Here is a 72089-nt window from a genome sequence, read left to right as displayed (position 1 = left end):
AGACATCCTACAACCGAACAACTCCTTTGATATCTCATATCGAGTTGTCCTCCCTGCCACATCATACAACTCTTGTAGATGCATGAGGATAGTGTGAGCATTCATATGCTCATGTTGCTTCTGTAGCTCAATGTTCATGGAAGCTAGCATGATGCATTGAGCATCATTTGCATCATCTATCCACTTACGATACACAATATGTTCATCATTATGTGCATCACTAGCAGGTTCAGTAGGCTTAGGTGAGTCAATCACGTATTCCAGCTTCTCAATCCTGAGAACAATTCTCAAGTTTCGAAGCCAGTCAGCATAATTAGGACCAGTCAATTTGTGAGCATCCAGTATGCTCCTTAGTGATAGTGCAGAAGACATAATATATATTGTAAATCTGTAAATGATAAACACATAACAACACTTAGCAAATATTCGATTTCATTTTAAAACACTATATGAATCGGGTCTTTATTCATAAGTGGCTCCCACTAGTTTTCCTAATTTATTCAACCCCCTACGTGAAAAATTAAGCATTCATAATGCTAGTGGGAATAGGGATCCTACATTCCATTACACGACCCCGGCTGTAGCACGAACCGCCATGTAATGTTCAATAGGCAGACAACTCTTGTCAATTACATCTCATGTTATTCCCTAATCAAACTTTAGCCTCTTGAATAATTGAGTCTCGGCTGTAGCACGACAAACTCAATATTCTAAGTCAAGTCTAACCCAACATTCCGTACAGTTGAATCAGTCCCCAAAGGCCCACGGCTGTAGCACGTGCCGACCTTTAGATTCTTATTCAATGTACACATCTCTATGTAATACAAGTATTTCTTATTTCGAAATCAAAGCCCTCGGCTGTAGCACGAACCGACAATGATTCAAAAATAAGAACTACTTTTCTATCATGTTGGAAGGCTATGACCGACACAAGCCCGTTATGTCATTGGCCAATTACTACTTGATATTATTTAATTTTAGAGGGATTATATTACGTTACAATCATAATCATATTATAAAGAGATTCTTCCTTTTAAATTAAATATTTCAAATCAATAATCAATAATCAGACGATTCCCAGATCGGGTGGAGCATTGTCAAGAGGCGTCACTTAATAACCCTTTCTTACAGATAGAAATCTGTTGTTGACAGAATCATCCTTTCTCTCATATCGAAAATTCATATTCAATTACGTGTTTCACAAACACAAGAATCTCATGATTATATTCATAATATTATTCTTAAGGTTATGAAACAATTTCATTATACTAGGTTGTCTAACAAACGCCTTATGTTCATTTAAGTTCACCTAAATCTATCATCGCATGATAAACTAAGCATATATCACATATATAAACATGAATAAACATCAAGGTAGGCATGTTACATCATCTAGCACATTAGTCTAAGCATTATACATCTCTATGTATCACATTAAGCATTTAAAAGCAAATTAAACAGTCAAAACCTGCTTTAAAACACTTCATAGAAATATAAACAGTTCAAAAGATGACTGTGATGACCTCAAGTCTAAGGATACTTGTACAACTATCACTATGTGAACAACTGCTGACACGTGAGTGAACTCCATCAGTTGTTCAGCTAGGCGAGTCATGTTCAGTGAACTTATTCTATAATAAGCACCTACATACTAGCTATAGTGTCACCACACAGATGTCTATGAGAACAGACATCCTTCATAATGAAGCAAGCATAGTATGTACCGATCTTTGCGGATTATTAATTACCAGTTAGTAATCCTATGACCAGGAACTATTTAAGTTTAGAGTTATCATCTTTTTAGGTCTCACTATTATGATCTCATCATAATCCATAAAAGCTTTACTCTAAACTATGGTATATCTTATTTAAACACTTAAATAGATAAAGCCCGTAATAAAAACAAAACAAGTCTTTATTAATATCAATGAAATCAAAACAGATTACATAAAAGTTATTCCTAAATCCTTATACATGATTGGACTTAGGACATATTCCTTTCAATAGTGTCAACATCCCCAAAGTCATAGACCCAAAACTACTTTCCCTTTGGAAAGAAAGACTCGGTCATCCAGGAGTATCTATGATGCGTCGTATCGTTAAAAATTCTGTGGGACATCCTCTTAAAACTTAAAATATAATATCCCAAGATGAACTTCATTGTTCAGCATGTTCCCTGGGGAAAACTGATTGTCCGACCATCCCTAGTTAAGCTTCAAACCGAGTCCCCGAAATTCTTAGAAAGAATTCAAGGTGACATTTGTGGTCCTATTCATCCATCTTCTGGCCCATTTAGGTACTTTATGATTTTAATTGATGCGTCAACTCGATGGTCTCATGTATGTCTACTTACAATCCAAAATACAGCCTTTGCCAAATTACTTGCCCAAATAATTAAACTTCGAGCTCAATTTCCTAACCATCCCATTAAATCAATCTGACTAGATAGTGCTGCTGAATTTACATCTGCAACTTTTAATGAATATTGTATATCAGTAGGAATCTCAGTCGAACACCCGGTGGCTCACGTACATGCACAAAATGGTTTAGCGGAATCCTTAATTAAAAGACTTCAACTTAGTGCCCATCCCTTACTCCTAAGGGCAAAGTTACCTATATCTGTTTGGGGTCATGCAATACTTGTTATTCCTAGTGAACTAACAATGAGATTTACAGAAGGGGGGTTGAATGTAAATCTCAAAACTTTTTCAAGTTTTGAGCAGTTTCAAAGGCTGTGTGTTTAAGATAAACAAGTGTGTGAATTGCTTTAAGCTAATACAGACAGATATATATTCAAGCACAAAAGTACAGAACACAACAGACCTTAAAAACTTTTCTGGTGGATTTGTTGTTCCACCAGAGATGGTATTTCAGAAAATCTGTGATTCAAGAAGTTGATCACAGCTGCATCCTAGTACAAACTAGATAATTTTTCTCAAGATTTTTCTAAACAGCTCTGGAAAAATTCTATTCTAATTACTAGCTGCTACTTGGTTTATATAACACCAAGTTTACAAGTGAAGACAAAGATAAAAAGTACAATAATAAAATAAGTTCTCCACTTGTTTCTTCTCCATTTTACTCCAGTGCATTGTTGACTATTGCCTCTTTATACTAGAGTAGAACGGCTGCTTTTTCTGATGTTCCTGAAATAGGCTACCACATCTCAGTTGTCTCTGTCAACCCATGCGCCTCTGTTTGTAGGTACAACTACCACTTGTCAACTGCTATTTAACAGAACATCCGTTGAAGCCTTCATCCGTTGATGGCTTTATCCGTTGATGTGTTAGCAGTTGAAGCTCTATCCGTTGATGCACTCATCCGTTGAAGGATGTTATCCGTTGAAGCTTTAGAGACATCCGTTGAAGCTTTGTTTCTCATCCGTTGAAGGTCTTTAAGTTATCCGTTGACACCATTTCATTTATACAAAATTACAAGGCATGAAATATTTACAATTGGCCTTCCTATCTGCATATCCTTTAGTAGTCAACATGACTTATAATTTCCCTCAACATTTAAGAATTATATCTCAAATTCAGAAACTGAAATGTGCTACAACACTAGACTTATTTCTAGGTAAAGCTACACCATCAACGGATAGCCAAAGTGGTCTTATCCGTTGAGGCTACAAACACTAGATTTCTACTTAAGTGTTTTGTTAAACATATCATCAAACTAATGCACATATATTCCTAACAATCTCCCCCTATTTATGTCTATAAGAATTGTAGACATAAATTCAAGGTTAACTTGATGATAACAAAACACTTAACAAATATATGAACTGAAACTAAGTAGAAATTTAAAAGTGCTGCAAAAGTGTATGTACTAGAAGGTAATTGAAGATTTACAGTGTTTCCAAGGGTGCTCCACTAGCCTGAGCAAATCATCTTTTTCTTCTTTGATCCCTGGTTTTCTTTCCTAGCCCTTTGTCATTTTCCTCAATTTGGAGTTGGAGTTGTCTGAAGAATTCAGCTTCATCTTCATCACTGATATCCAACTTAGATTGCATTTCTTTGAGAGTTTCATTGCTGGCAATCTTAAGTTGGTCTTCAAGTCTGAAAAATCTTCTGACTCCTTTATCATCTCTGAATTCCATCAACCAATGAGGTAATTTGTGAATTGTAGTTCCCCTTTCTTGAATGAGTAAGGTTCTGGGCAAAGCATTGGGCGCCCTCCAAGCTTTCCTTATGTTGGCAATCTTGTTGAGAATTTCAGTCTTGGCAGTCCTGGTAAAGCCAGAATCCTTTTGTATGGCTGAAAAGACTCTGATCAAGGTAGAGTAGCCTTCATTCAGAATCCTGTAGAGAGACCATGTTCTTTCCCCAGCTCCTTTGTATCTGAACACCAATCTCTCTGGTAGCTGTCTGTATGCAGCAATTCCCCTTACATCCTCCAGCTCATCCAGATAGAGTTCAATGTCTGAAATTTCTTTTATGTCACAGATGTGAACATAATCATCTTTAGAAATGGGTGGCTTAGGGTTAGGTTTATGTTTTTGAGTGAATTTCTTAGAGTTTAGGGGAGGTGTAGATTTGGATTTTCTTTTCTGTTTCTTTGGTAGTGGAAGAGTGGTTAAAAAGGTAGGCAAATTGATGGTGTCCCAATCAATAGGTTCCTCTTTTGGGATGATTGGTTCACCATGGATGTTTATAGTGGGATCAGCAACAAAGGGTTCAGGTATGGAAGGTAGAGATTTAGTTTCTTCAGTGTTGCCTTCACTCCTTCTATGTGCCTTGGCCTTTCTTCTGTTTCCCTTCTGCCATTCCTCTTTTTCCTCCATGCTTTCACCAAATATACTCCCAAAAACCTCATCTAAGTTTGCAATCTTGTCTTCACCCCTGACTTCAATTCCTTTCTCATTTTCAACTAGACTTGACTTTAGCTTTTGTTCAAGCTTTGCTTGTGCTCTTTTGTCAGCCTTGAGTTTTTCAGCTTCTTTCTTTAACCTTTTGGTTTCTTCCCTCTTGGCTATTGAGAATTTGGGATGTCCTTGCATCACACATATGCTCTTTCCCTCTCTAAAGATAATAGCCATGTTTCTCCTTACTGCCTCATACATGGTCTCCTTGTGTTTTATGATGCTAGTACCCAAAACTTTGTCTTCATCAGGCTTTGGAAGAGGAAAGTCCACTTCTTTCATCTGAGCAAAGTCTAGAGGGTTCTTTGTGGAGTCCTTGCTAGATCTGGTGTTGGGCTTGAGAACCATAGGATTTAGATTCTTGAAAGAAGTCTCTCCAACCTTATTTCTCCTTTCTGGCTTGTGCTCCATATTGATTGGTTCAACCTTTGTGCTATGTTTCACAGATATTGATTTATCTTGTGTTGAGCTAAACAGCTGTTGCATCCTTTCATCAATTCTCCTCCTTTGCTCTTTCACTTGAATTTCAGCTGCTGCTAGCTGGATTAAATCAATTCCATCAGGCTTTCCTTTGATTTGAATGATTGGAGAAGTAGTGATGGCATGAACTAGCACTTTAGATATTTGGATTTTTGTAGATGGCTCTCCTTCCCCTTCCCTTTTACTCTCCCCCTTTTTGTTATCATCAAGGAGAGGGGTCAAGCCCTGTGCTTTTGCCAGCTGCATAAGTAGATTTGTTTGAGATTGTTGGTTGTGAAGAATGGTGGCCACAGAATCTTCAATAACTTGAACTCTGTCTTCCAATTTGGCCAGCCTCTTTTCAGTATGTGATTCCTTTTTCAATCTCAACAAAATGTCCTGCATTGTACCAAAGGGCATGACTGAATCCAATTTTTCAGAATTGTAGGATTTCAAGTCAGCAATATCCTTTCTGAGTTCATCCACACTCAGATTCTGTCTTACTTGCTGCAACTTCATGAGATGCAGTGAGTCCAAGTGAGCTGTAAGCATAGCCTTTGTACCAGCATGAGAAGTTTTCTGAATGGCCTGTTTGATAGTACTGATTTGTTTGACTAAGGAGACATTGAATTGCCCTGTTGTAGACTCCTTTGTGAAGGCCCATTCAGGTAGATTTGGAATAGAACTAGGGCCTTCATCTCCCCCTAAGTTCATGCTTCCATCAGAAGAAACAAAGTCATCATCATCAGAATTTACTCCAAATTCTTCAAATGACTCACCAGCTGTTGAAGGCATCTTGTTAATAGCAGTTTTGTCCCTTTGAAGAGATGATGTTGTATGTACTAGATGTAGTGTCTTTTCTGCCTTTACATTGCCCTGTGCAGCCAATACTTGATAGGCTGAAACGGGATGAGTAAAAGTGTCAGCATCCAAGGAAATGTTATCAATTACATCTTTGTAATGTTGCTGAAATTGTCTTTCCTTTTCAGCATCATTCACAATCATTGACTCACTAGCAATGGCTGGATCCATCCTTATATCTGCTGTACCTGCCTTTCTCTCATTTTCTCTATGTTCTTGCATCAGGGGCTCCCCCTGGCTCACACAACTCACTCCCTCACCTTCACCTACTAAGGTGGTACTCCTCTCACTTACTTTTGCCATGCTGGAAGAAATAGCATGCATATTTGAGCTCTCAATCTCTCCTTTTGCCTGGGAGCAACCCAGCCTCTCACTCAAATTGTCACTCCCTTCCCTCAGTCCTAGAAGTGATTGTACAGTAATCAAGTCTTCTACACTTGGAATTGTTTCAGTTGTGTGTGTAGAGACTATCAACGGATGAGGAATAGCCGTTGAAGGTGAAACTGATGGTATCAACGGATAACTGCTGTTAAGCTTATCCGTTGAAGAACAACCACTTGTCAACGGATGAGTGATATCCGTTGAAGAAGGAAAAGAAGTAGAAATTGAAAGTGATATAACTGTTGAATCTGTGTAGATTGATATGAGTTTTGGTGACACAGATCCTTCAATTACATCTGAAAGAATTTGCGGGTGATCCAACAAATCATCTAAAAGATGATGATCACCTGTATTTGAGTGGGGCTCCTCCCTGAGTTGTAAAGAGGGAGAATCAGGAATTGATGGGAATAACATATCCACATCTAGAGATGGTGAGGAAGTGTGTGGTGATTGTTGTGTGTTAATTGTGAGAGAATGGGGCTGTGACTCCACATTTGTTGGAGCCACATCAAACTGAGTTTGAGAAGGCATAGATACAGATGGATGTATCTGTGCAGTGTGTGCACCCTGTGTAGAAGATTGGGTTCTAGCTCTCTTTCTTCTAATAAAGGCTTTTGTTGGTGAGTGTTTGGCTTTAGTGTCCCTCCCTCGTTTATGTGTTCCTGGTTGGGAACTATTTTCAATAGTTACATCCTTTTGGGAGGATGCAGCTAGGGATATGCTAGTAACCTTTTCAACCACCACAGCTTTTTGAGAAACTGTGGCTTGGCTAGCTTGGGAAGCACTTTTCTCTCCTTCCTTATCCTGGGGGTTTCTTTGATGTTCACCCCTCCCCTCACCACTCACACCCTGTTCACTCCCCTCAGGGTTAATGGTAGGTGTTACAACTGTTGTCTTTTGAGAAACATCAGAGGTGGTTTTCTTTGTCTTTGATTTTGAAAGTTTAGTTTTGGTGACCTTGGTAGGAATCTGTTGGGGCATTGTCACAGATTCCATGGCCACACTAGAAGATAAAGAAATAGAGGGGTTGGAAGAAGTAGGAGTTGTAGAAGCAATTACCTCACCTACCTGAGGTGCATTCATGATTGGTAAATATACCATGGCACACTGCTGTTGAGATCCATTCTCAATAAATCTGCAAGAACTCTTTTCTCTTGTGCCCAACACTTGAGTTTATTATTCTCATTCGTAATGACCAAACCTTCAGCAACATGGTTAGCCAATAACATAAAGAATCTAGCATAATAGATGTTATTAGGTCTATTAGCTTTGTTACCTAATCTAGTACCCAATTCTAGCATAACATAGTTGCTAAAATTAAAATACCTATCAAAAACAAGCATATAGAGCATATTAACAAGAGATGAAGTTATGGCATCAAAATTGCTAATTTTCCCAGAGAAAACCTTGATAAAGGCATCCCCAAGAAAACTCCATTCTTTCCTAAGGCCTTTTCTTTTAATACTCCCTAAACTAGCAGAGTTAAGAGAATAACCTATGGAATCTAACATGCTGGATACATCATTATCAGTGTGTGGTGTCATGGCATTGTTCTCAGGTAACTTAAAACATGCTAGTAAGTCATCACAGTTAACACAGTGATTTTTACCTTTGAGAGTGAAGGAGATAGTCATATCTATGGAGTTGAACTCAGCAGTTGTCCAAATCTCCTCAACTACTTCACAGTAAATCGTTGGGGCTTCCAGCATTGCATAGCTAAGTTTACAGTTTTTGATGAAGTCCATCATTTTGTGATAATCTGAGTGGGCTTCATTCTTTTCTACCAAAGCTATGAAATTGTTCTTCTCATAGATGAACCCAGATTGAGACATAATCTTTACTACTGGTGCCATTGTTGTGAGTAGAAATTGCAGAGAATAACTTGAAGGTTTTGCAGAGAGAAAATGGTAAAAGCTTTGAAATTTCAAGAAAGCATAAAGTAAAAATGAAAAATCAGAAGGGCTTATATACTTTCTCAAATAAAAAAAAAACATAAATAAGAGATTAAACAATAAATATGTGTAAGTGAATTTCAGCCGTTTAAGAATAAACTGTAAGTATTCTGAAAACTACCTTTAAAACAAATACATACAGTTGTATGTATGAGTATCAATGGTTAAGACAATAGAATCAACGGCTGTGAAACACTTGAATCGACTGATGTGATATTTCAACGGATAAGGTAAACTGTCATCCGTTGAAGAGCACTTCAGTTTTATCCGTTGACGGATAAAAATTCCAGAAATGTATATGACTTTCAACGGATAATGAACATCCGTTGACAGAACAATTTTGACTTTCAACGGATAGGGAATATCCGTTGATGGAATAATCTATGTTAAAAATCAAATTTGTTCTTGCAGCTAATACATTTCAGGCTTCAATTCAAATTGCAATAAGGACATGAATTTTAAGAGTAATTAAGCATACCTAGCTCACTTACCAATCTTGTGAATGTTGATTCATCAAGTGGCTTGGTAAATATGTCTGCAATTTGTTGTTCACTTGGAACAAAATGAAGTTCCACTGTACCTTTCATCACATGTTCCCTAATGAAGTGGTACTTGATATCAATGTGCTTGGTCCTTGAGTGCTGCACAGGATTCTCTGTTATGGCTATGGCACTTGTGTTGTCACAAAAAATAGGAATTCTATCAACATGTAGTCCATAATCAAGGAGTTGATTCCTCATCCATAACACTTGAGAGCAGCAGCTTCCAGCAGCAATGTATTCAGCCTCAGCTGTAGAAGTAGAGACTGAATTTTGCTTTTTGCTAAACCATGATACAAGCTTGTTTCCCAGGAATTGGCAGGAGCCTGTTATACTTTTCCTGTCTATTTTGCAACCTGCATAGTCTGCATCTGAGTAGCCAATTAGATCAAAACCAGACTCTCTAGGGTACCAAATTCCTAGATTTGGAGTCCCCTTGAGATATCTGAAAATTCTTTTAATAGCTACTAAGTGAGATTCTTTAGGGTCAGCTTGAAATCTAGCACAGAGACATGTAGAAAACATTATATCTGGTCTACTGGCAGTTAAATATAAAAGTGAACCAACCATGCCTCTATAACTTGTAATGTCCACAGACCTTTCAGTCTTATTTAATTCAAGTTTGGTGGCAGTGGCCATGGGAGTTTTTGCAGATGAACATTCTATTAAGTCAAACTTCTTTAAAAGATCATAAATATATTTAGTTTGACTAATGAAAATTCCATCACTAACTTGTTTAACTTGTAAACCAAGAAAATAGGTTAGTTCTCCCATGAGGCTCATTTTATAATTACTTTGCATTAGCTTAGCAAACTTTTTACAAAGCTTATCATCTGTAGATCCAAATATTATGTCATCTACATAAATTTGAACAAGTATACTAGAGCCATTAACATTCCTAAAGAAGAGAGTTTTATCAACAGTACCTCTAGTGAAGTGATTCTCCAAAAGGAATTTTGATAAGGTTTCATACCAGGCTCTAGGTGCTTGCTTCAGTCCATAGAGTGCTTTCAACAGATAATACACATAGTCTGGAAAATTTGAATCTTCAAACCCTGGAGGTTGACTTACATAAACTTCTTCCTCCAATTTCCCATTTAGAAATGCACTCTTGACATCCATTTGATAGACTTTGAAATTGGCATGGGCTGCATAGGCTATAAAAATTCTGATGGCTTCAAGTCTTGCAACAGGAGCATATGTCTCATCAAAATCTATTCCCTCTTGTTGAGAATAGCCTTTAGCAACCAATCTGGCTTTATTCCTTATGACAATGCCATTTTCATCCATCTTGTTTCTGAATACCCATTTTGTGTCAATAGGACTCTTGTTCTTTGGTTTGGGTACCAGCTTCCAAACTTTGTTTCTCTCAAATTGGTTCAGCTCTTCCTGCATAGCTAATATCCAATCTGGATCCAATAAAGCTTCTTCCACTTTCTTAGGTTCCTCCTGAGATAGAAAACTACTATACAGACATTCATCTTGAGTAGCTTTTCTTGTTTGCACTTTAGATGATGCATCACCAATGATCAGTTCAAAGGGATGATTCTTGGTCCATTTCCTTTGAGGTGGAAGATATACTCTAGATGAGGTGGCCTCAGTATTGTCATGATGTGAGACAGAGTGTTGATTAGTTGAAACTCCCCCTGAGTTGTTGGTCCTTTGCAGGGAACTTGGAGTTCTATCAACTGATGATGTAAATCGATTATCCGTTGATGAACTATGATCAACGGATGCTTCATTTTGTACTTCAACGGATGATGCACTATATCTTTCAACGGATACTGCATTGCCTCTATCAACGGATGCAGAATTTTGTGCATTATCCAAGGGCATATTTTGAATCCCTTTTGAAGTGTCATCTCCATCAGTCTCCTCTTCACTATCATCACAATATATCTCAATGTTGTCAAATTTGAGTCTCTCATGGTGTCCCTCATCTGTTAGTCCATCAATCTTTTTATCATCAAACACAACATGCACAGATTCCATAATAATGTTGATTCTTAGATTGTAGACCCTATAAGATTTTCCAGCTGAGTAACCAACAAATATCCCTTCATCAGCCTTTGCATCAAACTTCCCTTTATGGTCAGATTGATTTCTCAGTATAAATCATTTACATCCAAAGACATGAAGAAAGTTTAGAGTTGGTTTTCTTCTCTTGAACAACTGATAAGGAGTCATGCCTTTAGCTTGATTGATCAAAGAAATATTCTGAGTGTAGCAGGCACAATTAACAGCTTCAGCCCAGAAATATGTTGGTAACTTTGATTCTTCAAGCATTGTTCTAGCAGCCTCAATTAAAGATCTGTTCTTTCTTTCAACTACCCCATTTTGCTGAGGTGTTCTTGGAGCTGAGAACTCATGCATGATTCCATTTTCTTCACAGAACAGCCTCATTGTCAAATTCTTGAACTCAGTTCCATTGTCACTCCTGATATTCCTAACCTTCAAGTCAGGATGATTATTGACTTGCCTGATATGATTGATAATGATTTCACTTGCTTCATCCTTTGATCCAAGAAAATAGACCCATGAAAACTTTGAGAAATCATCTACAATCACTAAGCAATATCTTTTTCTTGCAATTGACAATACATTGACTGGTCCAAACAAATCCATATGTAGCAGCTGTAATGGTTCATCAATTGTTGTTTCAAGCTTCTTTTTGAATGATGCTTTCCTTTGTTTGCCTTTCTGACAAGCATCACACAAACCATCCCTTGAGAATTCAACAAGAGGAATTCCTCTAACTAAGTCCTTTTTGACTAGATCATTCATTGTCTTGAAATTCAAATGGGATAGCTTCTTGTGCCATAGCCAACTTTCAACTGGACTTGCTTTGCTGAAGAGACAAGTAATAGATTCTGCATCAGTAGAGTTGAAGTAAGCTAAGTACACATTTCCTTTTCTAACTCCAGTTAGAACCACTTTGTTGTCTTTCTTACTGGTGACAACACAGGCTTCAGAATTGAAGGAAATTGTATTCCCTCTATCACATAGTTGACTGATGCTCAGTAAGTTGTGCTTGAGACCATCAACTAATGCAACTTCATCAATGATGACATTCCTTGTTAAAATCAAGCCATATCCCATAGTAAACCCTTTGCTGTCATCTCCAAAGGTTATGCTAGGGCCAGCTCTCTCCTTAAACTCTGTGAGCAGGGAGAAATCTCCTGTCATGTGTCTTGAACAGCCACTGTCCAAGTACCATAGATTTCTTCTGTTTCCCTGCACACCATAAAATCAATCAAGTTGATTTTGGTACCCAAGTTTCCTTGGGTCCATTCATGTTAGCCTTTCTCCTAGACTTCATTCCTCCTGCATCTTTAGACTTAGGTAACTTTGAGTCAACCTTGATCTTAGATGTAGTTGGTTGAGGTGTAGGGTTAGTCACAGAATCATTTAGCACATTTGGAATTTGATAAGGCATGGATTGTGCAAACATGTTATTCCACATAGGCATATTGTATGGCATTTGAGGCATACTAAATGCAGCAAGATAAGGATTGTTAAAATATGGCATGTTTGCAAAATGTGCATAAGGATTCTGTTGAGACATAACAGGCATAGCATGCAGAGGTGATGCAGACATATTAGGCATGGAAGAGGGTACAGGTATGGGAGTTTTCTTAATAGATTTGCAATTAGCAGATAGATGATTAACACTATTACAATGCACACAGCTTTTTCTAGGAGCATACTTATCAGGTGTGTAATTGTTGTGTTTGTTAACCCCTACCTTCCCATTTCTATTAGATTTCCTTTTAGTTTCCTTTTTATCCTCAACCACTTTGAGCCTATTCTTTAATTGTTCTAAGGTCATGTGTCCTATATTCACCTTACTGAAATCTTTGGATGTGCTTGCTTCTTCTTTGACAAAGTTTTTGGAAGTTGAACCAAACTTTTTGTTGAGTTTCTTTAGATTTTCACTTTTAGAAACATCTGCCTGTTTTAATTGAGGAACCTTCAATGGATGCTCCTTTTCTTCCTTCAACGGATAATTTTCATCATCCATTGATTCCACATCCGTTGACAGCCCATCAATTAATTCCATTTTCTTTTTGTTTTTATCCCAGGCAGTTTCACAAAATGATTCAATTCCTTGGACCTTGACAATTTGAGCACTAACATCCCTAGATGTCTTCCAGGCTTTAATCACCTCTTGCTCTCTCTCTAATTGATTAGAAAGTATTTCTACTTTCTTAACAGATTCAGCTAGTTCATTTTCAACAGATATACAATGTAGCTTAGTTTTCTCTAGGTCAATCAACTTATCTTCTAACACAGCATTTCTATTACTTAAAAACATATTGTTCTCTTTAATCCTACTATTTTCTTTAGCAAGAGATTTAAGAGACACACACAAGTGATACAATTGAGTAGACATGTCATTAAAAGCATCATTGCACTCTTCTTTAGTAAGCTGTGTTAAATCAGTAGTGATTACCTGGTTGCTTGATGAACTAACTTCATTTTCCTCAGAATCAGCCATGAGAGCCAAGTTGACATATTCCACATCTTCATCCTCTTCTTCTCCATCAGCTGCCCAGTCTTTTTCTTGAGTAATGAAAGCCTTCTCCTTTTGCTTGAGCAGATCAAAATATTTCTTTTTGTAATCTACTTGGTCAAATTTCTTCTTTTCAGAAGTTGGCTTTCTGCACTCACTTGCAAAGTGTCCACTTATACCACAATTGAAACACTTGAACTTGGATTTGTCCACCATGTTCTTATGAGGTTTAGTGGCTCTAGTGTTTTTCTTAAATTTCATCTTTGCAAATCTTCTGGACAGAAATGCAAGATGCTCATCAATACCATCAGAGTCATCTTGGCTGGAGTTGTCTTCATTCTCAGCAACTTGCTCCTTACCCTTGCTTGATTCTGATTTGCTTGTGCCATCTTTGGAGTTTAATGTTGATCTCACAGTTTCTTGTCTGCATTCTTTCTCATTTTCAGCTACCAAGGCAACTGAACCTCCTTTCTTTCTTCCCTTCTCCAATACCTCATCCTGTTCCAGCTCTAGTTCATAAGTCTTCAAGATTCCATATAATCTTTCAAGAGTGAAGTCCTTATAATCTTGAGAGTTTCTCAAGGAGACAGTCATGGGTTTCCATTCCTTTGGCAAGGATCTTAAAAATTTAAGATTTGAATCCTTCACCTGGTACACTCTACCATACAGCTTCAGTCCATTCAACAGCTTTTGGAATCTATTGAATGTGTCATTTAAAGATTCATTTTCTTCAAAATGAAAATACTCATACTGTTGAATGAGAAGCTGCATTTTGTTTTCTTTTACTTGTTATGTACCTTCACACAGTAGCTGAACTGTGTCCCAAACCTCTTTGGCAGTTGTGCAATTTATCACATTATCAAACATATCCTTGTCAAGACCATTAAACAAAATGTTCATAGCCTTCTTATCCTTGTGGACTTCTTCTGTGTCTTCCATTGTCCATTCTGCTCTAGGTTTTGGAATGGATTGACCAACAACAATTGTGGCTGTAGCAACTGTGGCTACTTTATGGGGAATGTGAGGACCATTCTCAATGCAATTTACATAACCTTCATCTTGGGAGAGTAGATGAAGGTGCATTTTCACCTTCCAATGGTGATAACTGTCTTTGTCAAGAACTGGGATTTTTACTCCAATATCCTTCTTACTCATCTTTGTTAGTTTCCAAGAACTTTAAACTCTTTGTGTGTCAAGAGCCTGCTCTGATACCAATTGTTATTCCTAGTGAACTAACAATGAGATTTACAGAAGGGGGGTTGAATGTAAATCTCAAAACTTTTTCAAGTTTTGAGCAGTTTCAAAGGCTGTGTGTTTAAGATAAACAAGTGTGTGAATTGCTTTAAGCTAATACAGACAGATATATATTCAAGCACAAAAGTACAGAACACAACAGACCTTAAAAACTTTTCTGGTGGATTTGTTGTTCCACCAGAGATGGTATTTCAGAAAATCTGTGATTCAAGAAGTTGATCACAGCTGCATCCTAGTACAAACTAGATAATTTTTCTCAAGATTTTTCTAAACAGCTCTGGAAAAATTCTATTCTAATTACTAGCTGCTACTTGGTTTATATAACACCAAGTTTACAAGTGAAGACAAAGATAAAAAGTACAATAATAAAATAAGTTCTCCACTTGTTTCTTCTCCATTTTACTCCAGTGCATTGTTGACTATTGCCTCTTTATACTAGAGTAGAACGGCTGCTTTTTCTGATGTTCCTGAAATAGGCTACCACATCTCAGTTGTCTCTGTCAACCCATGTGCCTCTGTTTGTAGGTACAACTACCACTTGTCAACTGCTATTTAACAGAACATCCGTTGAAGCCTTCATCCGTTGATGGCTTTATCCGTTGATTTGTTAGCAGTTGAAGCTCTATCCGTTGATGCACTCATCCGTTGAAGGATGTTATCCGTTGAAGCTTTAGAGACATCCGTTGAAGCTTTGTTTCTCATCCGTTGAAGGTCTTTAAGTTATCCGTTGACACCATTTCATTTATACAAAATTACAAGGCATGAAATATTTACAATTGGCCTTCCTATCTGCATATCCTTTAGTAGTCAACATGACTTATAATTTCCCTCAACATTTAAGAATTATATCTCAAATTCAGAAACTGAAATGTGCTACAACACTAGACTTATTTCTAAGTAAAGCTACACCATCAACGGATAGCCAAAGTGGTCTTATCCGTTGAGGCTACAAACACTAGATTTCTACTTAAGTGTTTTGTTAAACATATCATCAAACTAATGCACATATATTCCTAACAATACTTCATGCTGCAAATATAATTAGAATAAGGCCTTCTGCTTACCACAAACAATCCCCTCAAGAATTAGTTCTTGGTCAAGTACCTAATATATCTCATTTTAAAGTATTTGGTTGTGCTGTGTATGTTCCTATATCACCACCACAAAGAAATAAAATGGGACCTCAAAGAAGAATTGGTATATATCTTGGTTTTGATTCTCCATCTATTATAAGATATCTGGAACCCTTAACTGGTGATGTTGTTACTGCTCATTATGCTGATCGGTATTTTGATGAATCCATGTTCCCTAAATTAGAGGGAGATAATGATTTGCATAAATTAAATTCCGAAATATCATGGAATGCATCAGGATTAAATTCTATTGATTCACGTACTAATCAATGTGAATCTGAAGTTCAAAGAATTATTCATATGCAAAATATTGCTAACCAAATGTCGGATACCTTTAGTGATTCTAGACATATTATAAGGTCACATATACATGCTGTTAATGCTCCGACACGAGTTGAAATTCCTACTGAAAAATCAATTCCTGAAGAATTGATTGGTGATTCAAAGCCACGCCAGAAGCGTGGTAGACCTATTGGTGCAAAAGATATTGTACCACGAAAACGGAAATTGATTGGAATTGCCCCAGAAGTGTCAAAAGTTTCAGAAAATACCCTAGAAGTGGTATTTCCTCCTGAAGAGGTTCAAGCCCCTGAAGTGGCTGTAACAAAACTCCCAGATGTAGGATTGCCTCCAGAAGAGAATGTTGCCCCAGAAGTGGCAAATGCTTCCACAGAAGCAAAGGTACTTGAAAATTATGAGATCTCGATGAATTATGTCCATAACGCGAAATTACTGGATCGTGGGAGTATTGAGGTTGATGATATATATGCTTTTTCCGTGGCATCTGATATTATTATGAACTCCAATCCTGAACCACAAAGTGTGGAAGAGTGTCGACACCGAGATTATTGGCCAAAATGGAAAATTACGATTCAAGAAAAATTGCAATCCTTGCGCAAGAGAAATGTATTTGGACCTGCAGTCCAAACACCAGCTGGTATAGTCCCTGTCGGGATTAGATGGGTGTTTGTACAAAAACGAAATGAGAGAAATGAAATTGTGAGATATAATGCCCGGCTAGTAGCCCAGGGATTCTCTCAAAGACCTGGTTTTGATTACCAGGAAACATACTCTCCTGTGATGGATGGAGTTACTTTTCATTTTCTAATGGGTATGGCTTGTATGGAAAAACTGGAAACACGTTTGATGAACGTTGTGACATCATACCTATATGGATCACTTGATAGTGATATTTATATGAAAATTCCTGAAGGGTTAAATATTAAGGACACTAAGCCTCGATATTTATATTATGTTAAATTACAACGATCATTGTATGGTTTGAAACAATCTGGTCGTATGTGGTACAACAGGCTTAGTGAATACTTATTGAATGATGGATATGTTAATAATCAAGTATGTCCTTGCATTTTTATTAAACGATCATCAACTGGTTTTGTTATTATTGTTGTATATGTGGATGATTTGAATATTATCGGTAATACTGAAGATATTACTAATGCTGCTAACTATTTGAAAAATGAGTTTGAAATGAAAGATCTTGGAAGGACAAGATTTTGTTTAGGTATACAGGTGGAGCACTTATTTTCAGGAATATTTTTTCATCAATCAAACTACACTAAAAAGATTCTTGATCGGTTCTACATGGACAAAGCTCATCCACTAACCACACCAATAGTTGTTCGATCATTTGAAGTTGAAAAAGATCCTTTCCGTCCTAGAAAACAAGATGCAGAGACTCTTGGACCTGAAGTTTCATATCTCAGTGCAATTGGCGCTCTCATGTATATTACAAATAACACACAGACTGATATTACATTTGCAGTGAACCTGTTAGCAAGATTTAGTTCTGACCCTACTAAAAGGCATTGGGATGGAATAAAACATATATTCAGATATCTTCGAGGGACAATCGATCTTGGACTATTCTTCCCAAACAATTCAAGATCACGGCTAGTTGGATATGCAGATGCTGGATACATGTCAGATCCTCATTTTGGGCGATCACAAACAGGTTACCTATTTACATATTGTAATACTGCTATCTCTTGGAAGTCTACAAAATTGACTATGGCTGCAACTTCATCAAACCACGCAGAGTTACTAGCAATTCATGAAGCAAGCAGATAATGTATTTGGCTAAGGTCGGTCATTCAACATATTCGAGAATCATGTGGATTATCAAGTATTTCAGACAGTCCTACAGTTTTATTCGAGGATAACTCGGCCTACATCAAACAACTTAAGGAAGGATATATTAAAGGGGATCGAACAAAACACATATTGCCAAAATTATTCTACACTCATGAACTTCAACAAAATGGTGATATTGATGTTCAACAAGTTCGCTCATGCGATAATCTGGCGGATATACTTACAAAGTCACTACCTACATCAACATTTGAGAATCTGAGAAATAATATGGGTATGCGGAGGTTAAAAAGTTTGCAACATCAAAATGTGAGACATTTTATTCAAGGGGGGCTATACTCTTTTTCCTTCGTCAAGGTTTTTATCCCACTGGGTTTTTCCTTGCAAGGTTTTAACGAGACAGTCAATCTTTGCAATAACTCGCATTTGACAATGAAGGGGGAGTGTTAAAATATTTGAATAAAAAATAAAATGATTGTCAAAGCGTATCGATGAAGTCTCTCAAATCTTACCGAGGAAGACTTGTAAAACTTATCGAGGAAGACTTGTAAAACTTATCGAGGAAGACTTGTAAAGCTTATTGAGGAAGTTTTGTAATACTTAATGAAGAAGATTTGAATAGCTTACTTAGTAAGCCTTGTAAACCAACTATTATAATTAGCTTATTTAGCTAATGAAATAAAACACAACTTTCTCTTCATCTTCTACTCTCCTATACTTCCTCTACATTAAACATAACTAATATTTTCAGTCAAGGTTTATAACAAAGGTTTATAACAGTTTTAGGCTTTTAGCCAACTCTTTAAAAATAATATAAAAAATTAACTCCTACCCAGAATAATGTATGTTCATCTTCAATAATAAATTTGTAAAAGGATAAAAGAAGAGGGAGAGAGAAAGAAAGTGGAGATATTATTTTAATATAAAATATAAGTTGAGAGCTAGATACATTCTCTTAGAATTGAGAAGAGGAGAGGTTTTAAACTTTTAAAAAGCCTTTGTCTTGGAGTTCAAATTTCAGTGTCACTCTCTATTTTTAAACTTAAAGGCCCAAATAAAGAGTTTGTTGGAAATGCTGTTTGAGCTTTTTTTTACCATGCATAGGAGCTGGTTAAAACTTGAGTTCTATTGGGGAAAAAAAATCAACCGGACTCGAACCTTAATCAACCGCTCATAATCAATAATAACATTTAATATTAAAAGAAGTTGAAATCCAAATCAACTTATTATAATTTTGATGACATAATTAAAACTCCAATTTTAATTCATTACCATCAAAAGATTTAAATTTGTGAATTAAATATTTGAATATAATTTTAAAATTTTAAAAAAAATCAAGATACATATAAATTTGTTTCAAATTTTAACAAGTCTAATTTGAGCCGAACAATTTCGAACCGAACTCAAGTCGAGTTCAAACCGATCTCAATCAAGTTTGAGCAGAATAATTTTGAATAGATTACGAGTTAAAAAGCTTTAACACAAATATTTTTAAATTCGAGTTGTTAACAAATAGAGCATTTAATCGAGCATTTATCAAACCAAGCTCAAACTGGACGCGTGACAAACAACAGGGTTCGTTTAGAATTTTTTTAGAGATTATTACACTTTACACCCTCTTATTTTGTTTCAAAAAAAATGTGTATCAGGACTTTTGGTAATTCAGGTTGCACCCCTCAACTTCAACAATCCATTTCAGTAAGCATCCCTTTCCCCGAACTCCCGTTAAATCCTTCCGTTACCATTAACTTTTAGGTGTAATTTAGTCTTTTCCAGATGTAAAAGAAATTAGCTTTATGTATACTCTCATTGATACATGTTAGTCCCTTAACAATATGACAAGAATTACAGAAGGGGGGTTGAATGGAATTCTTGAAACTTTTTCTTGAAATAAAATGTTCTAACTCAAATATAAATATAAGTGTATTGATTAGCACAATGCGGAATAAAAACTTAAGTGAATCAAAACACAAGTAATTAAAAACAAGAGTCTTTAAAAACTTTCTGGTGGATTTGAATGATTCCACCAGAGATATATATTATATATCGAGAGAACCCTTTGTGCAAAAATGTTCACAGCTGCTTACAACAATTGAACTTCTAAGACTACAGAGAAATGCTAAGAATCCTGCTTACAAATATTTCTCTGCTTTCTTGCTTAGATCGATAGTGTCTTAGTTGCTACTACTTGGTTTATATATCACCAAGATTACAAAGTAATAAGACAAGATAATAAAACAAAAACTATCTAGTCTATTACAATGCTACTTCATTACTCTATTCCAACATCTTTGAATATCTTCATAATAGCATAGAAATGGCAATGCTTCTTTATTCTCGAAAACCCAGTTGAATAGGCTACCACATTCCATTTGCATCCACTTGATGCATGTGACTGTGTTGTCACTGTCAACAGATATTTGAATTCCTTATCCGTCGGGTTCATGATCATCCGTCGAGTTATTGATCATCCGTCGGGTTGTCTATTTGATCATCCGTCGACTTCATTGTAGGTTATCCGTCGGGTAGCAAACTGGCACTTGACTTCATTTTATTTATGCAGAATTACAAGACATCATCTATGTATAATTAATCAACCTATTCTGCATATCTAGTTAAAGTCAACATGACTTGAATACTACTTACAGAATCTATACAATGGTGAATGCAGAAATGTGCTACAGACGTATTGTTACATAAGCTACTCTCGATGAATAATAAGTCATCATCCGTCGGGACTATAATGAGTCATCCGTCGGGACTATAAATCTTATCCGTCGAGTGCTACATTATTTCACTAAGTAAAATCTACTAAGGTGTTTTGTTCATGAAATCATCAAGTACACAACATATACACAACAATCTCCCCCAATTAATGTCTACTGGAATTGTAGCCATAAATTAAGAGATACTTGATGATAACAAAACACCCTAGACATATAGCTTTAAGAGGAAGTAGATATTACTGAAAAGTGCTTCAATTAACAAAAATGTACAAAGTTTTGCTCACAGTCATTTTTCAAGATGCTCCTCTAGTCTGAGCAGATTTGTCTAGTTTCTTAAAGGTCTGGATCTCTTTCCAAGCTTTTTGTTGTTTTCCTTAATCTGATTTTGGAGCTGCCTGTGGAATTCCAGTTCATTGGATTCTGAAAGATTTAGCTTTCCTTGCATTTCCAAAAGAGTCTCAGTGCTAGAGATGCTCAATTGGTCTTCTAATCTGAAGAATCTTCTCACACCTTTGTCATCTATAAACTCCATCAGCCAGTAGGGCCTTAGATGCACTCTTCTCCCAGAGTCTTTGGGAGTGCATCTTTAGCTCTAACACTCCTTAGTTCTTCAATCTTCTTCAATACCAATCTTCTTGCAGTAATGTTGAACCCAAAGTTCTTCTTGAAGGATGAATAAACCTTAATCAGTACAACTTGGCTTTCTTGAAGGATCATGTGAAGAGGCCACTGAATCTCATTTCCTCCTTTGTACTTGAACACTAACCTTTCAGGTAGGTTTCTGTATGCATCAATTCCTCTCACTTCATCTAGTTCATCCAGATAGAGGTTTAGATCAGAAAATTCCTTGATGTCACACAAGTACGGATAGTCTCCCTTACTGACTTTGGATTGTGCTTTGACTTGAGATTTGGATTTGAGAGGTGACAACTTCACTTTCTTGACTGCTCTTGACTTTGTTCTTTCTGGCTTGCTAAAGATTGGCAGATTGAAGTTGGAAATTGGTATGTTCTCCCATTCTATTGGCTCATCCTTTGGCACAATAGGTTCACCATGAATATTCCTGTAGGGATCCACCACCCTGATATCTTCAAATACCACAGAGGGCTTTGATGCTTGAGTTGTAGATGGTGTGGATTCCCTAGGAAATTGATCTTCCAATTCCTTGTCAATAATATCCAGTTTCCTTTTAGTTCTTTTAGCCAATTCCTTCTTTCTTGGAGATTTCTTCTGTTGTTCAACTTGCTTCTTTGATTCAATAGCTTCAGATGGTTGAGAAGGAATTTGTTGTGATGAATTTACAGCATGTAGCTTGGCCAAGATAGTAATCTGCTCTTTCTTTTGTTTAGTCTTTTTAGCATCCAGAGCAGCTTGCTTCTTTTCCTGCTTCAATCTAGCCTTTTCTTCTCTCTATGCTTGAGCAAATTGAGGATGTCCAGCCACCACACAAATTTCTTTCCCATTTTTGAAAATCCTGGCAATTCTCCTTTTGGAAGCTGAATCAGCTGGATCTTTCTATAGAGCAATTGACCTTGACAGAAGTTTCTTCTCATTAGGCTTAGGTGTCTCATACACAGTGTCCAAAGGGTTCTTCAATGATGATTTTGAGTAGTTTACCCTTAGTTTAAGAATTATTTCAGCCTTTGGAGATTTGATGCGGGAAGACTGTCCTCTTTCCAGATAGTTCATGCTCATCTCATTCACACTAATTTGCTTGACTTAAGAGTGATGGATGGCTGACTTAACTGGCTCTTGACAAGTTCAAACTTCTTCTGTATTTCCTCATCAATCTTCTCCCAGTTGACTAAACTCAACTTTTCTTTATCAGCTGCTCTTAAGTTGGCTGCAGCTGCATTGATCAGATCTATACTATCTGTAACTGATGGCTTTGAGATAGTAATTGAAGGTACAATTACTTTACTGATTTAAATTTGAAGCCTCTCGCCCTCACTTGAACCTTTCTCCCCTTTTTTGTTATCATCAAGTTGAGTAGAGGAGGGGGTTTCAGCAGCCACCAGTTTTTGAAGTAGATCAGTCTGTTGGGCTTGATGGAGAGGAATGGCAGTTAAAGATGCTTCCATGGCTGACATTCTTGTGTCCAAGGCATCTATCTTGGTTGACATCAAAATTTTTCCTTAATTGCCTCTTGATGTCAAACATTGTAGCTTCTGGAAGTTTAGAATCTATCCTGTCTGAAATGGCCTTCTTCATCTCCTCAATATCACCCTTCATGGTGTTCACATCCCTAGCATACTGGAAGCCCTGGATTTGTTGAAGTTGCAAGGAGGCTAGATGTGCCTGAAGGAGCTTCTTGGTGCTAGCATTGGTAGTGGTTTGAAGAGCAGTATTTATCTGATTGATTAACTGGATCAGGGTTGTCTTGAAGTAATGCTCATCACAGTGCTTTGAGAATGCCCATGATGGCATACCTGACCTTGAACTTGAGCCTACTTCTCCCCCTATGTCCATTGCTTCATCTTCAGTATCCCCACTCCCATCTCCAAAGAAATCAGTTGAACCACCAGTCTCATAGTCCACATCATCAGCTGTAGAAGGCAAAGATGTGATGGCATCCTTAGCTCTCATTATAGCCTGTGTGGTATGCACCAAATTCAGCATCCTTTCTGCATTGTCATTGTCCTGTTCAGCTAGAAGTTGATAAGCTGGAACAGGGTGAGTAAATGCCTCAACATCAAGGGAAGTGGAATCTATAACAGCTTTAGGATGCTGAGATAGTCCTTCCCTGTCTGCATCATGGACATTCATTGACTCACTAGCAATGACATACATCCTTATTGCTCCAGTACCCGCATTTCTCTTATTTTCTCTCTTTTGTTGCATCAGGGTCTCACCCTGGCTCCCCACCCTCAAACCTTCACCTTCACCTACTAAGATGGGACTCCTCTCACTCTCTTTTGCCAATCCTGAAGAAATGGATTGCATATTTTCACTCATTTCCTCTCCTTTTTCCTGGGAGCAACCCAGACTCTCACTCAAAACACTCTTCTCTGTCAATGCTAAGAGTGACTGTACAAGCACTAAATCTTCTGCACTTGAAATAATTGAAGTTTGAAGCTGTGCAGAGATACTCGACGGAAGAGTGATATCCATCGAGTGAGTGGTTTTGCTATCCGACGGATAACTGTTGTTAGGCTTATCCGTCGGGATACAATCACTACTCGATGGATGAGCAATATCCGTCGAGAGAGTAGAAATGAATGAGTTGGGAATAGAAACTATTGTTGACTCTGTACTGATTGAAGATATTTTAGGCACAGATGACACAACAGTTCCTGAAAGAATTGGCAAGTGAGCCAACAAATCATCTAAAAGATGATGCTCACTTGCACTAGATTTTGGCTTCCCCAACAGAGTTAAAGAAGGGGAATCAGGAATTGATGTGTTTATCATATCCACATCCAGTGAATTTGTTGGTGAGTTTGGTGTTTAAGGTGCTTCTCTAACTAGAGATTTTGGCTGTGACTCCACATTTATTGGAGCCACATCAAACTGAATTTGTGAAGGTGCAGTGACTGTGTCTTTAGCACCAGTTTGCACAGTGTGAGTACCCTGTGCATCCCCAAAGGTTTTTGATTTCTTCTTTCTGGCATAAGTTTGGGGTGAGCTTGTGTCCCTAACCCTCTTGGCATGTGCTCTTGGTTGAGAGATTTGTTCAATAACTACATCCTTTTGGGAGGATGTAGCTAGAAATGAGTTTTTGTCCTTTTTAAGCACTGCAGTTTGTTGGGAAACTGCAGTGTGGCTAGGCTGGGATTCACTCAACTCTCCAACCTTATTCTTGGGGTTTCTTTTATGTTCACCCATTCCCTCACTTAACTTACCCTCCTTCACACTCCCCTCTTTGGCTTTAGTGGATTTTTCAACTGGCATCTTTTGGGAGATACCAGAGGGGGCTTTCTTTGATTTGGATTTTGAAATAATTGTAGGTTTGGCAGCTTTGGTATGCAACTGTTTGGTCATTGACACAGTTGCCATAGCCACACTTGAACTCAAAGAAATTGTGGAGGTTGGAATAGTTGTAGGGATAGGTGAACTTACCTCACTTACCTGAGGTGCTTACATTACAGGAAAATAGAACATTGGCACATCCTTGTGATGATTGGCCCTGTTCAAATCTGCAATGAGCCTTCTCTCTTGAACCCAACAATCTAGTTTGTTGTTAGGGTTCTCAAGCACAATCTCTTCACAGAGGTGGTTAGCTAATAACATAAGAAATCTAGCACAATACACATTCTTACCTCTTTTATTTAACTCTCCTAATTTAAAACCTAACTCAAACAAGACAAGGTCACTGAAATTGTTGAATTTATATGTAATTAGCATGTAGAGCATGTTAAGCATGGAAATATTCACTGAATCAAAATTACTGATCTTTCCTGTGAAAACCTTTTTAACTACATCACACAAGAAACTCCACTATTTCCTAAGACCCATTCTACTAATATCACTCAGTTTAGAAGTAGGAAGTGCATAGTGCATGGAATTAAGCATATTGATTATATCAGTGTCATTGTGTGGTGAAGTCACATTGTTATCAGGAATTTTGAAACATGCTTTGATCACATCACTATTGATACATAATTCTTTACCTTTAATGGTTAGAGTGATGGTCTTATCTGTAGAATTGTAGGCAGCAGTGGTCCACATCTCTTCAACAACTTCACAGAAGATTGTGGGTGATTCCAGCATGACATAATTGAGCTTGCAACTCTTCACAAAGTCCATCATCCTGTGATAGTCTCCAGATTGCTGAATACCCTTGTTCACTAGTGCGGTGAAATTGTTCTTCTCATAAATAAACTCAGTTTGAGACATAATCTTTACAACAAATGCCATTGTTAGAGAATAAGAGCTTGAAGAGAAAGAGAGTAAGTGCTTTGAGAGAGAATAAAATTAGAGCAGTTGAATTGAGAATGATAAAAGAAAAGCAATTGCAATGAAATAAGTTTTTATACTATCTCAAAAATAACTGATAAAAATAATAAAGTAAAATAAAGTAACCAATAGAAATTGCCTAAAATAGTCGTTTAAAAATAAACTGTAAAAATTCCACCCATTATCCGTCGTGTTATGCTTACAAACTGTAAGTATACTCGATGGATAATGTTCAGGGAATTAACGGCTAAGATAAAGACAATTCGACGGATGAGGATAAACTGTTATCCGTCGAGACAAAAAATATTCCAGAAACATAATTGATTATTGTTAGCAAATAATATATCGACGGATGATCAAACTCGATGGATAAAGATCATCCGTCGAGATGTAAATTTTGACTTAGCCAAAATTCCATCCAAGACTGAAAAATCAATTAAATTTCTGGCTGCATTTCAACTTGCAAATTAACTTAGATAGATTTAAGAGTAATTAAGCATACCTAACTCACTTACCAACCTTGAAAATGTGGATTCATCCGGTGGCTTGGTAAAGATATCTGCAAGCTGCTTCTCACTTGGAACAAAATGTAGTTCCACAGTACTATTCATTACATGTTCCCTTATGAGATGGTACTTGATATCTATGTGCTTTGTCCTTGAATGTTGTACTGAATTTTCAGTGATGGCAATTGCACTTGTGTTATCACAGAAAATAGGAATCCTTTCAACTTGCAAACCATAGTCTAGCAATTGATTTTTCATCCATAATATCTGTGCACAGCAACTACCAGCAGCAATATATTCAGCTTCAGCTGTAGAAGTAGAAACTGGATTTTGCTTTTTACTGAACCAGGACACAAGCTTGTTTCCTAGAAATTGACAGGTTCATGTTGTACTGTTTCTATCAATTCTACAACCTGCATAATCTGCATCTGAATAACCAGTTAGATCAAAATCAGAATCTCTAGGGTACCAAATGCCAAGATTTGGTGTTCCCTTGAGATATCTGAAAATTCTCTTAATAACTATTAAGTGAGATTCTCTAGGATCAGCCTGAAATCTAGCACATAAATATGTAGCAAACATTATATCTGACCTACTAGCTGTTAAGTACAGAAGTGAGCCAACCATGCCTCTATAACTTGAAATATCCACAGACTTTTCAGTAGTGTTTAATTCAAGCTTGGTTGCAGTGGTCATGGGAGTTTTTATAGATGTGCAATCCATTAGATCAAACTTCTTTAAAAGATCAAAAATATATTTAGTTTGACTAATGAATATTCCATCACTAACTTGTTTAACTTGTAAGCCAAGAAAGTAAGTTAGTTCTCCCATCATACTCATTTCATACTTACTTTGCATCAATTTGGCAAACTTTTTGCAAAGTTTCTCATCTGTAGAGCCAAAAATAATATCATCTACATAAATTTGAACAAGTATACTAGAGCCATTAACATTTCTGAAAAATAAAATTTTATCTACAGTACCTCTTGTGAAGTGATTTTCCAAAAGGAACTTTGATAAAGTGTCATAACAGGCTCTAGGTGTTTGCTTCAGTCTATAAAGTGCTTTCAAAAGATAATAGACATGTTCTGGAAAATTTGGATCTTCAAAACCAGGAGGTTGACTGACATAGATTTCTTCCTCCAAATCTCCACTCAGAAAGGCACTTTTGACATCCATTTGATAGACATTGAAATTGGCATGGGCTGCATAGGCTAAGAAGATTCTGATGGCTTCAAGTCTTGCAACAGGAGCAAATGTTTCATCAAAATCTATACCTTCTTGTTGACAATAGCCCTTAGCAACCAATCTAGCTTTGTTCCTGACTACTATGCCATTTTCATCCATCTTGTTTCTGAATACCCATTTGGTGTCTATTGGATTCTTTCCTTTGGGCTTGGGCACCAGCTTCCATACTTTATTCCTTTCAAATTGGTTTAGCTCCTCCTGCATAGCTAAAATCCAATCAGGATCCAACAAAGCTTCTTCTACCTTCTTTAGTTCTTCCTTGAAAAGAAAGCTGTTGTATAGACATTCTTCCTGAGTTGCTCTTCTTGTTTGAACTCTAGAAGAAACATCACCAATGATAAGCTCAAAGGGGTGATCTTTTGTCCATTTCCTTTGTTGAGGAGGATTAGCTCTAGATGAAGAAACCTCATTGTTGTCTTGATGTGTGATTGAGTTTTGATTGTTAGAAACTCCCCCTGAGTTTGTGGATCTTTGATTTGAGAAAAAAGGAACTTTCTATAGGTGATCTATCTTGACTTCCTGCTCCTTTTGATAACTCGACGAATGGTGAATTTTGAGTACCGACGGATGAAGCTGGTTGTCTCCCGACGGATAACGCAGATTGCCTCCCGACGGATGAATCATTATGTAACTCGACAGATGTTGAGTTTTGTGCTTCATTGGTAGTAGATTTATCTGCATTATCCTTAGACACTGTTTCTTGATCACTTTCATCATCACTGTCATCACTAACCATCTCCACATTGTCGAATTTGAGGCTCTCATGGTAATCTCCATCTTTCAGTCCTTCAATCTTTTTATCATCAAACACAACATGTATTGATTCCACAACAATGTTGGTTCTTAGATTGTAGACTCTATATGATTTACCAACAACATACCCAACAAAAATTCTTTCATCTGCTTTAGCATCAAACTTCCCATTTTGATCAGTTTGATTTCTCAGAATATAGCATTTACAACCAAAGGCATGAAGAAAATTTAGAGTTGGCTTCTTGTTCTTGAACAATTGATAGGGAGTCATGTATCTTGCTTGATTAACCAGAGAAATATTCTGAGTGTAGCATGCAGTATTTACAGCTTCAGCCCAGAAATATGTTGGTAACTTAGATTCTTCAAGCATTGTCCTTGCAGCTTCAATAAGTGACATGTTCTTTCTTTCTACTACTCCATTCGGTTGTGGAGTCCTTGCTGCTGAAAACTCATGCAGAATCCCTTTTTCCTCACAAAATGCTCTCATGACAGAATTCTTGAACTCAGTTCCATTGTCACTCCTGATTCTTTTAACCTTGAAATCAGGATGATTATTGACTTGCCTTATGTGATTGATGATGATTTCACTAGCCTCATCTTTACACTTTAGGAAATATGTCCAAGAGAACTTTGAGAAATCATCTACAATTACTAGGCAAAATCTTTTCCTTGAGATGGACAATACATTGACTGGTCCAAACAAATCCATGTGAAGCAGTTGCAAAGGCTCTTCAATTGTTGAATCAAGTTTCTTCCTGAATGATGCTTTAATCTGCTTCCCTTTTTGGCAGGCATCACACAGTCCATCCTTAGAAAACTCTACTAGAGGAATGCCTCTAACCAGTTATTTCTTTACTAGCTCATTCATGGTCTTGAAGTTTAAATGGGATAGCTTCTTGTGCCATAGCCAACTTTCATCCTGACTTGCTTTACTGAGAAGACAAGTTACAAATTCTGCATTAGATGAGTTGAAATCAGCTAGGTACACATTTCTTTTTCTCACACCAGTGAGAACCACTTTGTTGCTTCTTTTATTAGTCACGACACAGGCTTCTGAATTGAAGCTTACTGAGTTGCCTTTATCACAAAGCTGGCTGATACTCAAAAAGTTGTGTTTGAGACCATCCAATAAGGCAACCTCCTCAATGATGACATTGTCCTTTGAAATCAAGCCATATCCCATAGTATAACCCTTGCTGTCATCTCCAAAAGTAATACTTGGGCCAGCTCTCTCCTTAAACTCTGTGAGCAGGGTAGAATCACCAGTCATGTCTTGAACAACCACTATCAAAGTACCAAAGATTCTTTATGTTTCCCTGCACACATCAAAATCAAATCAAGTTGATTTTGGTATCCAAGTTTCCTTGGGTCCTGCCTTGTTAGCTTTCTTTTTCTGTTTCTTAGGCTTTATCTCATTTGACTTAGGGATATCAGATTCATCCTTGGTCATTTGAGTTTGGCCTTTGAAACCATTCATTACAACATAATTATCATGCATATTATTATTAACAAGGAATGGCATGCTATTAGTAAACATATTATTCCAGTATGGCATGCTAAATGACATTTGTGGCATACTAAATGCAGCATAATAAGGATTAGGTGCAAATGGCATGTTAGCAAACTGAGCATTCATATTCTGTGCAGACATAACATTCATAGGCATGGGAGGCAAGACATTCATGTTAGGAAATTGAGGTTGCACAGACATGGAAGTAGGCATGGCAGATTTGCAATTAACAGACAAATGATTTACACTACCACACTTGACACAGATTTTTCTAGCAGCATATTTATCAGGTGTGTAGTTATTGTGTTTGTTAATCCCTACTTTACCATTCTTATTATTTTTCTTTTTAGTCTCTGTTTTTACCTCAATCTTTTCAAGCCTGTCACTTAACTGTTTAACAGTCATGTGACCAACATTAACCTTTTTCCCTTTCTTAACCTGACTCGATTCTCCTGAAACAAAGTTTTTGAAAACAGACCCATACTTCTCATTCAGCTTAATAAGTTTGGCTTTACTGATAGGCTTGCTCACAGCCGACGGATGAGGATTTTCATCATTCGACGGATAACACTTTTTGTTATCCGACGGATGATCCTCATCATCCGTCGAGTCTACATATGTTAGCACTCCATCTACCAAATTAGGTTCTAGTTTCTCTTTGTTCTTTTTCCAGACTTCATCACAGAAAGACTCAATTCCTTGAACTTTGGTGATTTGAGCATGGACATCCATGGATGTTTTCCAAGCTTTAATCACCTCTTGTTCACGCTCGAGCTGCTTCTTTATAATTTCCTCTTTCTTCAAGGACTCAGTTAATTCCTCTTTGGCAATTTTACACTCAATTCTTAATTTTTCAAAATCAATGAACTGAGACTCAAGCACATTATTTCTCTCGCTTAAAAACAAATTATTTTCTTTGATTTTAGCATTTTCTTTAGTAAGAGACTTAAGTGTAACACGCAAATGATATAACTCTGTAGACATGTCATTTATGGCATCATTACACTCAGCTTTAGATAAATGTGCAAGGTTTGTAGTAATTACCTGATTACTTGAAGAACTTGTTTCTGTCTCATCAGACTTGGCCATTAGGGCTAGGTTGACATAGCTGACATCTTCATCTTCATCCAGACCATCTGCTGCCCAGTCATTTTCTTGTGTTATGAAAGCCCTTTCCTTTTGTTTGAGCAGCTCAAAGTATTTTTGCTTATAAATCTAAAAACTGGGTATCAATTGAGTTGATTTTTTAATTATTAGCTATACATATAATAACACAATTAATGATGTGGTGTAGTGGTTGAAGATGACACATTAAAACTTTTTCTCTACAAGTCGTGTGTTCGATCCCAAGCACTTGCAATATCAATAATTATACAAATTCTCAGATTTCGGGTTCGGGTTCGGGTTTCGGGTATAAATATCCAATTTTAAAAAAATTCGGGTTTCGGGTATACCCGAATCCGATCCGAAATCCGATGGATCGGGTTCGGGTATTCATTTTCGGGTATTTTTTGGGTTCGGGTCGGGTTCAGGTATGGATAAAATTTTCGGGTTTGGATATGGATTCTGCAATACCCGACCCGACCCGATCCGATTGTCATCCCTATTCATGTCTTGGCTTGGGGACTGATGGCTCATTTCCTGTTGCTGCTCTCATTGGAACATGAGGACCTCTTTCTATGCAGTCAACATAGGCCTCATCTTGAGAAAGCAAATGAAGATGCATCTTTACCTTCCAATGATGGTAATTATCTTTATCCATAGAAGGGATCTTGACTCCAACATCCTTCTTATTCATCTTGTTGTATTATTTGATCTTTAAACTCTTTGTAAGTTAAGAGCTTGCTCTGATACCAATTGTTAGTCCCTTAACAATATGACAAGAATTACAGAAAGGGGTTAAATATAAGTGTACTGGTTAGCACAATGCGGAATAAAAATTTAAGTGAATCAAAACACAAGTAATTAAAAACAAGAGTTTTTAAAAACTTTCTGGTGGATTTGAATGATTCCACCAGAGATATATATTATATATAGAGAGAACCCTGTGTGCAAAAATGCTCACAACTGCTTACAACAATTGAACTTCTAAGACTACAGAGAAATGCTAAGAATCCTGCTTACAAATGTTTCTCTGTTTTCTTGCTTAGATCGATAGTGTCTTAGTTGCTACTACTTGGTTTATATATCACCAAGATTACAAAGTAATAAGACAAGATAATAAACCAAAAACTATCTAGTCTATTACAATGCTACTTCATTACTCTATTCCATCATCTTTGAATATCTTCATAATAGCATGGAAATGACAATGCTTCTTTGTTCTCGAAAACCCAGTTGAATAGGCTACCACATTCCATTTGCATCCACTCGACGCATGTGACTGTGTTGTCACTGTCAACATATATTTGAATTCTTTATCCGTCGGGTTCATGATCATCCGTCGGGTTCATGATCATCCGTCGAGTTATTGATCATCCGTCGGGTTGTCTATTTGATCATCCGTCGACTTCATTGTAGGTTATCCGTCGGGTAGCAAACTGACACTTGACTTCATTTCATTTATGCAAAATTACGAGACATCATCTATGTACAATTAATCAACCTATTCTGCATATCTAGTTAAAGTCAACATGACTTGAATATACTTACATAATCTATACAATGGTGAATGCAGAATTGTGCTACAAACATATTGTTATATAAGCTACTCACTCGATGGATAATAAGTCATCATCCGTGGGACTATAATGAGTCATCCGTCGGGACTATAAATCTTATCCGTCGAGTGCTACATTATTTCACTAAGTAAAATCTACTAAGGTGTTTTGTTCATGTAATCATCAAGTACACAAAATATACACAACACTACCCACGAAGCAATTAGCTTGTTTTTGGGTAGGAGTCATGTGCAATATTGAGCGCCTCCATTAAATCCCAAACTCTGTTCCGGATCACCCATTTCCAAGCCTTGGGGTCATCATCAACATTCTCATTACTTGCTTGTTCAGCCATGGACTTGCGTGCCTTAGCGTCAAACCGTAGTCTCTCTTCGTAAGCCGCATCGTCGAATACGACGCCGTCCTGGGTTGCTCTGCAAGTAGTAGTTGTAGTTTTCAGTTTCGGTGTGGGAAATGTAGAGAGAGAAAGTGATAAGAGAGAGATAGTGAGTTGAATTGAGGCAGATTTTTGGGGTTAAGGAGTGGAAGTGTTGATGAAAATGATGAGATTTGAGGTGAAGTGAAAGTCATGGAAGTAACTGATTGTTCGGGGGGGGGTTAAATCCCTGTAGATTTTATACTCGATTGGGAATAGAATCTGGGTTGGTGTTTTCTCATCAAAGGTAAGCTGAACCCTTGTTGAAATCAATAAGTCCCCTCCCGTGTCTGACTTGGCAAGGCTTCGAAAATTCATTGAAAAAACTGTCGAATCTATTGTAACTTCATCACAGGGTTTAGAGTTTGACAACCGCATAGGTTTAATAAAGCTTGCGGACACAGGACCAAAAACATTCTCTTTGACATGTGGGTACAAAGAAGAAGATGTTATATAGCCTATATAAACCTTATAAATATTATTCCCAGTATACCCCTGCAGAATTTAACGTTAACTACTGGATTTGACGGAAGGGGTGCACGGTGAAATAATGGGTTGAAGTTGAGGGGTGCAACCTAAATTATGCAAAATTCTGATACACATTTATTTTTGTAACAAAATAAGAGGGTACAAAGTGCAATTAACCAAAAATCTTATGTACCCGAGCTATAATAATCCGGGTCAAAAAAGTGGAAACCCGGGCCGAGCTATCATAATCCGGGTCAAAAAAGTGGAAACCCGCTTACCCACTCCGTGTTACCACCCTATCCTGCAATTGGATAATTCCCTAATTAACCCTTTTTTCTACTGAGAATTATAAACCCCACGGCCACGACGCCCTTAAACCCCTCTTTGCTCCCCCGCCTTCAACAGCTTAAACCCTCACCGCGCCACCATAAACGATCTCTTCATAAACCCAATTGCAGGTACATAATAAACACTAAAACACACACACACACACACACACACATTTCAGCTTCTTTTATTGTCTAACAACACTAATTTACTTTCTTGTTTTCACAGTTTCATTTTTCAACAAAATCAAGATTACTCTTATTGGTCCTCACCCAATTCCGCAAAACAGGTATTACTCTCTCTCTCTCTCACACACACACACACATTTGTTTGGTCTTTTGTATTTTGATGATAAAGTTGGTTTCTTTTTGTTTATTTACAGTTTAATTTTAAAGAAAACTCAAGTTACTGGTATGGATGTAGAACAAACACCTAATTTTGTTAACAAAGTATCGAATGAAGCCAAACTCAAAGAATTATTACGAAACATTACTTCGAATGAGCTGAGATTGTGTAAAGATGCGTCGAAAGAGTTTATTAAGTTACTTAAAGGCGATTCGGGAGGTGAATTGCTTAGACTTTATGTCAAGTCTTCGTCTTTGTTGAGTGAGATTGTTCAAGCTTGGAAAGCTAGGCAAGGGAAGTCGGGGTTGTTGTATGTTTTAACGTTAGTTTCGGTGATTTTGGGTCATTATGAGGGGATGTATAGGGTGGAGAATGTGGATGGGAGTGTGAGTAGGGCTTTGGATAAGTTTGCGAAGATGATTGTTGAGGAGAAATTGGATGGGTTGTGTAAGATGTTGAATAGTAAAGATCCGAAGCAACAAAAGGCGGTGCTTTTGTTGTTGAGTTCGATTGTTAGGCGTGGTTCAGGTTTGGCTTCGGATGTTGCGAATAGGTTCGATTTCAAGCTTCCGGTTTTCCCTAAGCTTGCGGAGTATAGGAAGAGAGAGAGAGGGGTGAAGAGGAAGAAGGTTACTAGGAAAGCGTTTGTTGGGTTTGCGATGTCATTTCTTGAAGTGGGGAAAGCAGGGTTATTGAGGGGGGTGTTAACAAAGAGGGAGATGTATTCAGGGGTACTTCGTGGTCTTGGGGGTGATGATGATGAGACGGTTGTTTATGTTCTGTCGACTTTGCGAGATAGGATTTTGAAGGAAGAGTCACTGGTGCCTCCAGGTCTTCGGAGTGTTTTGTTTGGAAGTGTTACTTTGGATCAGTTGATTGGTATTTCTGGGAGGAATGATGGTGGACTTGCTATTGAGTTAGCACAAGAAGTGTTGTCTTTTGTTTGTACTGATCCTTCTAATGGGTTAATGCCGGATATGATGAGGAGCCCTCCACTAGCAGGTAATTTGACTCGTCTTTTGGGTGTTTTGAAAAAACTAAGAGCAACAGAAAATGAGCATCACAGAGTATTGCTTTTGTCCATTGTAAAGGGAAAACCTTCATTTGGTTCAGCATACTTGGACGAATTTCCTTATAACCTTGAAGATCATGCATCATCAAACTGGTTAGTATTTATTTTTAAGTAATATCTCTAATGTTCTTTTATACATAATACTTGCATACTTACATTAACTATCAACTTTAGTTACTGAGGTATTTGCAGGTTTTCTGCTATTTCTTTGGCTGCAGATGTGGTATCCTCAGTTGGTGATGGTATTTCTTTTGAATTCCTTAAAACTCAGACGCGAGATTCTACCTCCTTCCGTAGCTCAGATGTGCAAAGTATCATAAAATGCATATGTCCTCGTCCCTTCACTCGACTGGTTACTAACAAAGGCTTACTTCACTCAAATTCACTAATTAAACATGGAACTCTACGCCTTGTTTTCGAGGCTCTGAAGTTATTGGATTCTTTTGTCAGTGCTGTAGATAATAGTTCTTGTAGTGGAAGTAGAATGATTCCTGGGCAGGCGTCTTTAAAGAAAGATATTGAGGAAGAAGTCTGGATTTCGCTCCCTGATCCTCAAGTACTGTTGTCATTTCTTTCTTCTTTAAACAGCCACTACAAGAAGTCAAAATTATGCCCAAAGAGAGCATCAAGTTCTGAAACTGTGCCTGAACATAATAACAGGCGAAGGAAGAAGCAGAAAATAAGTAATGCAGATGACGAAGCAGATATCATTGTGGGTGGAATGAATCCTTCAGTTGGCGCATCCTTGCCTGTGGACACTGAAAATCTGGACACAACTAGTTTTGATGAGTTAGATAAAAAAGACGCACATATGAATATCATTGCCAAAATTTGGGGTGTACATCACTGCAACACCACAAGTATGATGGTGGATGATGAATATACATATTTTTACAGCAAAGTGCTTGACACACTCAAATTTTATCATGTAAGTATCATGCTTTTCAGTTGACAACTTGATATATGACATGTTGCATAATCTTAAAAATTGGGTGGATTCTTGTGCGATTAATAATAGTTTAGATTTAAGTCTCATGCTTTTTAGATGACATGACATATTGCAATAATCCAAAAATTGGGCATGGATCGTTGTGAGATTAGTAATAGGTTTTACTGAAAGCTGATGCTCTCGATACATGTATAAGGATGGAAATTTATGGTGTCCTTATTTTGTATGCTAGTTAATAATGTTAAGCGCTTCCCCAATACGAAAGAGCGTGATATATGAATTCAGAAGACTTAGACGGCAGGCTCTTAGAACTTTCATTGTAATTAAAAAGGAAGTTAACTCATTTAAGTCCAGTTGATATTACAGAAGTTTGTTTGTTAGCTCTTATATTATAAATTTCATTTGCTTATAATCTGCAAGTATATCTATAACAATCTTTTAAAAAAGTTATTTCTAATTTAGTTATAATAATAGCTCAAGTTACAACCTTTCATGTTCTTAATGTGCATACAATGATACAATTTTATGGTTTATGTAGTCACTACCTTTCTCATATCAGTATCTTAAACATTTTGCTAGTAATCCATTCTCCTGCCTTTAAACCTAGCACCTAATCCCATAAGACTTCATAATGGGCATATAAGATTGCTTTTATTGCATATAAAAAGAACATGTTAGAATCTTTGTACCTACTTTATATTTTGAACATTTAGTTCAAGTATTAAATATATAAATAAAAAGAACTGGTAGAGAAAATTGCCTAGAGTCTCTCCACCTTGTACCTGTCTAATACTTGTCAGATTGAGTTTTCCTATGGGGTTAAATATCAAGTACATGACTGCTTGAGTCCAAATGTATTACTTAGCTCATTGATTGCAAATCTGACTCACTATAATCACTGACTTCTTAAATTGTGTTAAGCGTTAACTACCTTTAATGGTTAATAGAATGACGTGGGTAATTCGGTGGTTAAAAGCTGGCTTGCCCTATCAGTTTACTAATATTCATTTCACCTCATAAAATAAAAAACCAAAAAGGATATTAACATAGTATATACAATATATACATCGTGCGTATGCAAATATAGAGGATGCAAGAGTATTTGGTCTCCATGAATTCTCCAGCAACTCCTAACTACAATGTATATTAGCTTCATGACACACACCCACATATATATATGTTTGGTAAAATATTAACTACGATATTGCGACGATATAGAATATGCAAGGTATCAAACATAATTTGGGAGAACTACCCAACATTGTCATGATCCTAGAACAGGGAGTCTTACAATTGTAATGCAGATGAAGATAATTAAACTTAAAATTATGTAGTTTGATTTAGGGGTTAATGATTGGTTTCTAACCTTGCTCTGTACGATTTAGTCAGCATCCACTGGGAATTAAGTCCCTGCCAGCTCAGAATATAACAGGAATATATACAGGCGATCCAGTCAGCAGCCACTGAGAGTTTTCCTCAGAAAATAACGGAAATATATAAAGAAAAACGTTATGTTTGGTCAAAGTAATAGTTGACTTAAAAGTTTTTATACAAATTTAAAAAGTCAGTGATCATAGTGAGCCAGATCTGCAATCAATGAGCTAATTGATACATTTGAACCCATTAGGCCAATCAGTTGTGTACTTGATATTTAACCCGTTTCCGATGCTACCTTTGGAAGTTCTGAACTCTAATTCCCCTATTTCTGCAGGACTTGGTTTCTTCATCAGTTTGTTGAGCATAAATACTCAAATTAGTGCATTATTAACCTCATTAAATTGTCTTTAGTTTCCTAGACCTTGCTTTACAAGCGGGATACATCTGGTATGTTTGGTTCATAATCTTTAGTTATTAAAATCATCTAAAATAATTGATAAGATCTTATGATAGGATAAATCTATAGTTGTACTCGAGAGCATCTTTTAAGTTGACGATGTGACACCGGGGTCGCAGTTACTAGGTACATGTCTGGACTTGAATATGATGCCACGATATCAGTTTTTTGAGTGAAAATATTCAAATTAATACAGTATCAACCATGTTAAAATAAGCTTTAAATTTGTATACCCTGCTTTACGAGCGGGATACACTGAGTATGTTTGATTTGGTTGGTAATGTTTAGTTACAATAATCATCCAAAGAATTTTTATAAGATCTTATATTTGGATAAATCTGTGTTCCTATTCGAGAGCATCCTCAAGTTCACTATGTGGCACCAGGATCACAGTTACTGGGTACTCATCTGGACGTGATATTAATGCCACGATAGAAATCTTGTATAACTTTGTGCTGCCTCTGTTTCTTGTTTTCTGGTTAACAAGAAGTGTTGGCAGGTTCTTCTTTCTAGGCCTGCTTGTAATAGCTTGCCTGGATGAACAAGACTCTATGCTGCCATTATGTTTTATCTCTTTTGTCTCTATTTTATTGGACTTTTTTATGGTTGCTGCCTTATTCACAGTTCTACTTGTTTTGCTCTTATCTATTGTTGTGCGGTCTTTTTATCTGGGGTTCTGCGCGCAGAGCCAGTGTACAAGATAATTTTACAGCAAGAAGAGCTTGACCAAATATATATTGGTCTGGATAAGTTAATTTGCTCTGAGTAATATGGGATACGTTTACTCTTGAGTAATATGGATTACCTAATAGCTTGTTAATGACTTCATGCTAGATGAGCTTTACTTGCTACTTGGTATAAATTTATCCTTTTAATTGTATAAATTCGTCTCCTATTGATTGTATGATTTTATTTGTCCTTGAGCTTTAATGTTCTACCTGTCATCTCCCATAATAAATAGCCTCGCCCCTCACAGATTTTTTTGGTTGCAGAGGAGGGCTCCTACTCTGCTGGAGGGATCATATGACTTTTTGAAAGTTCTCCCTGAAAATGCCTTGGCATTACCATCTATTCTGCAGCAATCTATATTGTCTCTGCTGATAGAATATATCGGGTGGTCATCTAAAAGTGAGCTTCCGGTCAGAGTCCATCCTCTGATGTACAAGCGTCTGGAATCACTTTTAAACTTGCTACTATATTCCCCTGCGAAAGACATCAAGGAGCAGGCATTTGTTCTGGCAAAGGCGGCAATGTCAAGTTCTGGCGCTTTTGATCATAATTTGAGAGAGATTGGAACGTGGTTCCTATTTCTGCCTGGTTATAGTAGCGACAATCTATTTCTTGTTGATCACTGGAATAATATGCGCCAGGGCCTGTTTTCAGCAGTTATAACCTTCTTATGTGAAGCTGTGTCAACAATTGGGAATAGTTTATTTAAGGAATGGGATCGTTTAAGGAGCCATATCTACCATTTGACAGGCAGGAAAGGTAATAAAAAATTCCATTGTTGCAAACTTTCAATGTGATTATATTGGTCCTAACTTAAGTTTCTATACTTAAGTTTCTATGAGATACATTTTCATCATCAGTTAGAGGAAATATATACTAATGATATAAGGAAATATTCAAGTTTGATTCAGAAGCTCTTGCTCCTTGTGAGTTGAAACCGGATTGCAGATAGGGCAATTGGTATCCTTGTATTCTTTTATCTTTGCTCGTCTTGCAGCGAAGCAACTACCCCAGTACCATATATTTGAATGCTATAATAAGTGTGTAGGGATTTGATAGATTTGTTTGTAAAGCTTCCATAATATTTTGATCTTAAGATAAGATACATTGTAATCCTGTATTAATCTCGAGTCTAGGGGAGGGTGCATAAGTTGGATTGGTGAAGCTGTCATGTTATTCTGACACCTCAACACTTGAGTATGGAGAGGGTTTGAATATGAAATGCTTATATATGTTTCTAATCATTTCCTTGGACCTGGCATTTACTTCAACTTTTACTAAATGCGTATCTCCAGTTATAGTTGTATAAGATGTTGTAATTAGTCTTTTTGTCATAAAATATCCAATTAGTACTTAATTAGGTGACTCTTAAGGCACATTATTTTTGGAATAGGGGGAATATGTTATTGTATCCTGTGCTTGATGTTTGAATTTGCATGATTTTGTTGTGACGGATCCCCTATTTATCTGTTGCCGCTTTGCTGATGTGTATTTCTTTGCAGATTTATTCCTTTGCTGATGTGTATATCTTTGCAGATTTATCTCCTGATTTCAGCCCACTTGTTGTCTGTATTCTGGAGAAGTGTCTCAAGGTGCTCCGAGCTAAATCAAAGACCTTACCAGAGAAAACACTAATATCACTATATGTAAGCAACACACTGACGTACCTCTTGCAAACTCAGGTATGATTTTGAATATCCTTTATGAAGTTATAAATGTTCTAAACTATCTTGTGTGTTCCCATGGTCGGTCTCTGTCGTAATAAACCAGATATTTGATAGGTTGAATCGGGGCTGTTGTCTTCTGTGATTTCTAGAGTTTTGTCTGAGAGTTCTGAAGGTGTTGATGTATCTTTGGATATGTGCGAATGGAGACCACTGAAAAAATTGTCCAACTTCCTTGAAAGCATTACATGTCAACAAACTTGTATAAGTAGTCCTTTACTTCCTAAAGATGCAATTCTTTCAGAAAGTTCTTTGGCCAACACAATTAAAAACATCAAAAGTGTCACAACAAGGGGCCATGCCAGTGAATTGGCTGGAGTTACTGCAGCATTTTCCTTTTCAATGGTATGCACTACACCTGCTGAGCTATTGCAAAATTTTCCATCAGTTATAGCTCTTTCAGCGAACTTTCTCGGAGTTCCTCTACCGCTCTTACTGTCTACGTTTTTCTCTGAACAAAGTCTTCTGTGTGACATTTCTAAGTTGTGGCCTGAAATGTTCTTTAATGGTCTTCAAAGGGCCACCAGTGCTACCCATTCTGAAGATGAAAATAAATATGTTGTTGACGATATCCATTCAGTAGAATGTTCTTCTGTTGCATTTGGATCTCTTTTGAAGCAGGCACCGTTTCATGTGCTATTTCCAGCTCTGGTAAGCATAGAGTGTTCGCAATTGTTGGATAATATAAAGCTACAAGACTTGCTTATATCTAAACTTTCTGAAGAGATGGCTGATGTATACATTTGCTATGTCCCTCTGGTATTTTTCTGGTTTCATCAGATACAGTCATCCTATAGACAAAAGACACTGCATGATCTTAAGAAGATTTCTGAATTGTGCTTTGCTGTTCTAAAGAATTTGGTTTCACGCATTCTTTCTGTACAAATGGGTTCTTGTTCAAATACTAGTCGCAGTCCTTCGCCTCAACATGTGCAGGAAATGGCCGACATACTTTTCGGTCATCCTGCAGTATTAGCATCGTTGGAACACCCATTTACAGCCAGTCAGGATGAAATTAGTGGTGTAAGTTTGGAGGACATTTTTGGTCTAGCCAAACAGGGAATCCACACCGTGGACTATCATGTCTGGAATTTAGTAGCTACTACTAGTGACCATTTGTTTGCCTTTTGTAACCACCAGAATTCTCCATCTGAATTTGATTCTTCATATGAAAGAATATTGAAGGCTTTTAATTCCCTTGTTGGGAAGCTTCTGTTGATACTTAAAGACAAGTTTGATCAGTGGTTGAAAACTAAAAATGTAAAGCCTCTTGTACCAACTTTGTATGCATTGCACACTTTGCTTCCGTTCATATCCCCTTTCATACTGCTTGAGTTAGTACGTTATATATTCTCTCGAGTTGACCTCAATGATTCTGCAGTTTGGAGTTGTTATACAAAGCCTGCTCTTTGTGTTGGATTATCTATTGCTGGACGTGCATTTGATTTGCTATCAGGTTATCTGCGAGATCCATACATCAAACAAAAACAGTTTGGCTTTTGGGGAGAAGGAAAAGTGATTGATGTTTGCCTATTTGAAGAAATTTATTTTCATGTGATCGAAATTGCCTTGCAGTGTGAACTAGATGTTACAGAGTTATGTTTGTTGAAAGCTATTAATGTTGCAAAGACAAGTAAATTGGTGCGGGACGAATGTCTTTCACTGTGTTTGGTTGTCCCGAGGGTAATTGCAAGTACTCCTAACAAGTTTGTTAGCAGTTGCATCCACAACACTAGCATGAGTAAAGTGAAATTTTTGTTTATACTTACGGAAGTAAGCCCATTCCATATGTCAGTTTTCGGACACTTATTTTCAGAAGTGATGGCTGAATATATGCTTCTGAAGGGAAAAAATCTGCAAGCATGTAGCCATACACTTTCAGATGATGGTATTCTGATGCTTCTCCCTACTTTTTTATCGTTCTTGAATTCAACTTTGATAAAATCTGCTGACCGATATCCCAAAGCCCTCACAAATATAGTAAATTATTACTGGGAATTCCTGTCGCGTGGTTTTTCTACATGGAAAGACTATGTTTGGAGGGACGTTTTTCTAGTTGAATTTGGTGAAATTGGGTCGTCATCTGTGGTGGAATTTCTTAGTTATTTTCATGACAGTCTTCTTGGAAAAGCAATTCTTATGGTGTGTTACTATTTAGCCTCGAGCGGGAATTCATTGAAACTTGAAAAGCGATTGGAGCTATATAATTCTGTAGTTCATACAGCTGGAGCACATGTTCTACTAGACTGTAAAGTTGATGACATTGATGGTTACTCTAATAGTCAGTCTGTAAACCTTTTATGTAAAACCATTGCTAAAATCAAATATTGCAGGAAGCTTTTGTTCCCAGAGGACAACAATATCCACTCTGTGTTCTTGCAAGGAAAGGATGGAGGTAAAAGTTTGGGGGTAGTTCCTTCCGAAGTTGGACATGTAGAATCACAGGTCCAGTTTGTAGACAAGTTAGTGTGTGCCTGGCAATGTCTTGTTAAGAAGTTCCCTTCCAAGATGGAAGATTTCGGTGAAGTTAAAGGCACATGTAACAGCTCCGTGTTCAGAATCTTGGAAGTTTTTATCTTGAAAAACATTTTGCAACTTACGTCTGAGATGGGCAAAAATCTTATGAAATTGGATTCTTTAAAGAAACTTGTGAAGTCTTCACTTCTTTATAGGTTTCAGGACCCTACAGTATTCAGAATGCTTCAAGGTGTTCTTACTAAAACAGTTGATACAGAAAAGTCCTGTGATTTGATAATCAAGCTGTTGCTCGCTCACTCTCAGTTTGCCCCTACTATTGCTGCTGCCTCTAAATTGTATAACAATTCTCAGTTTGGTATTGTTTTTAAACCTATGTCCAGCATCTTGAGATGCTATCGCAACCAAAATTCAGTTGTTGTTAGCGGAAACTCTTTGCAGGCTTCCGATATATACATGAATCTGTTGGAAGTCCTCAAGTTGCTAAAAATAGCATTACAATCCAGAAAACGGCAGGATGACAAAAGTTTTGAGGAAGAAATTGGAATAAATGCTAAAGAATTGGTTGTCATACTTCTCTCTGCTTATGGTGCTACTCTAAGTGAAATTGACCTGGAAATATACGACCTGTTACGTGTAATTGAGTCTACAGTTGATGTGAGTTCTAGTTATATTGCTGAAATAAATTACCTTTGGGGAAGTGCTGCATTAAAAGTTCATAGAGAACGCGATGAGGAACAGAATGCATCTTTAGAGGGTACTGATGGTGTTGAAGAAGCTGTTGATGAGCGTAGAAGATATGAATTCAGGGAGAACCTTCCTATTGATCCAAAATTGTGCACAAACACAGTTCTTTATTTTCCTTATGATAGAACCATTGGTGAGGGAACTTTTTCTGGTAAGCTACAACAGTTTGATACCCTGGATATTGAGGTACTTATTCTTCTTGTAAAATGCATAGGCCTTCGCCTTTCTGTTACCTCCTCACTTGTTTAATTAACAATTTCAATTCAGGCACATTCTCGAGACACTGACAAACCGCCCATTTATGATCCTGTGTTCATCTTGCAATTCTCGATTCACAACCTGTCAATGGGGTACATTGAACCTTTGGAGTTTGCTAGTTTTGGCTTGCTTGCAGTTGCATTTGTTAGCTTATCTTCACCTTGGGAAGAGATGAGAAAATTGGGTTATGAGGCAATAGGAAGGTTCAAGAATGCACTAGAGGTAATGTTCTATTATCATTATATGAGTGTGCAATATTAGATCTTTATTTTCTTGTTTGGTTCTAAAGTTGGATCGCAGAAATTAAAATAATTGCAGAGCGAATAAAACAAATGTCGAATCTCAAGAGTTTAGCTCCTACAGTAGACAACCTTTTTAATGTGTAATTTTGTATTTAAATGCTAATTAAACTAGTATGCAAATGAAGTCAAATATAAAATCAAGAATTAACTATGAGAAGGAATAATCCAAGAACCATGGTTCATTACTTGACAATTATGCATTTGAATTTATATCATATGAAAATATGATTTATGAAGCTCTTAATTTGTCGAAATCAATGCTTATGTGCTTATAATGCTCTCCATAAATTATATTGGTCAAGAAGTAACCCCTAGAAACACTTGTTAATAATAAAGTTCATTGTTGAAAGTTAAAGTTCCGTCATAATCACAGGAGTTTAGGTTTAGAGCGAAAGGATTACCAAGAACTCGAAATCCTTAACCATGGATAAATTCTTTTAATCACTACTTCAATCTTCTCTCAATAAGTGGATCTCCCACTTCCTCTATCCAAACTGAAATTTCTTTGTGCCTAGTCTTTTTATTATATCTTTTACCAAGGGAAATCAGCTTCAACAATCTCTAGCTTAAGTTCGGACTAAAGGGTCGTTTCTGTGAGAGGTGTCCCTTCTTACTGGAATATGTTAGTTGAGGAGTATTAGATAGGGTTGGGTAAGATAGTTGGAAGATATTTGTTGTGTGTTTACGTTTATCTTGCTTTCCAAACTGATTGAACGAGTTGCGAACTGGACAAGTTCTTATTCTCATCCAACTCAGATAGATCAGGTTAAAATGTATATGGAACCATGATACCTTGTTTTTCAGCTAGCCAGTTGTCTCTCAGCCTGCCAAGGTTATAACATCTTTCTTCTGTTAACATATGTAAGGCTATAGTTTTTCGTAGTATGTTCTCATGTTTACTTAATCATCTTTTAGTTATGATATAATATTAAGTTTGCATCGGTTGTAGTGTTTAAATATCAATTATGATTCATAGTGTTGTGAAGTGCTATTAATTGTATCCTAATATTGAGGTTGCTTCCCAGAAATATTTGGTACACATAGATTGTATTTAATCCTCCCCCAAACTTTATGTGTGTTTTTAAACTCAATTTTTTTTTCTCAACCATCTCACTTATTTTGATATAATGTTATACAATACAGAGAAATCCAAAGAGGAAGGATGTTACCCGAATATGTCTTTTGCTAACATATTTGCAAAATGGTATCGTAAAGTCATGGCAGCGCATTCCTTCCATAACTGCTATGTTTGTTGCAGAGGCTTCGTTCATATTGTTGGATCCTTCAAATGAGCACTATGTTCCCATAAGTAAGCTTCTTGTGGGCTCTTCTCGGGTGGATCTAGAGGTATATTACTAAAATATGAGCAAAAATATATTAGTTTCTATGATTAATTTGTTTGCTGGAAGTGGAATCCCATTATGTTTGCAGGTAACAGTTTTGCTATGTAAGAAGTAAAACTAATGTTGTCTCTGATTCTGATGCAGCGTATTCCTATGTTTGACCACTACTTTTGGAGTAGCTCTGTAAATTATAAATCAGAGAGGATGTGGATTTTGCGACTCTTGTATTCTGGATTAAATATAGAAAATGATGCTCAATTATATATCAGGAATTCAATTCCTGATACTCTTCTAAGTTTGTATTCTTCTCCTCTCTCAGATGATGAATCTAAGGAGCTGGTCATTGAGGTAAAAGTGACTATTTATATCGTCATTGTTTGGATAAAGGTTTTTTTTATTGTAATCATTGCAAACCTTTCCATTAAACTCTAATTCCTTATATGAATACAATGGAAAACACTAGATAGCTAGATAGTTTGTTTTGAGTTGTATATCTTATCTATATAGCATGTGCTACTATCCTTTTGACTGCGATCATCATGCTATTTCACATATTATAATAGATCATGGGACTTTGAATTCTTATGGCGTCAAGCACCTATGTAGAATAATTGTTTATTATGTCATCAATAGATCATATGGACAGTGAGAAAAAGTAGTTTTTTAATTACCATTGAAGTTCCTGAAAGATATAGACAATCCAAAAATTTGGTTAAACTCATTGAGGAATCAGGATATGAAGAAAAGATTATAGGAAAGAATCTTGGCAGAAAACTTATATAGAGTTGCAGTAATGATCTTACAAGAGACGTAAATAAAACCCACTAATTTAGTTACTAGAATCTTTTAAGTGATTGTGATACTGTCTGATAAGCCTGCCTGAAGGTGTTGTACAATTTAAAAAAAATTGCAGTCTCTACTGTTTTATGTATAAATTATGTTTATCCCATTTTCCATCTAAGCATGGAGCTCGTATGTGATAAAGGAAATTTATGGAATTCCAAGGCCATTTCAAAGTATTATACAACAATGAGTTTATGTTTAAGGAACTAACATAATAAGCCTGCCTGAAGGCGTCATTGTACAAGTTCAAAAAAAAATTGCAGTCTCTACTGTTTTGTGCATAAAGTATGTTTATCCCAATTTCCATCTAAGCATGGAGCTCCTAAGTGATGAAGGAAATTAATGGAATTCCAGGGCCATTACAAAGTATTATACAACAATTAGTTTATGTATAGGAACTAACATAATGAAATTTGATCAAGTAATAAATTGGCAGGTTACATTTGGTTATGGTCAAAGTTTTTTAGCCAACTTGGATATTGTTGTATTAATTATGGTCATAATAACAGTTGCATCATTGCATGTATAAAGTTGTTCTTGTGGTATAGAGCAAAAAAGAGAGAGCTTTCTTTTATCATGTGTGTAAAGCTTCTAGTTCTGTGTTTTATAAGTACTTTTTTTTTACGAAAGTACTATTGTGGATTTGCTGCAGATAGTGGTGAAGTTCACCAAATTACGTAAGATGTCTCGCTACTTAATCAAACAATGTGGACTAATATCATGGTTATCAGTTATCGTGTCAAATTATCGCGGAAGGCAACATCTTAACAAAGGAAGTTTATCAAGTCAGTTAATCGTGCTTCTGCAGGTAGTTATTTTCTTTATAATTCTCTTTACTTGTGCAACCCAAATTTAGGATGTGTCTATCATTTTATATTTCCCTCCACTTGCATCACAAAGGTACTTTCTATGGGTAATGGATATTGTTCTATTCAAAAGACAAAATTGCTTTATTGTGTACTATTTTTTAAGTTTTAACTTGGGTCATAGGCTTCATGATTATCATTTTCTCAATAAATTTGTAAATTAGCTCTTATGTCCGACTCCAGCCCAAGAACTTAGTGCTATAACTCTGATGATGACAACAATATTTTATGTGGAAAAATTGTTTCGGATCGGTAATGAAGTTCAAATTTGTAGTTTGAGATGTACAACAATCATGTTAACTTTAAAATTTTGTGCAATGAAATTAACTTTATTCATTCCTTTTGGTCAAAATTATGATTTATATATTATGCCAGTCTTTTGTTTCGACTCCTATACTCGTAGGTGACTTCTATATCTCTTGTTCTTTGGGGATTCGAATAGTAGTTCTTTTATACGTCTCTTTTACTACAGGTGGTGGAAATATTTCCAGCTTCACCCTTCAGCTTGGATATTTTTCTCTTGTTTTTTTTTGCTAAATATTATTTTTCTCTTGTTGATAATTAGATTTTTCCAAACTTAGGTTTTCAATAGCTAAGGTGAAATTAGATTGAATATGTTACTTCCGCATATGATGCAAGTCAAATCTTTTTTGTTTGCTCTCTCCAACCAAATAAATGATTAGTTCTTTTGGTCAAAGTATCCAGTTGTATAGCGCTCCCTTTTCAGTATTTGGAAAGGTCAATCAAAAGTGCCTCTTCAAACACAGAGATATTTTGTCGCGTATGGAAAGGAATTGTAGTGGCTAATCACCGGTGTTTAATTCTTTACTTATAGGGGTATTCCAATCCTGGCTTAAACCTCCCTCTTTTACTATGTGTTTCTGCCAGCTGCCTAGACTCTAGCATAGGGGCATCTTTCATCTTCATTCTTTCGGTAGATTTGCATCTAAATAAATTATACATACTCTCTCCTTTGCCTTCCAAGTGTTGCAGCTTGATGCAAAGTAAGGAATTAAAATATTTATTTGCATATTTTTTATGTTATTAGTTAGGAATAGATTAAATGTAAAAGCCCAAAGAGAGTATTTGGCAACAATATAAAATGATTTGGAAGCCCAATTAGTTTGCACAATATTTTTAATCTCTTATATTTAAGATATCAGCTATTAGAACTTGAGTTTGATTAGGAAAATCTTTTAAAATATACAGAACTTTATTATTGTGATTCATTGGAGTTTATTTTTGAGAATAATATATAAATTTGTTTCTAAATTGGTTTATTCTTGAGAATAATATGATGAGAATTTTTGGAGATTGTTCCCTTAATAAACCTTGTTCAGATGCATTTGCTTTATGGTTATCCGTAAGTTAGTAATTTGGGTTTACAAATCTTATTTGATGATATTCCTGTTGCATGATATAATGCTCTGCTTCTTTGTTTAATTTTCCGATTTGTACAAGTTTATACGTATAATAGATGTATAGGGCGCATAATCCTACAGATGAAGTTAGGTTGAACAATAATTAGTGTGTATGATTTGTTATACAAATGTTTTGTGTGTATATTTTGCAAAGAGGAAACTAAATTAAGGTCATTATAATCAGTGTGTATGATCTGTTATGCAATTAATAAGGCTTTGGTTACATGTTAAAAGCTTCCAGCTTATATATGTTGAACATGTAGCTACCCCATTACATCAATTTGTGTTAATCTTTCTGTTTTTGTTTTATCTAGGTTGTTAATGATGTACTTTTATGCAACCACACAATTGAGTGGTTGCAGGAAGGTGCCCTTGAGCAGCTAACAGAACTTTCATCTCACCTATACAAACTGTTAGAGGGTGGTATTGATTTAGTCCAGGAAAATACTTTTTTGGGCAGTTTGATATTAAGAATACTCACATCGACATTAAGGATCTCGCAGAAGAGGGACGTATATCGACCGCATTTTACCTTGTCTGGTGAGGGTATATTTCAAATATATAAAGCCGCTTATGCATTTAGTGATGGAAGGTACAATCCTACTGCAGAGGAAGGACTTGAACTTGTACTAATGAACACACCTCCAGTAGATTTTCTATGCATGGTATTTTTTTTCTCCCTCCTTATCTGCTTGTCCGTAACATGTCATTTATGCTTGAGCATTTGATTTTGCTAGATTCATTATTGTTCGGGGATTTAGGCTGTACACAACATGTTTCTCTAAATATTTATTTGGAAATCTTTTTATTTCTTATAGGCTATAGCTAGTACGGAGTACATGTATCTTTTGAATTTGGAAATGTGGAGTCACTCATACCTCATTATTGTTTTTTCGATTGTGTGGTAATTTACCGCGAGGTCATAAACAATTAAGCATTTATCTATACTCAAAAAGAAACAAAGATGACGTAGCATTACAGTTTTATGTTTAAACATCATTACATAATTCCTGCATATTTTCTCGTAACTTCTTTTTCTCTTCTGTTCCCCCTCTCCCTTTATTTCCCCATTGTCTAAGCGGCTTTCCTGTGAAACCCAACTTAAGCCTTCCTCTCAGGCGCCAGATGGTAGCCCTTTATATCTACTTGTTGTCTGATTGACTCGGCTGTGAACTGCGCAAAATAACTTTTTACCTCGAAAAATGCACGATGACGCGGAATTTTATATCCAATCTGTCAGAATAATTTCCAAAAACTATATATACTGCATGTGTAATACAACATTAAGGCAAGACTTAGAACTGTAAATGGCCAGGACACCATTGCTGCCTTGTACCTGGATCCATTTTGTTGTAATGTCACTGTTTATTTCTTTACTTAAGAAGTAGGAGTGAAGGTAAGATCCTACCTTCATTTGAGTAAATAGCAGGCTTGTAGTTGAATCGAGATTAGCAATGAGTCATGTTCATATCAGTTGCACTATCATCCTGTGTTATCATGCTGTCGCCTAGACAATGACGAAGCAATCTAGCACTAAAAAGAGCATTTGGCGTCTTGATTTAAAATTATAAAACCTGTATTTTATAATTGAGAACATGATATCGCGTGGAAAAATATATGTTATCTAATCTATCACTGTAGCTTACAGTTTTCACTATAGATGAGATAAGGCTCTAGCCCAGTGGCGAAGGCTGGTCCGGTGATTTGTACTATAGACGATAGGTCACAGGGTTGATTCCCCTCCCCTTGTAATTTGTGCCGCCCTTGTGACTCATTTAGATTAAAAAAACATGTTTTCACTATTATATATTATATGTGATAGTTGTAGCTGTAATTATATATTTGGAGAAATATATGTAAATAATACATATGTCATCACTTTTTGATGATAATAGTGAGCTATCTGCAAGCTACTTGATCAGTAATTTACCGGGCTCAGAGTATTGAAGTAGATGGTCACTAAATAAATACTTGATGAAATATCTTTAGTCATATTTTTATTACATTTTAGTTTATCTTGTTATAATCATCTTTCACAGTTGTGTATAAATCTCCTATGATTACAGAATCGGGAAAAGCTTCTGAAGTTTGTTCAGTGGGCTATTTCAACTGCAATACAGTCAGATTCAGAGAGAATGCTGCAGCCGATGGAGTCTTCTTACCATAATATAATGTCTTTGGAGAAAAAGGAACCAGAAGAATCTTTGAAATCAAAGCTTTTACGTTGGTTTACTGCTTCCGTAATTCGGGGACTGTTGTCAAAGAGATTAAAGTTCTTAAACTCGAGTTTACTACATAAACAATCAAGCCCGTTAACACTGCACACTCTGATTGATCAAATTGAGAGAGAGCGTGGAGAACAGCCGGCCAGTTTTGGTTCAGAAGAGACACATGCTGTTGCAATTTTTTATCTCCAACAGCTTCTTGGAAGAAAATGCATTGCTATTCCATCTGTTGTTTCCGCACTGTGTCTAATATTTTGCGGTACGTATCCAATGAGTACACCTAACAGCTAACACGTATATTTCGTTTTTAAGTGTCTAATTTCCATTATTACTTGTAGTGTGGTTATGTTGGGATTTAGTTGTACAAAAATGCTCATGTGATTGTTTTGAATTTACTATATTTCTAGTCTATGCGAGTTTTCCCAACGCGACCATACACATGTTTAATAAATCTACCATTCGTTTAAAATGGCCATTACAGGAAACATCTTTTAGATAAAATTTATCTGTCATTAATAAGATATAGTTATTCTGTCATCTTTAAGATTTGGTTTATCTGTCATCTTTGGCTGTGTTCAAATTTCTCAATCATTCATTTTTCACGTCAGAATCAGGCATCTTAGCTAGTCATGCAGGCCATTTGGAATCACTTTTACGTAGGATACGTTGCCCTTATGAAGCTAATCCAGCTTGGATATGGTGAGTTGAAAAAATATACTCCTGCCCTGAAATCTATGGGAATTACTTTTTATGCCGATTTTCTTCGCCTCTCTTGTTTTCCCCTAACTTTAAGCTTAATATACTCTTGGCATGCTTTGATTGTTGACAGGTCCTTCGACCATCAATGGAAGGATGACTCACCCGAACCTAGTGAGGTCCAGAAGTTGGATGAGAACCAAGCCTGCCAAAGTCTTTTAGTTGTAATTTCAGGCATACTTGGACGGAAATCATCATCGTCACGTTATCTATCATATGAAGACATGAAGAACTGCGAATTGTTTAAATGGGAAAGAACAATAATGCTCGAGCTCGAGCAGTAGTTTCTCTTAATGTATTATTTTTGTACACAAGTTAAGGTTCACTTTAACCACTCAAAAGGAAAAATGCTAATATCTGACACAAAACAACTAACATTGCATTTTTAATCATACATGTTAAATCAATATCATTGTCAATTTTATGCACATGTAAGCTGCGTTATTTATTTATTTATTTTAAATTTAGAATAAAATAATTATATTCCCTGGGAGGGGAGATTGATTTCTTTTACCACTTGTGAAATAAGCTTATTTATATGTTAATTTGGGTCCTAACTAAGTCCTAAAGACTATAAAGAATAAAGTGAGGATCATCATAATTATGAATGAGAAATGCTCTTCTTTAAGAGATAGTCACAAATTGTAGTATTGTACCAAAGGGTCTTTCCTCTTTTACAACCAACTGCAGTCAGCCTAAAAACTACACAGGCATATCACTTTTTACTAGAGATATAAGACATTCAGAAAGATGAACGATTCAATTAAATGAAAATTTTAACTAATAATATCCGATGATCTTCTTATCCCGTGGGCGAAGTATTATACAATTGATCTATCTTGTAATCTATCTAATAATAATAATAAAAGAAAAAAGAGATAAATTGACTGAAAATCATCTATTAAAAATACAAAATTGCCAAGGCGACTGAAAGGAAAAGAACAAGATTAGTTTGCTTGCAATTTGATTCACCTATCTGGGGGCAAACACTATTATTATATGGTCTAGGAATAAAAGAAAAAACATAAATTGATGAAGGTAGCCATTATACAAATATATCCTCTACAAACAAATCAGAAGAAACAAAAAAAGAGTTATACCACTTACAGTTTACGATCAATTAAGTCAAATATGGCCGTTAATTTGAAACGGGAATACTATTTTGTGCTTGTATCATTTCTGAAGTGAATACCCCCTCAAACAGTATTTAACAATATATGTAATACAAAATAAAATCTCCAATTATGATCATCGCCAAACATGTAGCTATGACATAATACAGCCATTCGCTTTCATCTTAAGCTCCATGTAAAAAAAATCACCAAAAAACGGTAACAAAATTTTAATCCAAAATCAAACCAAAAAAACTGCAAACAAACAAGGTATTAACATTGCCTAGGATATTTTAGAAATATCTACAAAGAACAAATAAAATCACTCCCCCCCTAATTCCTGAGCTTTACTTTTACACTGTCATTATCATCTAGTTTTCAGACTACGAGGCCATTTTGCCTCGCGAGTCCTACTGCCTTCTACCCCAGAACTACCTGACTAAATATTACCTATTTAGGTCCTATCATGCCCGGTCTTTCTTCTATGCCGGCTATAGTCTGAAACAAACCTGAATTCACGGCCACATCCTTCAACTTTGCACTTGTAAGGCTTCTCCCCTGTATGAACTCGTATATGCTCTGTCCGAGCCCATGCCCACTTGAATGATTTTGTGCAACCCTTCCACGGGCATTTAAGAGGCCTGGCATCGTCATGAACACGTACGTGAAGGACTGCATTTTTGTGGGTGTTGAATGTCTTATCACATCCTTCGTGGGGGCACTGATTATTCTTATGCAAACGCAGTTCTTCTTTAGTTTCATAACTCAACTTGCAATTCTCTATATCACAATTATAAGAAGCCTTCCTATTTTTTATCCCATTTTTGCAGCGACTTGGATGCTCCGAAGAGTCCCGAGCCTTCTTTGATTCTGGTTTCTCTTCGAAAAGCGTCTTTGTTACTGTTTTCTCTTTCAAAATCTTCTTTGCCACTGGTTTCTCTTCCAAAACCTTCTTTGTCTCTGGTTTCTCTTTCAAGACCTTTCGTACTGATCTCTCTTCCAAAACAGTACTGCCGGTCCTTGGCCTCAATCCTTCACAAGGGCTCCTAATAAAACCATCAGAAACAGATCCACCCTCTGCTAGCAACTCTGCTTCTCGTTTTCTTCTCCTATTGTTTTTTACTACTGAATCAGGTTGTGCTTCAGAATTATGTCCGTCGAACTCTATAAGATCCTGCAGAGGAGAAATCTCACCTTTACTGTCTATTTTTTCGGGAGCAGACTCCTCACTTAAAGAATCCCGAATCCCTTTTACAGAGATTGGAGAAGACTTGTTTAATGGTCTAGGTTTCACATAGGCAGTAGCACTGTCCTTACTTTCCTTCGCGGAAGCAAAATCTGGCTGCACTTCGAATTCCAAATTCTGACAATTGTTAGCCCCAGTTTTCACTTCAACTATCTGAATCTGCTCATTTAACCTTTCTACTTTACTGATATCAGAGTCTGTAACCTCAGAAGTAACAGAATCAGAGATCTCTTTCTTGGAAGCAAACTGTGGCTGCAATTCACGTTCCAAATTTAGATACTCCACACCAAAATTAACTTCTTCAAGTGGTTTCTCGATCTGCTCACTTGACCTTTCTACTGTGGTGAAATCAGAACTTGAGCCCTCAGAGATGGTAGGATCAGAAAACTCTTTTGTGGGAGAAAACTGTGACTGCACCTCATTATCGAAGTTTGCACAACTGTCAGCACCAATATTCACGTCTGAAAGTGGCTTCTCAGTATGCTTATTAAACCTTTCTACTTCTGAAAGTGGAACCACACAGATAGTAGGATCAGAGACCTCTTTCATAGAAACGTCTATTTTATCCGGGATATCGCACATCCCACCAATGGTACCAGCATTTACTAGATTGAAATTTACATGTTGTGAACTGGATCCTTCTGCCATTTGAGTTTCTCTCTCAACTTGAACATACTTTGTGATTTGACAAGCAACTGTACTTTTGACGGCAACCTCAGGTGACCCACTTGAAGCTTCGGAACATTTTCCATTCTTTTCACTGCTATTCCCAACCAGCTTTATCCCCTGCTGCATCAGGGAACCAAAAGTTGCTAAACCACATGCCTCATCCGTCATTGCCAATTCCTTCGATATGCTATTTCCACTTTGTGATGTATCATTTTCAGTCACAGGTTTAGCATAAAGTAAATTTAATTTCATTTGAGATGGAACAGAGATCTTACTAATATTCCTGGTTTCCACAATACACTTACTTTCTTGCTGCATGTCAGATGGCTGGCTTGGAACTAACACTGTCAGTTCAAAAGAACCCGAACCTGTATTTTTATTCAAACTGATGTCTTCAGCAATATCATTATGTTTATTTTCATTAAGATCCGCACAATCAACAGGTAAGAGGTTTTTCTGAGGATCTTCTGTGATCTTACTTGCTCCGACTGAACAAGAAGAATTCTTAGATTTAAACCTTCTAACATAGTGAACGAGCTTAACTTGTTTTTTAGGAAGGGGTACATCAGGTACTGAATCTGAGGTTTCATCTTTTTTCATCAGCATGCTCACAGATGATTTGTCTTCGGATTGATTTAGTTTCCTCCTTTTAGAGCGAAATTTGGTAGAGTTCCACTTAAAGCTTGGAGTAAAGCTTGGAGGACTTCCACCGAAAGCTTTGTCAAAGCATAACCCCTTCAAAGTCAATGCATGCTGCAGTTCCTCAGAAGGAAATTTTTTAAAAAGCTCGAGACAATGCCGCAAGTTTATTTTCACCGTTGATGTCCAGTCTTCTCTAGATTCATCCTGCCCTTCATCATCAATTGCAAAATTGATAAACTTTAAATCTTCTGGGGAGGCATTATCTAATGGAACCTCCTGATAACTGAAAGGGCTGCCAATCTCGTCAGCTACTGCTGCAGCATGTAATTTTATCTTCTTGAAATCTGTTCAAGGGAAAAATGTTAATGCTTTTTCATCTGATAACAGAATCAAATATCAAATAAAGCATGAAATCAATGAAGCTTCGCAGAACTAGCTTAACATATAACCAAATAAAAATATTAATCAATGACTTGTATTTTTTTTTTTAATATCAACTTGATAGCTCAATTATGAACTTGTTAATTTCAAGAGATGAAGTGCAGAATTAGTTAGTGACTTAGTGTGTGTTGTGATGAAAATATGGATTATTCATATGTTATTGCTTCTATAGGATATTCATAATACCCTCAGACAGTTAAATAACTTAGATACATGTGCTGGAAGCTTGTTTTCACCTGAATGACAGATTACAAGCAAATCGGCTCCTCCTTTACCGGACAACAATTCTTCAACCTGAATTGCATGCTCCAAACAGAATATCCGCGGTCTTAAGTAAGTGCTTGGACCATCATTGATATTAATTGAAGTACTCGGAGAAAAATCTTCCAGACAACACATAGACTGCGTTTTTTCTTTACTTGAACAAGCTCCGGTGGGATTTTGAACTAATAAACTTGAAGCCCTTACTTCATCTTCAACGTCTAAGGCTTCCACATCAATCTCACCTCCGGTCACTATTTCCGTGTTCTCTTTGACATTTCTCTCACATGCTGATAATATTCTATCCTTGACAGTTGTATTATGGTTTGTTATTGTACCTGCACAATAAACGATGTATTAGACACCAACAGTATACGTAGTATTGTTGTGTGTATGATGTATCATGGTAAATACGCCTTCCAAATTATTCACATCTGTGAACCATATTCAACTACATGAAATTATATGAACACTGTGTCACAATACTAATAGTAGCAGCAAATATGTGTGTGCTGATATTTCAATGACCGTGACAATAATATTGCCCAATCCAAATTTGATACCCTTGAAACTACCAAACATCTGCCACAAAGAAACTAGAACAACCAACAAATTGAAACGAAAAGAAACGCGGTTCACCCTTTCCAAACCACACAATTTTCAATGAAATTTGAGGTGAACAGATGATACAGCAGAATTATAAGTTGGAAGTTGGTAGCCTTTCTATGGAATCAGATATACCCAGATTTCAGAACAATGAAGACAATCCTTCAATCAGGATGCATTCATTTATACAGGGAATAAGCGCAGAGAAAATCCCCAAAAAATCCATGTTCAGTGCAAAGGAAGCCTTCACTATTATTTCTTGAAATCTTTAATTTTATTTTTTTTCTAAATAATGAAATCATTATTTCTCCTCTGTAGAAAGTCATTAAGCTTCGCGTTATTAATCTAACTAAAATTATCATTTTATAACAATTATCTATTATCGACGATTAGGACAGACACGCAAGTTTTGTACACAGGAAGGGATCACTTGAGTTAAGTTGATCGGGACAATTATTTATTATTGACAATTAGGACAAATTTTATCATATAGAGCTATAATTAAGTCTAGTCTCACAATATTTTTACTTGCAAGCGCACCTGAGTTCACAAGAAAATCAATTAATTTATCAAAATCAAAAATAGTTTGCAGGATTTATGTCCCTATTCCCAATAATTCTTGTTTCTATGTCTAGATGGCGGGCTACTACACACACTGATATACTGGAGTTTAAAAAACGAAAGACCAATATAAAATAATTTGAAAGAAACCAATTCCAGCTAAAAAAAGGGATCTCAAGTCACTGTGATTTATGATAGCATAAGTTGTGTGCTGTCATAATCTTAAGCACTAAAATCTAACGGGGTTCAGTATCAACTGCCAAGTTTAAATACACTAATGCTCCCTCTGGTCGGAAAGAATAAAATGAAATATTGTGAGAGAAAAAAGGAAATATAAATATGCAAAGAGGACATGGTAAATAAAATGAACAAATGCAAATTTTCAATGTAACAATTGTGAGGAAATAAAGTAGGAATGAACAGTCATTCCCACATTGGTGCGATTTAGTAAAAATAAAGTAGAGGGAGAAATGAAACCTATATTTATTTACCATTATTGTAATGTTGCTATCTCAAGCTAAGTGGACGGGGTCGCACAAGCGACTAATTTTAGCTAGCCCACAAGTCGAAAATGATATGTAATAGATACATATTTATGTGGGATGACGTAAACTATGACTTATATTGAAAAACACTTGTTTTATTAATAATAACCAAAAGCTCAAATCCCTTGATAAGGTACTGACCAATAAATAAGTTAAAAATTACCAACTAGCATAACATATTAACAATTACTTTATACTAATGAGACAGGTTCAAATTAAAACTTTACTCAGAATTAGAACATAGAAACAATATCAGCCTTGGATATTGTTAAATCAATAACCCACATATTTGTTCTGCTGCAACATATAGTCATTCTTTCGCCGAACACCTTTTTTTGGTTCTGCTACAAAACACAATGTATGTTTGTGAATTACAGTATATGATGTACTTCTGCAGTAAACAATATTTTATTTCTAATTTACATAATTTTTAAAAAAATATTTGTTTTCTATATATAATAGTTTATTATGAACTCGTATGAAAAATATTTATGTAAAAAATGTTAAATTTAATGGATTTTATTAAAAAAAGAGTACTATGAGTAAAAGAATATGTAAATTAGTTCTAAGGTTCTATTTTAGACAGTTCTAAGTGGAACCTGACCCTTATACTAATATACTTACAAGTTACATAAACACTTTTAGTTACTGGCTAATAATTATACGGTACACCTGTTACGCTTTATAAGGTATTGACCATCATAATATTTAATTCATTTAATCACTTTACTACCAAGATGAAGAACAATTATTACATATGCCTGTTATATAGATAACATGACAAAATCCAAGGCAGGTGAGTTGCTCGTTCAATCACCCTGTCAATGTCTCAATGACTCTCATGGCCACTTAACCGACTTGCCTCATAAATTCTAGTCACTTGGTCTAGACAATTGAAACTTCCGTACACCAAACAATTATGACTTTGAAGATATATTAGTATAAATTTCATTCCATTTTTACCCATTTCCATTACTTACTACCAAAAAGGGTACAAGAAGTTAAGCACAGTCATCCTTCTGACCTGTGACCCCTATGGTTATGTGGGATAGAATTATCTTTATATGTATCACATAAGGTTATCAGTTATCACTTTCTTAAAATGCGGCAACAAATATATGATAAATGAACAAAATGTTAAAGATGGTCTCCAAAGAAATTCACTAAACAAGTTCAAAGTTGATTACAAATTACCTGAAACAGAGACATCAACCATGCGATTGAAGAACAGAGACGAATTAGACATCGCAGGATGTGCAGATAGAATGCCTTCTAATGCTTTCTTTGATGGCTGTAGAACAGACATGAAAGGAAAACCAAGAAGCCCGCAAGCTACACAAGGTAAAGCCCCGGAATCAACTTGAAATTCACTTGATAAGTCAGCATCATTCTCATATTCCGAGTACAAGTCATGCTTGTGATTAGTCTCGGTTGAGATATTTTTCTTCAGCCTTGACATATCAGTAATGCTGTTGACCAAGTCAGATCCTCCAGGTGAAAATGCCAGCATTTCCAAGTCCCATAATACTGCACGGTAAGAGGAGTTTTTCTGAAGAAGAACAGCCAACTTAGTATTTTCATTTATGATATCCTCAACAAATGCCTTCTTAACCAAAATCTCTCTTTCTTCTTTCTGACGATCCCTTAGACGAGAGCTCCGAACACCTGCCGTGAGGGACCTTGGGACCCTGTGATACAATTCCTTTCTGTCAGACATGAACCAAAATGATTAAAATTGCAGAACAAGCGCACATGACAAATACATTGACTAGCCTTGGGAGCTTGACCATTAACATCAAAAAGAAACTAAAGGAATAAAGATTTTGAAAGCTCAAGTCTCAAAAATCAAGATGTTAATCCAAAATTTATACAAATTGTTTTCAAGTATTAACAGAACTCTCTGATATCAGGCACAACATAGGGGATGATTCCAAGACTTCAAATCAAGAAATGTAACAGAGGTCAAATGCAACTAAAATTCAACCCAATTTAATACCATCATAACACTTAAATACTTGATCATCTTCAGACAAGATTATATTCTAAATGATCGAAAACATAGTTGCGCGAGAAAACTGATAAATCTGTTTAAAGTTAATTTAAGTATTCCATTGTGAAATTATCCACCAATTTAAGCTACATTTTAATGTGAACATCTTTAAGTGTTCATAACCGCAGAATAATGCACTTGCATCCATTGGTTAAGATTGCTCATAAATGTAATGGTCCGATGGATATACAGGATACATGAAATGAACAGCTAGAGTCTACAAAGTGAAACTATTATATCTTGATTCAAGAATAAAGAAGCCTATGAAGAACATGTAGACGCAAATCCCTAAATTCATTTGATATGATATTAAATATGTACATTTTTCTACTTCTCAAGGATGGATTTTCTGATATACAGGGGGGGGGGGGAATGATAGACAATATATATAAATGGACCAGGGCGATAGGAGAACAATGAAGGTCCCGGTAAAAAAAGGAAGACATTACTACAACTATCTTAGACTTTGCCAGGTTACAACATCCACAAGATCATTGAAGCATTAGACACACTCAGCAGGGGAGTTTGATGCAAAACCAGCTAATATAACCCACATAATTCTTGCTTTTAATAACTATGTATGATGAGAATGTGAGAAACATAGTAGCACAGTTCTAGAGAAATATGATCTTGAACACCAGGAGAAAAAAGGAGGCACAGAAATTTATGGAATATAAATGGTGAAAGCTACTGATGTAATTCTGAAGAAAGTGAACATATTACATTGGATAGAGTTAGAAGTGATACATAAGCAGTTATTTTTTATCTAGGAAAGTCTTTGTGTCACAACATTGTGGAGAGGTGATATTTTATAAATATTTGGAGTACCGTTTAAATTCATTTTATGGATGGAGATGGAATGCGTATAATATGAAATTGTTTGACAAATTAATGATAAACTTTTTGGTTTCAGATTATATTTTACAGATAGAGGCCAAAGCTTTTAGCCAGGTGAAAAACTTAGAGACCTCATTCTTTAATTTCAAATACATTTTGCAGATACAGGGCACAGGCCAAAGCTTTCAGCCAGGTGAAAACGTGGAGATCTCACTTTCTACTTTTCAAATTTGTGCTAGTCAAGTGTAGAACAATATGAAAGATCAAAAAGCAGGTGAAAAGGGTAAGCAGCTCCTAAAAGGTAAAATACAGCTGTGTCTCATCAATAGTTTCCAGATAGAATCTGAAAAGGCCACATGGAATATTGTCAAACAACAAAAAGAGTTCTTAAAAGTTAAAAAAGAAAATTCCTCTTTGCCATGTACCAGGCTCTTCACGGTCATTAAAAGAAACAGGTTTCAGTGTACATAGCGAAGAGTTCGAGATGAAAAAGCTTAGGTACTTCAATAATTACACTTAGATTTAGAAGGTATAATCGAAATAATGATGTTCTTTAACAAGTTCAAATTCTTATACATATTCTCCGAACAGTAAAGACAAACATCAATGCAGAAATTACACAAATTATTTAGAACATACCTTGAGATAAAAGACATGGTTAACAGGTATAGCAGTTGCTGGTGAGAGAGCATGGGAAGATGGTTCATTGCAGCTCTGCGCACTGCAGCTTCCTTGGCAAATGTAAGCCACTTTGGAGTTCCAAAATTAGCAGCTTCTCCGCAATTGAATCCTGAATTGAAAAAATAATTCAACAAAAACACAAGTGAACAATCTTAAATCAACGAAACAAAATCAAATAATTTTCAGAAAATGGATTATTTTCTAATGTCGAAGAAGGCACATGATATACAGATGGCAAAAATCATTAACTAAATTACATAGTGATGAACGCTATATAAAGAAAATAGCATTCTGTTACAAAATATCATAAAACTCAAACTCTTGTCATAATTATAAGGGATACAGAATTATCACAGAGATAACACATTTTTTATGTATAAGTATATGGCTAACTTTACTTCTATATGGGAGAATATATTCGACAGGGAGCTGAAGACCATAACAATAAGAGTCATGAATCATGACCGTTTCAAGACAAGGTAGAAAACAATCAATACACATGAAAACACTAAGCTGAACTATGTAATAGCAGCAACTCAATATTTGAACAGAAACTACAAATAATATCTAGCTATGATCATTATCCCTGACGTGAAGGGCTATCATATAGAAATAATATCTAGCTATGATCATTATCCCTGAACTGAAGCTTAGATTAAAATCGCAACTCAAACATCGAGAAAAGCAATTTTAAAAGAACAAGAAACCCATGCTATATAACAAATAGAAGTACGGTGATCATTAATTTAATAATAAAACAAACACACTAAAAGCTTCGAACAGAATTATGGTACAAGAAGACTGTAAAGCAATTACCATGGCTGAATCCTACATGATATGCCCTTGGAAAAGTGATTACAAATTCACCTGGGTTCTGAACTAACCTAAGAATTAAAATCATAATATATTAATAAACATTCGCCAACAGATAGAAAGAGTGTTAGTGCAAAAGATTTCACTGACATTATCCAACTTGAGATGAATTAAGAAAGATGGAAATGTGTCAATCTATTAGACAACAAGGAACAAACCTGCAACATGGAATTCCTGATGCAACAATAACTTTAGGTGATAGAAGAGTAGTCTTCTCCCCCAAGAGAGTCAGAGCAGCTACAAAAAAAACAAATATACATATAAAAGAATTATAGGGGTACAACTTGAAAAATACAAGTAAGTTTTATCATATCTAGCATTTATACGAGCACCTCTCCTGAATCTGATAGAACTGCTTTTAATGAGGACCAAAGTAAATTATATCAATCAAAAAAATAGTTTTGCCAGATCAGCAAAAAGAGATAAATCAATTGTAAGTAATATAACTTAAAATTGTGTGACACTGCAAATTGTGCCACAAGTTAAAAACACCGTGAGCAGAAACCTACTTAGCTGCAAAGTGAATAAAAATTACTACATAATGGAAGCCATCTATTGTGCTAGATTCTAGCTGAAAAGGTGCAAAATTATTGGTATGAAAGATTCTTGTGCTTTAAATTTAAATCTTGCATATGCACAAGGAAACTAACTTCAGATCAATGACCAGAGGCCTGAAAGTTCTTAAAGACAAGAGGCACCCGTGGTCAAATCCTCTTGTTTCATAGTGGCGTCTGCTATTGAGTTAAGGCTCAAACCTAACTCTAATAGTAAACACGGAAATAGTGTACATGACAGATCTGACTTCAGACATTATTCTAAAGCACATTTAAAATTTGGCAAACAGTAATATTTAATATCGGCATGGGGCAGAATAAATTGTTAATTATTTGTTTCCATTAATATATACGCAGGATTTTATTTTATTTTCAATGGCTTACATGCACAGAATTTGAATTATTAACAACTGTCCAAGAAAAAAGTAAAAATTATAGTATGTAAAGATACAACTAATAAGTACGGACATAGAAGCTTTTACATCCAACTTAACATTTAAAATAAATAGCTTTATGAAGCAATTGCAAATTGTCATCATTGGACCAACAAATTCTTTCTTGCTTAGCTGAATGTCAAGAGCGTGCCATATTACATTGCTAAAATCATGTCAATAACCTAACTAATCAACTACATGTGTTTGGTATCTTTCACTAAGATGACTAGTATTTTCTAAATGAATGAAGATCCCTAGCTAATAACTGGAATTTATGTACAATTTTGCTATATCATATTTAAGAATTAGCAGCAATCATCTTACATACCTAAACGATCAATATTTCCTCCATAAGCCTCCTTTCGAATGACTTCCTCGAAATTTATCGCATGGTCTTCCGGAACTGCATACCAAGTCTTGGGAGAGCCTGTATGAAGAAAATTTAAGCTGTGAAGCTCATGATCCTCAACATGCCAAGCAAACCAGCTGAACAGCATTCCTATGTAGACCATAGGAGATGTCACACCAGGTATATCATCTGGCATAAAACGCGTAACTGATCCAGGTGACTGTGCAATTACTTGTAAATTCCAAGGACTGTTTGAAAGTTTCTGGCCAGAACTACATTCAATATCCTTTGCTTGACCTGAACTTCTTTCCCTCAATGTTCTTGCTATATGATCAGAAGTGTGTGATGAACTGGTAGCGACTGATAATGGATTAAACTTTATGGACGCAAATTTGTTCTCATCACTACTGGTAATAATTTCTCTTAGCTCTTTATTGTTCTCAGAACTATCTTCATTTATAATCCTCCTCCTGCCCGACCCTTCTGGTTCTCCAAACCCCGACCCCGGCACATCATTCGCGTATTCCACATATATAGGTTTCTCCAAAGCTGCCTTCCAAAACAATGACTCTATAACCAATGCCGAAACATTTTTGACCATACCCAACTGACTCCTCGCAAAACTCTTCGCCTTAGCTTCAAACTGTTCTAAAGTATAAACCTCCCCACTCTGCCACACTTGCTTATAAATCGACGGAGCCACTTCCTCATCACCCCTGGTCCTCTTCCCACTCTTCCCCAATTCTTGTTGCCTAGTCGTAAATACCGCCTTCCCCTCCCCACTACTAATCCCTTTCACCTTAACATCCTCCAAATTCACATCTAAACCCAATTCAGGACACTTCGAAAGTGACTTATTCAAATTACCAATCACAAATCTTTTTGAAGGTCTAGGATACGGAGGAATCACTTTACAAATCCCAAAAGCACTAGCTTCTTTCTCGATTTTCGATATATAAGCAATTGGGTCAGCAAATTCAGTATCCGTAGGTCGAAATTCGGGTGCCAATGGCAACCCACTTAGCCAATTAGGTATTTTCACATCCCTCATTACAACATTCAAACCCCAACAGCATAATCAATCAAAACACACACAAACACACACCCAATAATGAATCTCAAGAATCAATATATACTTCAATGCACGATCAAATAAAAACAACCCTAGTGCTAAAATTCAAAGATATAATTTGGGTATGTCTTGAATTGTAATATAAGATATGCAATTGAGAGTAAAAATTGAACAGTTTATGAACAGTAGAACCTGTAAACTTCAATTGGGTGTGATGAAATTGACTCCAATTTCACAAAAGTGAGAGTGAAATATGTATATATATATATGTATGTATAAAGGGACACGAATTTTTGTGTACACAGATTTTGACGAAAGGTACTAATCTGCGCAGGATAGGGTTATTGTACGCCCCTTTATTCAAATATATAGGTGTGTATGTGTTGGCTTACTCTACACGTGATATCTTTTTGTTGCATGGGGTAAACACGTGAATCAAGGTAAAGTGCATTAAAGCGACAGGCTCCGACTCAGAATACATAATCATAAATTCTCCTCTAGTGGAATTTGAACCTGTGACCAAGAGGATAATATCTCATTTTTAACCAACTGGGTCAACCCTCGCGGGCCGCAAATAGATTTTTGAATTAAGTATAATTTAAGTAATTTGAGTCGAGATTAATCGAGTGAGGCTGTGACGCCCTCCAAATTCGGGTCAGAAATGTGGGGTTCACACCACACACACACAACATATAAACCTGTATATGAAATATTATATGCAGTGACCCTATTTTACAGAATCACGGATCGCAACAGGTTACATTATGAAAACAAGCCACAACCTTAAATTATATTATATCGTATTAAATCTCAACTAGTTTGACTTAAAACTGATAATAAAACATTCGTACAAACTTGCATAACTTAGAACTACAACATAAAACTCATGTTAGCTTGATCCAACTCAATCTGGAATCCTAACTCGCACACTGGATTGGGGAATCCTTGCTTCCAACAATTTTATTTTTAACTGGAGAAGAACATAAACATATTCGCAAGAGTGGGCTAACTAGCTTAGCAAGTCATAATAACAATAACCGAGGTTAAACAATGATCAAATGAAATTATTCAGATGAATCAAATTTCTTGTTAATCAATTATTAGAATTGAATATTCATCTTTAATTTTAAAAACCAAGGTTAGGCTGCTGATCAGTCACGCACTATGTAATAACCCCAATTTTTGAGAAATTTTGAAACCCTTATGAATAGTGTTTTTGCTGAACGAGAAAACTTTTCATGCCACGCTATGTAGGGGTTCTGTTATTGATCTTATGGGATATTATTAGTACTCTATGAAGTATATAAGTGTATGTAAAGATCGTCAGAATCCAATTCCGAACACTTTGGTTTTTCCCGGAAATCCACAAGATACGGAGAGAATTGAGTATAAGGTAACAGAATAAAAAGGATTTAAATTAAAGGATTATAAGAGAGGATCATAAAAGGAATACAATGTATTGAGAAAGGTTAAGGGAACCTAAGTAATAAGATCCCGGGTATGATCCTTCAAACGATAAACGAGAACGAAAGTTAAGCGAACCGTATAACAGATCAGCGGTCATTAGGCAAACGATTAGGAAGTTAATCAAAGGGATTAATGGGAGTGATGTCATCCAACCAATAGAAAGAAGACAAGGAAGGAAGGATGACATCATGTGGATGAGATAAGCATGACATGGAAAGGAGGAGGTGTGGTGGCTTTGTAACCACACAAATCCAAGGGCAAGAAGGTAATTTACTAAATCAAAAACAAAACCAAATCAACCAACCAAAAATCAAGACAAGGCAAAACACAAAATTCTTCTTCTTCTTCATGAAGCTCTCGGGTTCTCTTCTTAAAAAATGGAAGTTCAAGCTCCTCCACTTATTATTTAGCAAGGTAATTATCCTAGCTTCTCCTAGTTAAGTCACATACTTCCTATAAGTTTAAGCTTCTAAATCCAAGCCAATCTTTTTCTATAAATCATCAAAGAAGATGGTGAATAGTGTTTTCAAGAACTAAAATTTGTGTTCTTGAAGTTTTGTTTAGATTAAGCTTGGATAAGGGCTTTAAAGATGATTCCAAGCCATCCCCTTGATTCTCCACTCTCCAAGGAAGGTATAATCTCTTAACCAAGCTTTGTTATTGAAAGTTAAGAGCATAAAATGAGTATTAGAGTTCATGAGAGGCTTGATGATTGTGTATGTAGAGATTAATGGGTTTTGGGTTGTTTTTGAAGTTGTAAATCTTGGTTGTTGATTAATGAACTTAAGTGTAGTTTAAATTCATGATAAAGAATAGTATAAATGGTTAATGTGGATTTGTTGGGATTGTTATGATGTGATAAGGATGGATGTTTGTTGTATGATGGATTTGAGGTTGGATTTGAGGTTGATTTGGAATGGGTTTGAATGGTTTAAATATGGGAAATCGCGTAAACATAGCCGTCGTAACGTCCGATTTTCTTTGGACTGTTTTGTGCATAGCATTAGGACCCGAGGACCCCCTACTAGATTGTGACCACTGCCATGTTTAGATAGCTCATGTTACGAGCTTCGTTTTGATATGTAGTTCGTTCGATTCCGATTTACGGTTTAGGAGAAACGACCGTTTCAAGTAACGGTGTTTCACGAACGAAACTTTTTCCCTCGCCTTACTTTAAAACATAGGTTAAAGACCAAAAAGGGTTAATTAATGTATGAAACATTTATGGTAAGTGTGTTAGGCAGTTGGTAAGACACTCGCGAAGGAATCGCTTTAAAACTCGTAAAGGTTAAATTATTAAAAATGGTGGAGCCGAGGGTACCCGAGTGGATTAAGCGAATCAGTGAGCGCAAAACAAGCGTTAGAGTCTAAGTTAGTTAAAGTATAGATTTACAAGTGACTTTGGTTTAATTCCAACTTACTTGTTGTTTATAGGTTACCAGACTCGTCCCGAGCCATTCGTAACCCCAGTCGCTCAGGCAAGTTTTCTACCCGTTATACTGTTGTTGTGATGTAAATATATGTATATGCATTATCTTGTGATATTGCATGATTGTTATTAGCAAATTTTGCGATATATTGAAGCATGCTGATATGGTATATATGCATGTCTGTTTCATAATCTGGTTATCTTTATGTTGATTTCAATGCTTATAGTTGCATAATACCTATGCTAGAAATAAGCAAGTAGATGCGTATACCCTTAGTATAGGGGATAAAAGGTGAGCATATTTCTAAACCGGGAGTCGATGTTCCCGAGTATATTATATATATATATTTATTTATATATATATATATGGATATAGTTTTTAAAACTATTAATCGAATAAGGTTTATTCGATAACTTTAACTTTATTTTATTATTGAATATTATTTCGAATATTATTCGAAGGCGTATGACTCCTTTACATTATTTATTGGATATTACTTGGACATTCATTTGAGGATGTATGACTCCTTTATTTTATTTAATGAATATTATTTATAATATTCATTCGAGGTATTATGACTCAGCTTATTTTATTTATTGAATATTATTTGAATATTCATTTGAGGATCTATGACTCCGATTATTTGCTGAGATATATTCTTTATTTTATTAAAGAATAAGGTGTCGATAATCAAACTTATTTTTGATTATTCAAATAAAGATATTACTTTCGTATAAGTATATCTTTGATTATTTGCTATTCATTTCAAGTATAAGTTTTAATACTTCTACTTCAATTATTTTATAAAGATTATTTTTTTATGGGAATATTGTTTAAATAATAATATTCAGACATTTTCTAAATATTCTGGGGACTGATTTACTTCATCAAATCAGTTTTACTCCAAACACTCTTTAAAGTATTTTCGAGTCTTTAAAATGATTTTCAAAAGTTAGAGCGGATCCCAAAACTATTTTTATATTTAAGATCTTCCTTTTAAAAAGGGGATTTAAATACTCGCTCAAAACATGGGGGATCCGGCTCGGTGGTGTGTTTTATATTCGCAACAAGGTTGCTGTCTTGGTAAAAGAGTGTTTGATTACTTACCCAATATTCGGGAAGTAAAATTCTTGGAACAAGTTAATCCATTAACAGGCATCGCCTGGGAAATATCGGTGAGTTTTCCTTTCCAACTAGGTACGACTTCTTGGTGGAGCCGTATCAACAAGTTTCTACTTGGGGAAAGGGGGAAACGAGCTTTACGTTTCAGAGTCATGGATTTCATCTGAACTAGGAGTGGCGTAAGTGGCCGAGTAGCGCCGGCCCAGCCTTATTATATTGGCCCAAATGGCCTGGAAGTTCCGCTAAGGCGGTCCATTCCTTAGGAGTTCAGTGTTCGGTTGACAAGTAAATCCGACAGGTTCTCCTCTACATGTAGAAAATGGTGGGGTTGTACTACTACGACTGATCATCGTAAGTGGTCTTCCTGGCGCGGCAAACTCCCGTAATGAGTTCATCATCCAATTGGATAATTTCTGCAACACTACCCAGAGCACTTCGATGGAAAGGCTACGGTTGGGCGATTGTTGAGTGTTGGCAGGGTCAAGTTTTCAAAATGATGTTTACATCAAATGAAGTATCTCGTAACTTCATTTTATTTTGATAATATTTTAAAGATTTAATCTATTCAAATCTTGTCTTATAGTCTCATCTATGTGATGAACTTTTGAAGCTAATTTATAACTTGAACGGTGGTAGTTCAAGTAGTATTGGGAAAGATATAAGTATATTGGGGTATCTTGTAACTTCATCTTTTAAACTTATATCTAATTAATAATTGTCTTATGAATGACAAAGATTTTCAGAAAAACGTTGAGACAAGGTTAGATATATGAGATCACCTTGCAACGATATTTTTTATACAATTATACACTGGGACTTTGTGTATATTATGCATGGAAGAGGACTTCCAATATTTTGAAAAGTATATATGTATATATACTGAATATTTTGCGACTTCATCGCATTAAGATATCAAACTTGGTTCATTTCTTTTGACCAAGACTTTCATGAGTATTATGAGTAGGCTCATACATTGTAAATCATTATATATATTATTTTGGTGGGCTTGCTGCTCACCCTTGCTTTATTTCTTCATCACACAACAACAGTTAGGAAAGATGGCCAGACTCCAGCAGACCCAGCGCAAGCGCGTGGGAAGCATCCCGCGTCTTCCCGATGATGTTGTGGCTGCTATAGCTGCAGAGGTAGATCTATTGGTAGATCAGGCATTCTATTTTTGAGAATCAAATTATGTATAATTATAACTTGTGGCAGATAATGGCAATTAACTGTAAATTTATCAAGTAATCATTTTGGGTTGTAATAACTTTTAAATTGTGGATTCAAAGACTTGTACTTATTTGAATTTCATCTCTGAGACTATAACGGGTTGTGGTGTGTGTTAGTGTGGGGTCACAGCTTAAGGTTATTATTATTAATTAAGTGAAGTGATATTGTGGAAAGAAAGACCGTGACGACCCGGATCCCCGACCCCGGATCTGGGGGTGTTACAGAAATGGTATCAGAGCTAAGCGTTATAAACCTCAGAGATGATGGGACGTTAAGATAATAAGTTCACAAAGATAATAAGAACTCTTGCCAAGTTCATAGTCGGGCTACCTAACGTAGTACTGACAGTTAAAACCCTTATGGGAACCCTTATAAATATCGTGATAGGAGCGTAGTTCGTTATCGTATATGGTAGCGGGACTCCGAACCCTGATGTTGAGGAGCAACATCGCGATGATATTTTATTACTAATTGGAGATCGGATTGTGGATCCGATAGAGTGTCCTAATGCAGGACCGGATGATGTTGATATTGAGGATTTAGCGGTTGAGGATGTTGTCCTAGAAGGGATAGTTGTTGAGGAGGATCCCATGGAGGATCCTGACAGGATTGGATAAAGGACCACTGATGAATTGATGACCATGGTTTGGTCGACTACCAGAGGTAGGATTGGCCGGTCACTACCGGAGGTTCGTTCAAGTTGTAAAGATAGTAGCCCCTTTAACGCGGCTCACTCGTAAGACTGAGAAGTTTGAATGGACAGAGAAATGCGAGAACAGCTTTCAAGAACTGAAGCAAAGATTGGTGATGGCCCCTATGCTGGAGTTGCCGGATGGAAAAGGAGATTTTGTGAAGTATAGTGACGCTTCGCACTAGGGCTTAGGGTGCGTGCTTATGCAGCACGGTAAGGTAATCGCGTACATGTCAAGATAATTAAGGTAATATGAAATTCGATATCCCCGCCCATGAGCTTAGGCTCGTGGCAATAGTTTTGCCCTAAAGGTTTGAGGCACTACTTGTATGGAGAGAAGTATGAGATTCGCAAACCATAAGTACTCTAGTACATTTTCCCATAGAGAGAGCTCAACATATGCCCGAGGAGGCGGTTAGAGCTAATCAAGAATTATGATTGGGAGATTCTTTATCATTCGGGGAAAGCCAATGTGGTGGCTGATGCCCTTAGTAAGAAGGAGAGACTCAAGAGGTTAATGTCTTTGGGAAAGTTGATAAGAGATTTTGAAAAAAAAAATCTCTGGAAATAGATATGAAGGTAACCGGAGCCGGTACCGAAAAGCTGTTTGAGATTGCAATACAGTCCGAATTATCGGAAAAGAGCATATTGTACCAGAGAAAGGTGATGAATGAAGGCAGAGAGCCAACAAATAAATATGAGATTAATACCGAGAAAGAGGATAAGGGAATAATGAGGTATTCCTATAGAATTTGGGTTTCGAAAGTTCAAGAGCGTAAGGATGAGAACTTAGATGAGAGCCATAGTTTGAGGAATAAGATTTAGAGCAAACCCTGAACGTGATAGTCAGGGAGGTCGCCATCAAGATAGAAGGAACCCATGACATAATGGAGAGGAAAATGAGGATTTTAAATTAAAAGATGACCCCAATTATGGGGAGTAGGATGAAACATTTCATACTAAGGAAATAGAAAGTCGAGTAAGGAAAGGAGAACCGAGACGGTACTCCTATACGGCAATTCATGGACCTATCTAGACAGAACTTAGACTATTATACCCAACCACCACCCTGAGGGGACAATGCGGCAGGAAATTCTTTCATGACCTTTAAATCGTTAAGCTCTCAGAGTTCCAAGGAACAGGTTGACCTAGTCGAGGCAAGAGCCTGGCTAAAGGAAATATAGGAATCATTTGAGATTCTAAATGATTGACGAATCACAAAAGACTGTTTTTATCACTCACCCTCCTAAGAGAGAGACCACCTGCTGGTGAAAGGCCAAGGAAGGCACGGAGCAAGAGATTATAATAAACTGATTTAAGTCCAGTCAATTGTTTTCGGGAAAGTAATTCCCAAAGATAAGGAGATAGTGTAAAGCTTTAGAGTCAGAACAAAGGCAGACGAGTATGATAAATTATGAATCTAAGTTGTAAAAGTTGTCAAGATTCGTTCTGAAGACGCGAATCCAGAATGACGGGATATTTGAAATCAATGCTTATGTTGTGTTGGTTCATGAAATAATGATAAGAGAAAGGAAAATAAAAAGGAATTGAAGTGGAAAGGAATAAAAAGGCAACAGAGTTTGAGGAATGATAAGGGAGTTGGGTATGAGGAAACCCTAAAGACTCCTATTAATAGAAATAGAAAAGTATATGATCGTCAGGATGAGGGTGATTCACCATGAGTTAAAGTTGACGGTTGAAGGCATAAGAGATGCATATAGTTTATCCCCTG

The 72089-nt window shown here is 36.3% G+C and overlaps 2 protein-coding genes across 5 annotated transcripts; one reads left to right on the top strand and one right to left on the bottom strand.

Annotated features, from left to right (window-relative positions):
* Positions 1–33575: 33575 nt before the first annotated feature.
* LOC141689235 (uncharacterized) lies at positions 33576–51912 on the top strand. Of its 3 annotated transcripts, none has more exons than XM_074493460.1 (15): positions 33576–33726; positions 33824–33884; positions 33978–35105; positions 35205–35940; positions 38788–39283; positions 40061–40206; positions 40306–43656; positions 43738–43950; positions 45174–45377; positions 45518–45721; positions 46869–47024; positions 48818–49168; positions 50570–50987; positions 51343–51427; positions 51558–51912. In XM_074493460.1, the coding sequence occupies exons 3-15, from the start codon at positions 34009–34011 to the stop codon at positions 51766–51768; spliced, it is 7668 nt and encodes a 2555-aa protein (XP_074349561.1). In that variant the 5' UTR covers positions 33576–33726; positions 33824–33884; positions 33978–34008; the 3' UTR covers positions 51769–51912. The 3 variants fall into 3 exon arrangements, with proteins under 3 accessions (XP_074349561.1, XP_074349560.1, XP_074349562.1); XM_074493459.1 differs by having other exon boundaries at positions 51337–51427; XM_074493461.1 differs by lacking the exons at positions 33576–33726; positions 33824–33884 and having other exon boundaries at positions 34809–34942; positions 35032–35105; positions 35231–35940; positions 51337–51427.
* Positions 51913–52735: 823 nt separating this feature from the next.
* On the bottom strand, positions 52736–64760 carry LOC141689355 (lysine-specific demethylase ELF6). Of its 2 annotated transcripts, none has more exons than XM_074493629.1 (7): positions 63325–64760; positions 62167–62245; positions 61952–62019; positions 61094–61244; positions 58762–59273; positions 55831–56193; positions 52736–55497 (listed from the first exon to the last, which is right to left on the bottom strand). In XM_074493629.1, the coding sequence occupies exons 1-7, from the start codon at positions 64394–64396 to the stop codon at positions 53051–53053; spliced, it is 4692 nt and encodes a 1563-aa protein (XP_074349730.1). In that variant the 5' UTR covers positions 64397–64760; the 3' UTR covers positions 52736–53050. The 2 variants fall into 2 exon arrangements, with proteins under 2 accessions (XP_074349730.1, XP_074349731.1); XM_074493630.1 differs by having other exon boundaries at positions 58762–59255.
* Positions 64761–72089: the final 7329 nt, after the last annotated feature.

The sequence above is a fragment of the Apium graveolens genome, chromosome 10, assembly GCF_009905375.1.
Source record: "Apium graveolens cultivar Ventura chromosome 10, ASM990537v1, whole genome shotgun sequence".
NCBI classification, from domain to species: Eukaryota; Viridiplantae; Streptophyta; class Magnoliopsida; order Apiales; family Apiaceae; genus Apium; species Apium graveolens.
This window is presented reverse-complemented; position numbering and strand designations above follow the sequence as displayed.

Bases quoted from the DNA above. Each gene is read 5' to 3' on its own strand.
- LOC141689235 (XM_074493459.1), top strand. From the start codon at position 34,009: ATGGATGTAGAACAAACACCTAATTTTGTTAACAAAGTATCGAATGAA. The intron at 45,722-46,868 runs GTAAAAGTGACT...GATTTGCTGCAG, and splicing joins CTAAGGAGCTGGTCATTGAG to ATAGTGGTGAAGTTCACCAA. The intron at 51,428-51,557 runs GTGAGTTGAAAA...GATTGTTGACAG, and splicing joins GCTAATCCAGCTTGGATATG to GTCCTTCGACCATCAATGGA.
- LOC141689355 (XM_074493629.1), bottom strand. From the start codon at position 64,396: ATGAGGGATGTGAAAATACCTAATTGGCTAAGTGGGTTGCCATTGGCA. The intron at 61,245-61,951 runs GTAATTGCTTTA...TTTTCAATTCAG, and splicing joins TCATGTAGGATTCAGCCATG to GATTCAATTGCGGAGAAGCT. The intron at 55,498-55,830 runs GTGAAAACAAGC...TCCCTTGAACAG, and splicing joins GCTTGTAATCTGTCATTCAG to ATTTCAAGAAGATAAAATTA.